The sequence below is a fragment of the Gopherus flavomarginatus genome, chromosome 2 (assembly GCF_025201925.1).
Source record: "Gopherus flavomarginatus isolate rGopFla2 chromosome 2, rGopFla2.mat.asm, whole genome shotgun sequence".
Classification (NCBI taxonomy): Eukaryota; Metazoa; Chordata; order Testudines; family Testudinidae; genus Gopherus; species Gopherus flavomarginatus.
Window position 1 is genome coordinate 180,002,070 of NC_066618.1, and position 72,089 is coordinate 180,074,158.

The 72,089-nt window shown below is 43.2% G+C and overlaps 1 protein-coding gene across 1 annotated transcript; it reads left to right on the top strand.

The window, feature by feature from the left end:
* Positions 1-12,988: 12,988 nt before the first annotated feature.
* Positions 12,989-59,327, top strand: LY86 (lymphocyte antigen 86). Its single transcript, XM_050940344.1, has 5 exons — positions 12,989-13,246; positions 42,458-42,544; positions 43,599-43,727; positions 51,044-51,096; positions 57,830-59,327. Exons 1-5 carry the CDS (start codon positions 13,126-13,128, stop codon positions 57,911-57,913), a joined length of 474 nt encoding a protein of 157 aa, XP_050796301.1. The 5' UTR covers positions 12,989-13,125; the 3' UTR covers positions 57,914-59,327.
* The last annotated feature ends 12,762 nt before the right edge of the window (positions 59,328-72,089 follow it).

Sequence of the window (72,089 nt, forward strand, 5' to 3'; positions counted from 1 at the left end):
ATGGCCTCCTTCCAACACCTTCTTTATCCTCACCACAGGACCTTTCTCCTGGTGTCTGATAATGCTTGTACTCCTCAGTCTTCCAGCAATATGTCTTCTCACTCTCAGCTCCTAGTGCCTCTTGCTCCCAGCTCCTCACATGCACGATACAAACTGAAGTAAGGTCCTTTTTAACTCAGGTGCCCTGATTAGCCAGTCTGTCCTAATTGGTTCTAGTAGTTTCTTCTTAATTGGCTCCAGGTGTCCTAATTAGCCTGCCTGCCTTAGTTGGTTCCAGCAAGTTCCTGCTTGTTCTGGAACTGCCCCTGTTACCTTACCCAGGGAAAAGGGATCTATTTAATCTGGGACTAATATATCTGCCTTCTAACACTCTCCTGTAGCCATCTGGCCTGACCCTGTCACAGGCCCTTAATTTGCAAAAGAGAAGTTACAGCACAGTGTATCAGTACTAACCAGAGAAATATACGCCTGATTCAAGGAAAGGAAAAAACCATGATCTCCAAAATACTATTAATTGAGTATTAATGCATTATAGGTTTGTTGAGCTATTCTGGAGGTTTCACCTTCAAAATCAGACTGGTCCCTTGCTTTAAGAATTATAGAATAGTTGGACTGGAAGGGACCTTGAGAGGTCTTCTAGTCCAGTCCCCTGCACTCAAGACAGGACTAAGTATTATCTAGACCATCCCTGACAGGTGTTTCTCTGCTTTATTTGTGGAATCTCCATCACTGGAGATTTTAAAGAACAGATAGACAAATAGTCTGTTTCCCTTTCCTCTGCACAGATTAATTAGATTTTTATTTCACTCGTCATCATGAAAGAAAAAGGTCTTTTAAGAAAGCCAGTCAAAACCACAAAGGGCCCTTAGAGTATCTCTCCCATTTTCCCACATTGCCTGATTTTATTGTATTTAATTGTAAATATTGGCATAACACACTCAGCCGCTTAAGTTCTATAGTGGTGCTATTCTCCCTCATAGAAGCTGGCACATGCCTTGAGGAATGTAATAATTAACAATACTTTGCACTTATAACAGCACGTTCTACCCAAGACTCACAAAGTGCTCTACAAACATTAATAAGGCAAGTCTCACAAAACTACGCACAGGGTAAGATGAGGCAGAGGGAGGTTACATGACTTGCCCAGAGTCATACAGGAAGTCACTGGATGAGCTAGGATTAAAATCCAGGGGTTCTAACTTGAGAGTCCATACTTGATTGCCACAGATTATACAAATGTTCAAAGTATGATCCTTTGTACTGTGCTACATAAGTTTGGCTCCTGCTCAGCACATCCCTGTTGGTAGGGCTCAGACTATGTCTACACTTAAAACACTAAAGCGGCACCACAGCAGCTGTGACACTGTATTGCTTCAGTGTAGACACCTACTACAGTGACAGGAGGTGTTCTCCTATCACTGTAGCTATTCTACCTCCCCAAGAGGCAGTAGCTAGGTTGATGGAAGAATTCTTCTGTTGACATATAGTTGTCTACACTGGGGGTTAGCTCGACTTAACTATGTCTCTCAGATCCAAACCCATGAGAGACATGGCTATGCCAACGTAACTTTTCAGTGTAGACCAGCCCTAGGATATCCTACTGGATTCCTTTGGCTTGACTCCTTTTTGACTGGAGAAATACAAAGTTCTGGTCTACACTAAAAAATTAGGTCGAGCCAGCTATGTTCTCAGGGGTATAAAAAAATCCACACTACTGAGCAGCATGGTTAAACCCTAGTGTAGACAGGTCTAAGTCAACAGAAAAATTCTTCCATTGACCTAGGTACTGCCTCTCGAGGAGGTGGATTACCTATGCCAATGGGAGAACCCCTTCTGTCAGTACAGGTAGTGTCTACACTGAAGTGCTCCAGCAATGCAGCTGCAGCACTGGGGGCTGTGACACTGCAGTATTTCAAGGGTAGACTAGCCAACCCACTTGTAATTTCAAAATGGAGTGTTCCTCAGAGTAGATAGTGTAGCCCTCGATAATATCACCCACCCTCTCCTTTCTTCCATTTGATCAACAGTATTGACATCTAAACCATCAACATCATTAGGCATCGAAGTTTAGTCATTCTTTGAGATGAATAGGGCAGTTCACACTTCTCAGAACTACTGTAGGCACTGTGCAAACTCAAGCAGACATTAACAAAACTACATTCACCCCACCACCTGCTGTTGACCTCACCTAGCTATACCAGGATAAAAACTGATAAGTAATTTCCATTAGCTCTCTTGATATAAAAACACACCTTTTCAGCAGTGAAGAGAGAAATAGGGTGGGTCTACCCTAGACATTTACATCAGCACAGCTGCACCAATGCAGCTGCACTGCTGTAGTGCACCTGGTGAAGACGTGTTAAGCCAATGGGAGAGAGCTCTGCTATCGGCTTAATAACACCACCTCCACAAGAGGCACTAGCTACATCTGCAGGAACAGGTCTCGTGCCAACATAGCGCTGTCAACGCTGGCGCTTAGGCTGGTATAACTATGTCACGCAGAGGTGTGAATTATTCACATCCTTGAGCAATGTAGTTATACCAAAGTCATTTTGTAGTGTCAATCAGGGTTTAGTTTTAGAGTCCAGCATTATCTCTCTCCAGCACGCACAGAGAAATCAGAACTGAGATTGGACCTTAGAAAGCAGAATGTCTGTTCGTTTTATCCAGCCAATTAAAATAGACTCCTCCCTTGAGTGGTGCATACTCAAGGAATATATAGTGTGACAGACCCAGACCAGTGGGGTACAGGAGTCTGGTAGAGGGCAAATATACAGGTCACTGGATGAGTAGTTTTCTGTTCCCTGAGTGACCACAGCAGGGGCTGCACTAGAGTAACCAGGAACCTGCTAAAACCAGTTAAGGCAGACAGGCTGATTAGAACACCTGCAGCCAATCAAGGCAGGCTAATCAGGGCACCTGGGTTTAAAAGAGAGCTCACTCCAGTCAGGCAGGAGGGGAGCCAGAGGAGAGGAAGTGCATGTGAGGAGCTGGGAGCAAGAGGCGCAAGGAGCTGAGAATGAGAGGCGGTGCTGCTGGAGAACTAAGGAGTACAAGCATTATCAGACACCAGGAGGAAGGTCCTGTGGTGAGGATAAAGAAGGTATTTGTAGGAGGCCATGGGGAAGTAGCCCAGGGAGTTGTAGCTGTCATGCAGCTGTTACAGGACACACTATAGACAGCTGCAATCCACAGGGCCCTGGGCTGGAACCGGGAGTAGAGGGTGGGCCCGGGTTCCCCCCAAACGTCCCAACTCCTGATCAGACACAAGAGAAGCTGACCCAGACTGTGGGGAAGATCACTGAAGTGAGCAAAGCTGCCAAATAAGCGCAGGACCCACCAAGGTAGAGGAGGAACTTTGTCACAATAGCTAGACTCAAGCCCGGGAGAAAGTGAAAATAAAAGGTGTTCCTACATAAAAAAAAAAAAAAAAAGATTTCTCTCAATGTCCGTAATTAGTACATCTGATGAGAGAAGCAGCAAGGAAACAGCTTCAGGATGAACGCATCACTTACTGACTCATTGCCATGAAGCTACGCTTCAACAGAATTCCTGGTGAACGGCTATGAAATATTCATCAGCTCATATTTGTAAATGGCTCAGCAACATACTGACTAAATGACCTCTGATAAAGCGCCCACATTAAAATGGAATAGCAGCCAGCTGAAACAAGGTAGTTACAAACGACACGTGTTTTGTCAGCACGGACAAGCAGCAAACACAAACAGAAGAAAATCTACTTGGAATCATCATATTGACAGTGAGAAACAAATGAGGAGAGAGCCTGTTTATTTCAAGGAGACCGACTGGCAGTGCTGCCTACAGCAGCCATGAATGCAGCTACCTGGACTCATGTGTTCAGTTGTGTCCAGGTTTTATTTTCAGCCTTCTCTCAACATCAGAAAATTAACACAGCAGGGAGGGAGCATTCTTTAGTTTGTTCTCCTCTCTGCACATTCATTGGCTGATCTTATTAATGCCAGCGCGTGACACACCTCATGCACGTAGAGACCACAGATCAGTGACTTCCTAATACAGAGTGCAATCTTGTGAGATGACAAATGCAGTCGGCTCCCACCAAAGTTAATAGAAATCAGGGTGGTTCCACATCTTGCAGTATGTGCTCAGCTCTTTGCAGGGTCAGAGCCATAGTTTGCATTCCTTCCCTTTGCATTTTGGAAGTTCACTCTTCTTCTACACACTCCCTGGACATATCAGACCCATAATTAGCATGGATGTCTGCCTACATACCTCTCTCCGTGCATTGGGTGCTTCTGAAAAAACACTGATATAGGGGGGTGCTTAGGGATGCGGGTTGTGAGAAAGTGGATTTTACACTGGCATTGTTCTTCATCAACTGTCTTCATGCACGCTGATTGTTTTGGGAGTTGCAGGAGGCAGGGGATGGATCCTCTATCGCCATTTAAGTTTCCATTAGTATTCAGGATGTGAGATTTCCAAGGAGGTTTCCAGCTTTGCACTGCATTGCTAGTGACGGTTATTGCTTGTACTGGAAAGCTCCACATTGGAAATTGTGAGGTGAATACAAGATAAATTGGGAAAACCTGCCAAGTGGTCTCAACACTCCATAATAGGCAGAGGCATCAGGGCTTGTCTTGTCTTTTTCTAGGTAGGTTCTCAAAAATCAAACTTTAAATAACCTTTGATTGCTTGCCCTAGGCTTTGCAGAAAGGTGAGACACTATAGCCTGAGCCCGACTGGAGATACAGACCTTCTTTTTTTTTAATTAAATGCATTGTGTTAGGGAAGATTTACATTCAGGTCAATAACTCTGTATTATAGCAAGATATACTGTACACTACCATTCAGAATTTAAACTAACAGTACCACCTGGTGGCTGATATAGAAATAGCTTTTCTTCAGCGTTTTTTTAAAACACTAGTAACAACCTTAAATATTTATATCTAACGTCATTGTACATTCTAGTAACAAGCTTAAATATTTATATTTAATGTTACCGTACATTGCAGCCCACCCATCTACACACCATCCACTTTAACAGTGGAAATGCCAAAGGGGAAGAAAAAGTAGTCCGAACAGACTTCCAATATTGATCCCAATCTAAACCTCTTGCCACTGGCATTTTAATCTAGGATTTAAGAATGCGGGGCTTGGGAGACTAACCAGTGTCTAAAAATCTAGGAGGCGTTGCTGGAGTTTATTTTCCACTGTTTATTTAAGGAGGTGAGAAAAGGAGAGGGACACCACATTCCGGCAAAATTAGGTGCTGTTTGACTAATGACAGGCTCTGAAATGACCTGACTCCTTTTAGACTCCCAGTTACCTTCTCTTGATGTCCACAGATTTGGTTTAAAGAACACAAGATTGTTCCCACAGTGCAGTTGTGACCCTGTGGTAGACATAGCGCCATACATTTCCAATCTGCTCGATTGCATGTACAGTAGATACTGAGGCAGTAGTGTCCAATACTTAGAGCAAGGAACTGGGAACATGGGAGTTCTATTCCTGGCTTTGTGCCCACCTTGGTCACATATCATGTGGTGTATATACTCCATCCTGTCCCAGCAACCAAGCAGCTAATGCAGATGCTGCTGGCCAAAGCTAACTGGCAGACTCATAGCAGCTGGGAAGATTAAAAGAGCTGGGAAGCAGAGGGACAAAGGGGCTGAAGAAGGGAACTCCTGCCAGCAAGCTGCTGAGAAGCCACTCTGAGACAGCATGCTGAGAAGGGACATCTGGGCCAACAGGCTGAAAAGCCTACAAAAACCAGAGGAGATAGGAAGGAGCTCAGGGCACAGTGAGAGCTGTTGAGTCCCAATTCTGCCTGGCTGGCTTAAGGGCTCTGAAATGGAACCCAATGGAGTGGGTGTGCCTGGGTTCCCCTACTTATCCCTGAGGGACTTAAGAACTGAGGGGGTTTCCAGGCCCCCTGGACACCTGGACCAATGGACTCTGACAAGAATAAGGAGAAAACCCACATACCCCAGCAGGACCTGGGCAAAGCAAACTGACTGACTGCTTTGCCAGAGCAAATGCTGGTGTAACACTCCACCAGGCCAAAGGGGGTGCTTTTGCATCAGCATACCAGCCTCACACCATCACCACCTCTATACCTCAGGTTTCTCAACTGTATAATGATTGGCAATAACTTATCTACCTTTGTAAAGCACTGAGATCCTTGGATGGAAGGCAATGAAGAAGCGCAAAGCATTGTGTTATAGTTCTAAAGTTACTCCTGCAGTACTGTACTATTTGCTCTAGTTGGTGGACTGTTCCATGACAATTATACTCGGTCCCAGGGCACAATCCTGGCCAGTTAATGTTAGGCCTGGTCTACATTTAAAATTTAGCTACAATGCTCAGGGGTGTGAAAAATCCAGATCCCTGAACACTGTGGCTATGCCAACCTAATCCCCAGTGTAGATTCAACTAGACTGACAGAGGACTGCTTCCATTGACCTCACTACTGTCACTTGAGGAGGTGGAGTTCCTACAGCAATGGAAATCCTTCCCGCACTGTAGACTGCATCTACACTATGGGGTTATGCCAGCATAGCTATGGCACATAGCAGCACTGTGCCACTATAATCCCCGCAGTGTAGACATGGTAGTTGATTTCTTTATAAAGGATTTTAGAAAGATATTGAAAGAGGTCCTTTAAAGAGCATTTTCCAAGCAAGGGGATCGTAAGTTAGATGTTTTTAAAAGGCTTGTCTCATGCCACAAGTTGTAAAATCTAGTAAGGAAAAATATCTTATTGGTTCACAAGTAGAGATAACCAAACATTTTTTGCGGAAACTCTTTTTCTGTGAAAAATAGAGATTCGAGTTGAATGAAACAATTTGTGTCAATGTTGTCAAACTGTTCTGGTAAAAACCAAATCAACCCCAAACCAAAAAATGAAACATTTCATTCTGAAGTTTTCAAAACAAAATGTTTCAGTTTTTCAATTCAAAATGACTTTTTTTGAAATGCACCTCAATTTCATAGACAATTTTTTTTTAAAATATAAAAAAAAAAAACCTTTTTTTTTTAACTTTTTGTTTCACAGAACATTTTTTAAAAATTGTTTCAGGGTGCCCAAAACTGACCTTTTTCTTAAAAAAAAAATCAGTACTGTACACAAACTGAAAAATCAGTTATTCACACCGCTATAATAAATTTAAGGGAAAACTCCTGCACAAGTATTTATTTTTGTTTTGGTTTTTTCTACTCAGATGTATTAAAAGACACTTAGGCTAAAAGTTTCAGCTTTGGATGTCCAAAGTTAGATGCCTAAATATGAATTTAGATACCTAAGTGACCTGTTCTTCCAAAGTTCTGAGCACTGTAACTTATATATAAAGTATTGATTTTGGTGTCTACCTTTAGATCCTCAATTTTTAAAATTTGTGGCTTAGGTTGGAAGCCCAGATTGGCCATAATTAACACAGGATCACTTCACTGTGAGTGATCATGACCTCCTTGAGCAGCTGCATGACCACTTGAAGAATGAAACTATCAGCATCAAGAATGAAACTCATTTACACAGACGACACAGCCATTTTAGACAGTTCTCCCTCCTTGTGGATGTTTATCCAAACCAAACCCAAATCTCGCAAGGGTCCCCTCTGGTAACTGTGTGACTGACTGGATAGAATTTCATGTGATTATACTCAAGGTATGTCTACTCTGCAATCATGGTGCGTGAGCGCAATTCATGCAGACATCCCTCAGCTAGCTTTAATGTAGCTAGCTCTTGGGTACCAGTAGTAGTGAAGCTGTGGCAGCACGAAATTCAGCATGGACTGTACAAACCCATCCAGAACCCTAGGTAATTACTTGAGCAGCTTCACTGCTACTTTACCCAGGCTATATAGATTATTTGGGCACCACTCTGATTTTTCCCACCACCTGCCTCTCTTTCTCTAAGTCAGCTATAAAGAGAATCTGATCCAGAACAGAATTGACATTCCTCACATGCGAAAACTACTAGGGCACTACTGACTCTGACTGCTAGGGCACTACTGACTCTGACTCTGTCAGAACGTCTCAATAAGTATTATTAAAGAGATACCTGTCTGCTTGTACATGTATTTCTTAGGCAGCGAGTGGTGCTGAATTTACTCCACAGAGGCAGCCATTTCCCCTTGAACATACAGAAAGTTCAATTAGCTAAAATGGAACCAGACTCCCATTGATTTCACCTGGAGAAGCAGCAGACTACAAAGAAACCCAAAACAATATGCTTTAGTTCATCTGTCTCTGCTGTGGGAAGCTGTCATTTCTTACAGTCTAAGCAGTGCTGATTCACATTGATCCAAAGTTGCACATCATTGCTGCAATGTTGGCAAACAAATGTAGTCCACCTGGTAGGGTGAATGGGTTTTATCACAGGCATTGATCCACTGCAGTTTTGATTCCAATACCAGTTTAAACACAGTGGATTGCCAAACAGCTGCTCTAGCTCATGAGCACATGGTCATGAAGTCGTTGCAGAAGAAACCGACTCCTGACATAATGAAGCCCACAGAGTGCATTGAAAGCCAGAGGCTGTTTTCTTAGCTAATTAAAGATTGCTCACCAGAATAATTTCACACCACATCACTACCACCAACATGCACAGCAAGTGAAACCACTGAGTGTTGGAAGGGGCAATGCAGGCACAGTGGAAGATCTGACAAATATTGTAATGACTCCTTCCAGTCGGTAAGAGTGCTCCAGAGAGGCCAGCAAAATCTTTCTCACTGGGATACAAAATTCAGACCAGGAGAATGTTTTTTTCTATTTGCACCATTAGCTGTAAGTTGTTACTTTCAGCATTAGGAGAGCTTGAAAACCTGCATGACTCAAAGGTAAAAATTTCATTCTGGTCTTGAGCCTGTGAATTTTTGCATTGTGAGCAACCAGAGCTGACAACCAGTGAGCACAAGTTAAATTTATGCATTTGGTATAGTCTCTGCACTGAGCAATAGTAAGTCTCAATTTCCCTGCCAGCCTCTTCCTTTATTCACAAGGGCACAAGGTAGGAAGGCTGAGATACCAGCAAAGAATGGACATGTCTGAAGACACTAATTCAAAATGGCACCGTCTTAAAGTCTCAGTTCCTTGAATATATAGTTCTTTCTGCTCATTTTAGTCACATCACAAACCTTGTGCTCCAAGTACAAGATGCACTTTTTTGTTGTTGTCATCTCTAATCTAACCACATAGCTGCATGCCCATGTAAAAATACAAAACAAAACAAAACACTACCCTGCACACACAACTCTCATGCTGGGGAGAAGATGAGAGAGAGAGCAAACCAACATGAGAGACTTAAGTCATATCACTTAACAAGCTACTGGAAGATGCTCCATACTACAGTAATGAGTGACAGTGCAAGAATCTATATAGAACAGAGTAGCGACAAGTGTAAGTTTACTACTCTTTACTCCTGTTAGTGGTGCTGGCTTTGCAGGGCTCTTAGAGGGAAACCAAGGGTAAGTCCACATTGCAGCTAGGGGTGCAAATGACAGTTTGTGTACCCAGGCTAGCTATACTCACTAAAAATAGAAGTGATGATGCCGTGGAGCTGGTTTCAGCACCATCTGCACAAGCCCACAGAAACTCCTGGGTACATACTTGCTTGTTTGACCAGACACAGCTTCTCATCCCACAAGTCATAGAAGTCTGGGAGGGCTGTTCATGTTTGAAGGAGTAGTCCACAGAGGAGATGGGATTGGTAATAAAACTCTTTCTAGGAGCGTCATCATGTCCCTTCCAGGATGTTTGTCTATAAAATACTTGTTATTTGGTACAACCTGGTACATTCCAAAGGCACCTACAAATGATTTTCAGATGTAACTGTTAGAGACAGTGACAGGACAGTGTCAGAAAAGGGTGACTTTGCTTCATCTAAATAGAGAGGGACTGTTTTGCCACACGGTCCCCTGTGCACAGTCTGAGTTCCCTGAGCTCATCAGCAAAGCCCCTGTCCTACCCTGGCCACATTTAAGTCTCTGGAAGAACCACTTGTCATCCTGCCTTCTGTGAAGCAGGATTACTTGTACCAACAAAATCTGTGCTTGTTGCTCTGCTTCCCGTAAGTCTGTTGATTCGTGGACTGTGAGCTTCTCAGTGCGGGGACCACTCATCCTTGCATGTCTGAAAAGCACCTACTGCATTACAGCACTGCCATGAACAAAAATAATTATTGCATATCCCACTGTGGCAATAAATCCTATAATCACAGTCTTGACCCAGGAGACTAAAGAATAAGCCCTCTGACTAGAGCCGATTGGGAATTGTTCGATGAAATAGTTTGTAATTGGAAAATGCTGATTCACCAAAAAAGAAGTATTGTGGGAACATATCAGTTTTGATAAAATTTCATCAGAAATGTTTCTTAGGCCCATGACAGAATTTATAGTCGGAGACAGAAAGAGATTTCCCCCACCCCAGAATAGCCTGCAACTAGGATGTGAGACACACAGGTTCAACTCCCTGATCCACCCTCTCTGTCACGTTACCACAACATCCCAGGGGAGTGCCCTGACCATTGGGGTGGGGGATCTCTCTCACTCTAATTTTTTCACACAAAAAATCCAGACAGCCTGTGGAATGGGGAATTTTTTTTTAATCTGAAACATTTTCACAGGATGGGAAAACCATTTCTGACCAGTTAGCACTCTGAGCTTTTTCGGAACACAAGCAAAGAGCACAAGCGTTTTGAATTAAAGAATGAAATCCATGACCAGCACCATTATGATCATTCACAATGTTTGGCTTCAGAAGTCATAGTTGTGCTTTAACAGCTTCTATCCATGACACTTTGCAAATTGCAGTAGCACTGAACATACAGGGATACTCCAGAGTTTCACCTGTATGTAGTTCTTAGTGAGCAGAGCATTTTATTTTGAAGGGTTTACATTGATTGTGTTATAATCAAAATTAACCACAGCCTGTACACCAGTAATTCCAGATACAGTTTCCCTATCACGTTCCCTGGGTAATTTCTTTTGCTTTAATCAGACATCGCTATTGGGTTTGTTTGATCAATTGTTCGATCAAACCAAACAGATCTATAGCAACCCCGCTCTTGGCCAGGGTGCATGTTCTGCATGAAGCACAGCTGCCTGGGTTCTGAACCTGACCACAGAGTACATGCTTTACTATTATACTAGTGCCTAAAGAATGCAAAACTAGACATGGGCCTGAACCACATGATTCAGACCTGGCTTTCATGGGCTGTATGGGGAGCCATAACACACATGAGTTTTTAACAAAGGACAGTGCCAGTTAACTTTCACCCTTACTAGTACATTAACATGAGTGTATATTTTAAAGATTCTGTCCACAGTGAACAGGACTGGAAACGTCCTTTAAAAAAAAAAGCTGTGATTAATCCCCCAAAAAATGAGGGCAGGCAGAGGGTGACATAACACTGGAGTTGCAGATCTTACTGGCCAGCTTTGGTAATTGAAATGTCAGTTTTTAAAAAAAGACATCAAGGTTCAGATCCTGGTCTGATTGAAGTCAATGGGAAAACTCCTCTTGACTTTAGTGGGGCCAGGATTTCACCCCCAGGAACTGCGGAACCGAAGGGCTCCCATTGTTAAGTATTACTTCCCAATAAACTTGTAGCATGCATTTTTGTTTTCTCAACCACATATGTGCTTCTTTTTTGTTTCCCCTGCAACTCTACTCAATGGCAGAGTGACAGACAAAGGAGAGAGCCACTTTTCCAAAGGCATGTCTCATTAATCTAACACACGTGCCCACCTTGCAGGATTTGAAATAGGGAAAACACAGTGAGCCAGACCAATATTTTACCAAGCCCATCAAACCACGGGGCCAGCGTCAGCTTTGGCTCAGCTCTGCCAAAAAGACTTGCACCTACCTGCTGCAGGGCTGAGTTTGGCCTGAAGGTTTTTCCCAGTTATGCTCCAGTCCAAAAAATTCCTGCTTTAGCAACTAAATTTTGAAAGCCAATTGAAAATCTTGATTCTCAAACCCAACAGATGTTTGCTGCAGCTAAAGCAGCCCTGGCTTCTTTACTGTGTATTCCTCACTGTTTTCCAGAATTGCCAGTTTACACATGCCACGTTGTATGGAACGATCAGCCTGGATTAGAAATGTACAACTTCAGTAGTGTGCATGTATACAGCCAGTACATATGCAGAAAAATCCAGAGCTCGGGCTTAAAAGAGAGGCAGAAGAGGAACGTTAATCAATGCAATGCCAAAAATAATTAAATCAGGACTTGAAAGGTGAGTCATCATTGCACACCTGAAATAATTTTTAGCACAGCCAAAAGTAACGGAATACTTCCTGAAGCTGTGTTCCTAAGACTCAGGCTCCAGGGGAATCAAGTCTACTGAACAACAAAGCTCTGTTCTCTTTAGCAAAGAAACTCACTGCTAAAATAAATGTAATGACAATCAAATTCAGGAAGCGGAGCTTACATCCAAGTGGAACTTAAACTCAGTGGAGAGGAGTGCCAGATTAGGGCATTTTCTACCTCCAGGTGTCACATGAAACCAGCAACCCTTACTCACCTTGAGTAGTACTTTCCTTTGCAAACAGTCTAATTGAAAGTAAACTGGCAACTCAAACAGCAAGATACTACTCACTGTGAGTAAGGGTGGAAGAATATAACACTTAGTCCTGTCATGAGTGCCGGGAGTGGACTACAAGACCTCCCGAGGCCAGTTCCTGTCTAACGATTCTATGAATTTTGCCTGTGTTTTGCAGCCTGAAATGCCAAGTTAAGATAATCTTACACTCTGAGACCCCAAGTACCCAACTACAGCATGAGAATGGAAGTTGGGAGAGATTAAATAGTTATCTATCTAGTTCAACAAAGAATTAAGGCTGCCGAGTGGAGATTTCCAATGAGAAGGTGTTAGTAGATCATTCATCATTAGCTTAAACTAACATGAAACAGAAAGCAGAAGTCTCAACACACGGAACTAACACACTCAGAATTCTGATTAGCCACTTGCTTACACTACGTTGTTTCAAGCTGTGAGCCTGTATTGGATCATTTAATCCTTGTGCAGGTTAATATTGTAACCTCTTACAGTTGTCACAGTCATTGGAGAGAGGAAGTAGAAAACTACCCTCCTCGCCTTGGTGACAAGAGAGAGAAATAATTACAGAGACCACCTCACCATCACCACCATGAAGATGCTTAATGCTGCCATTCTCATTTTAGTCCTGTTTTATCCCAGTCTCAGCACAAAGTGGCCTACGCACACAGTCTGCAAGGAGAACGATTTGGAAATATATTACAAAAGTTGTGGTGAGATCTTTAAAATTCCATTTTATATTTACAAGGAAAATAAAGTTGTTACTGCATACCAGGGAGGGTTCCCATTCCAGGTGATGAGTGAAAGGGTTAAGTTTCTGAGCAAGCCCTGATTTTCTAGTTGGAATGAGCTTAGTCCTTCAGTTTTTTTGCTTCATAAAAACCTCCTGCTGAGATCAAAGATAACAGGGAGAGGAAGCAAGTCATGTAAATTCTCCGAAGATTAATAAATAGCTGCCAAAAATAGAGGTAATTTGGCACAAAAAGATTGTGCAACTGGAATTTTTGTCTTGAAGTTAGACAAAACCCTTTAATCTTCATCCTTCTTACCCCTCTTGTGAAATCGAGGCAGGAGGCTGTCATGGCATAGATCTACTGTTTTCCTAAGGTAAAGTTTGGCTGTGGAGGTGCATGTTTTCTCTTCTCCCACTTAGAGTGACAAGAGACCTGGTGTGACAGTAGGAAGAAATCAGGCTGTGGAAAGTTGCTACCATGCTTAGCTAGACTGCAGCAGACATGCTTAAAAGAGGCATTTCCTGTGGACTGTAGGTTTGTTCTTTAAATCTGTTGAAAAGGAAAGGAGCAAACGGCGCTGAAATAGCTGAAAATGAATTCACTGAATAGTGCTTCCTTTTCAAGTTGGTTGCTTTGCTGGCCTTGCGTCTCTTCTATCGTACTAATCTGCTTTACTATTGGGACAAAGGGAATTAGATTCACAGACGCCTCATTCATATTACGCACGTAATGTGAAAAGTGATTCATGGCAAATGAACATCCTAGAGTTTGTTTTTCCAGTTCATCCAGACACAAAGGGTTCCCCATGAGGCTTTCTCTCCCCTGCAGCTCTCCTGCAGCTTTGCAAATCCATTAAAAATAAAACCAGCAAGTGGCAAGAGAAGTAAATAAATATTTGTAATAAAATCCTTAACCAGCCCATTCCTATGAGAACAAAATCAGGCTTCACGTATTATAAATGGATCTACTGTTTTAGGAAAAATTTAATTAGATATTGGATGGAAGCTTTACCGTTACTTTTATTTTAACAATAACTTCTTGTGTGAATTAATTCCCTCCCTCCCCCCCGACATGTCTCCGTTAACAAGTAGCAGGCTTTTACAGAGGCAGTGGGCTAAATTTCAAGTTGCTTTAAATCGTGAGAAGAATTGCTTGCTGGGTGCATGTCAGTCAATGATTCTCCTACCTATCTCAGCTTATTAGCCAAAATGTGTTGATTTAGAGCATACACCTCAATTGCTGTTTCCCCATACACAGATACTTTCGGCCAGAATAATTATTTATATTGAGAACAGCAAACAAGAAAGAACATAGTTAAGGTCCTCGTGACAAAGCCCCATTCTGCTCTCACATTCATGAGAATCAGGCATAGCTTTAGAAGGCAGCGGAGTTACACAGGTGTAAAACCAACGTGAGAGCTAAGGGCACATCTAGACTTCAAGCTAGGGGTGCGATTTCCAGTTCAAGGAGACATCCCCCACGGTAGCTCTCATTGAGTGAGCACACTCAAAACAGAATGTCGCTGCGGTAGCATGGATGGCAGGAGGAGCGAGCCACCCCGAGTACCTGCTTAGGGTTTCAGACATGGGTGTACTGAGAGAGGCTCGCCCCTCCCGCTGCTCGCACCACCATGTCTACACTCTGTTCTTAGCGAGCTAGCTCAATCTGATGTCTCCTTGTGTTGGAATTTACACGGCCAGCTCGAAGTGTACATGTACCCTAGGTCAGCTCCAACATGTATGAGCTTGATTGTCCTCTCACTGACACTGGGGCAAACCAGGACTAATTCCAATGAAAGTAATGTCGTTACTCCGATACAAGAGACTGGCATTGGTGAAAGGAGAATTGGGCCTTGTGTCTCCACTGACCTGAGCTGATTAAATATATCTATATCTATCTATCTATCTATCTATCTATCTATATATATAAACTTTTTTGGACAAAAAATGGATTTGACTAAGATTTTTCATTTTAGTAAAAAGTTTTGGGGTTTTCAACAATAGACTACTCCAGGGATATATAGTACTGGCAATGCAAGAAGCAACCTCAGCTTTCTACATGCAGCTGTGTAAAGGGAGGGGGGCTCCCTCACCCTGGATTTCTCTTTGCAAGCAGCCCTTGCATACTCTTACCCTAGCTTACTTTATATATAATGTTTTATGCAGCTTCATGTTATATCACCATAAAGTTTTTCCCAAGGTTTCTCATAGTGTGAAAGGGTGGGACGAGAGGTTTAACCACTCTGAGATTCTGGACTTCTTTGCCCTTCCTTCCAGCCCTCCCCTCTCCATTCATATCTCCCATTTAACAGGCACCAGCTGATGAGATGAATCCCCTTCTTAACTGGTTGATCACTCCTAATCACCTGTCTCCCAATTTGGCCCATGCAGGGATGCTTACAAAGTGCACTGATTTGTGAGCTCCCGCCCAAGCTACTCCCACTGTGTCAAAAGCCCCTTCAGCTATTCTCATCTTTCATCTGTGTTGATAAATTGCTTTCCCAACGGACCTTCTGGTGCTAGGTCTAGAATATCTTTCAAGCCAGGCAACTTTGCTTGTTACACTGCATAGACTTATGAGATATTTCAGATGTAGTAATGCCCAGAAACCACAGGGCTGCTTGTCAAGTCAGAAGGATAGCTTTTCATGGTGTCAGTGTGAGGTCAAAGGTTTGGAATAAGAGCTTAAGTAGCTGCCTAGCCCAGAAATCCTGGACGTCGGTGGAGTGGGAATAATAATAAGTACTGCTGTACATGACAGGCATGTTCTCCTGAATGGCAGAAGAACATTAAAGGTGAATTGCAAAGCAAAAGTGGAACATTAATTTTAACCCCACAAATCCAACTGGGAATATTCAGCCCAGAAATAAATGTTAGCCAACCTCTGTAAAACTCTTCTCCCTCATTCCCTCCCAGTCTGAAAGACTCAGGGTACTTCCTCTGAAGAAATCCCAGAATGCATCATTCTGTGACATCAGATATGGGTTACAATAAGGCTATTAGGGTGAGATCTTGGCCCAACTGAAGTCAATGGAAAAACTCTCATTGATTCAATGGGACCAGGATTCATCCCAGCTATTAGTGATTTTACATCCTGGGATATTAACAATGCTGGAGGAAAAACGAAGTGGATTTCAGGAAGTGAAAGAAATTTTTAATTAAATTAGTCAAGATTTTATTTCTGTGCTCAGTGCCCTACACAGCCTGATTAATGGGACTTAGTTCCAGCATATAAATCTGGTATTAAATGTTCATTTTTGCTTTGCAGTTCTCCAAGATGGCAACAAAAAACTGACTAAAGCCAAAATAAGGTCAAATGTTACTACGGTGAGTGCAGTGTAAGACCTAGACAGACAACTGAAGATAGGTGGAAGCAAAGAGCAGCTCAATTAATGACAAAGAGCCATGAACTGCAAGAAAGGCACCCAAAAAAAATAAGAAAAAAAATCCTGATCAGTAATTCCATAGTGAGCAACCTAAGCTGAGAAAGCGGTGGCTCAGAGAAGTAAATACGCTGCTACACTGTCTCCCAGATGTAACACCAATACTGTGAGCATGTGGGATAACTAGGGATAACTATAGAGTCTACCAGGGTATAAGTGATCAAAGTGAAGGAAGATCGATCATGACCACAAATCACTTTAGAAACCTTGGAAAACATATTAAGACAGAAGTAACCCAGGCCATTGTCTTGAAGATCCTTCCAATTCCAAAAGCAATCAAGAGAGAAGAATTATATGGAAGACCAACTGATGCATGTGCCAGGAGTGTAGAAAGATTGATTTTGCATTTATTAGAACGTGGAACAATGGCAAATTGTGTTCGGCAGGATTTACTAAGTCAAAAAGGATAGCTTTCATATACTTCAAGTGATTTGGCATTCACTTGCAACATATGAAATAAGGCAAAAGGAATTAGGAAAAAATTAAATGTTTTAACAGGCTCAAATGTCTCTCTCGTATGTAATATATATTCAGTGTCTACAGAAACACAAGACAGGGATGAGATCCAAGGTCCATTTAGCTTTGTATCCTGTCTCCGAGAGTGGCCAGTACCAGATGCTTCAGGAGTAGCTATAAGCGTGCTGCAGGAGGCAGATGTGGGATAATTTGCTCCCACATTAAATCTCATCCCACTCTCCAATAGTTTGAAACTGGCATAAACCCTGAAGCATAGAGGTATAATATCTCTTCCACAAGTTTTATCATTCATTATATATGAAACATGTAATAAGAACTCAAAGTTATCACATGTGAAGCTTCACTGCCAGTTTAATCACTTGTTTATTACTTCATAGTCTATCTGAGTGCCTGTTTTATACAGCTTTTCAGGAAAATCAGGCTAGAAACATCATAATATTTTAAAACTCTTTGACTCAGTGCCTGAGTGAAATGGCAATTTGACAAAGTGACTAAAAGCTTCAGTCTTTTAATCAAGTGGTTTGTTGAACAGAATAGGCCAAATTCTCTCTCAGATTCCATGGGGATGGGCACATCAAAGAAATAGAGTTAAGGCCATCCCTGGTGAAAACATCATAGATTTCAGGGACTTGGATTAATTTAGTCCAACTACTGAAACATCGGTCTAGTCTCCAAATAGTTGAGAGTAACTAACATACCCTCTTTGGGGCAGGGACTGTCTCTCTGCTCTGTTTGTACAGAACCTGACACAATGAGGTCCTGGCCCATGACTGGGGCTTGTAGGGTCTACAATAATACCATTTTTATTATTTGTATCTGCCTTGTGATTGGAAGATTAACTGCATTTTTACTCTTGGTCCCCATGCATACATTCCTGGATATTAGACAATATTTTGTTTAAGAAAAGGATCACTTCCACAAGGGAGAGGGCTTCCAAGAAGCAAACTGCCTGGCAGACAAATACAGTCAAGTGATTCTTACATTGTTAACACCATTTTGCTGACTAAGTGAAAAAGAGGAACCATAACAGAAGAGTTTTATCCAGAGATATGAAAGGAATCTGCAACATGAAAGTTTGACTGTGATCCCTTTGTACTTCAGAGTGACCTCTACCATAATACCGTTCTTGATCTCTTCAGTTTACATTTTAAAAGGCAATTCTCTGGGGAAGGGGAGGAGAAGGTAATTTAGTTAAGTGCCCTGAGCAGATTTCAGTGCTATTCAAGTGTCATGCTCCTACTCTGAAAGTGCATGCAAACAAAGCTGATGGAGCATAACTCTGACACACCCATCAGCGGCTGCTTATAGTGTGTTTATATAACTGTAATTTGATTAGTTCATGTTAATCAGCATTCTCAAGTGTTCCAAGGACACCGTCCTCAGAGAGTACACTAGCCACTTGCTGCTATAGATATCTAAGGGGGTAATGTATTTTCCAAGGGCTTTTATTACATAGTTTCTTGAAGAGTCTTATGGTTAGCCAGTGTTTGTACAACTATTCTATGTTGGTGTCAACACTTGGAGACAACTAGTTTCAGCTGATTGAACAGCCCCTCCTAGACATACATCCTCAACTGATTAACCAACACCCAAAAACCAAGGTCCAGATTCCAGAGAAAACAATAATAAAAACAAATGATAATAATAAGTAAATAAAAATATTTCAGAGTTCATTCAAAAGCATTTGGAAATCCAGATTTGGCCCACAGTCCACTTATTGACTACCCCTGTTCTAGAGGATGGGATAGATGTTTTTAACAACCCTCATCTCCAACTTGGAATCTGGAGGCTCTCTAGAAAATAAAGAAATGGGTATATCAATTATTAAAGACTTAGCTTCCAGTATGTATTGAGCAACTACCAGGGAATTTCAGGGAAAGTTTCAAAAGGGATGATACAAAGCCAATATTTGGGTTGACATCTGGAAGGAGACCCAGACCTTACAGAAGGCCATAAGGCCCAACTTGGTTTTCTCACTAGCAGAAAGAGTGTTTAAATAAGAAGCTGATTTCATATCTCATATCTGGCTTTTTCTTTAATTTTTTCAAGTCAAATCAGGCCCAATGTTCATGAACTGAAATTTCAGGAGAAGGAGAAGGTAAACAAACATATATATAATCTTAAATTCAATAATCAAAATAGTCAAGTGGGCACACTTTATTTGCAGCACAGCAAATTGCAAACAGTACAAAACTGCAACCTCTTAGGAGTGGACTAAGGACTCTTAGCAGTGGACTAAGCATACGCTTAGAAAGCCATTTGCCTGAAGTTTGCCATATTACTATGTAAAGGGTTGAGGAGGAGCACAGTGAAGTTACAAGTAACTCTACTGACTTCAGTTGACTAGTGTAACACTAGTCAATACAGTTACTCTGGTGTAACTGAGTTCACAGTCTGGCCCATTGTGCTTCAAATAGTTAAAATGAACTGGCACATGAAATTGCAAGCCCATTAGCAAGAATTTTTAATGAATCTGCAAACTCAGAGGTTGTACCGTATGACTGGAGAATTGCTAACATAGTTCCTATTTTTAAGAAAGGGGAAAAATGTGACCTGGGTAACTACAGTGTTGTCAGTTTGACATCTATAGTATGCAAGGTCTTGGAAAAATTTTTGAAGGATAAAGTAATTAAGGACATTAGGGTCAATGGTAATTGGGACAAAATACAACATGGTTTTTAAAAAGGTAGTTCGTGCCAAACTAGGTAACAGATTTTTTAGACAAAGGAAACACAGTGGATCTAATTTACCTTGATTTCAATAAGGTATTTGATACGGTTCCACATGGGGAATTATTAGCTAAATTGGAAAAGATGGGAATCAGTATGAAAATTGAAAGATGGATAAGGAACTGGTTAAAGGGGAGACTACAACGGGTCATACTGAAAGGTCAACTGTCAGGCTGGAGGGAGGTTATTAGTGGAGTTCCTCAGGGATCGCTTTTGGGACCAATCTTATTTAATCTTTTTATTACTGACCTTGGCACAAAAAATTGATCTCTCATGTTTAAGAAGGATGAAATTAAAGTTGAACAGGTACAGAGAACGGCTACTAGGATGATCCGAGGAATGGAAAACACGGTTCCACATGGGGAACTGTTAGTTAAATTCGAAAAGATGGGGATGAATATGAAAGTTGTAAGGTGGATAAGGAACTGGTTAAAGAGGAGACTCCAGCGGGTCGTATTGAAGGGTGAACTGTCAGGCTGGAAGGAGGTCACTAGTGGAGTCCCTCAAGGATCGGTTTTGGGACCGATCTTATTTAACCTTTTTATTACTGACCTTGGCACAAAGAGCGGGAATGTGCTAATAAAGTTTGCGGATGACACAAAGCTGGGGGGTATTGCTAACACGGAGAAGGACAGGGATACTATTCAGGAAGATCTGGACCACCTTGTAAACTGGAGTAATAGTAATAGGATGAAATACAATAGTGAAAAGTGCAAGGTCATGCACTTAGGGATTAATAATAAGAATTTTAGTTATACGTTGGGGACGCATCAGTTGGAAGCGACAGAGGAGGAGAAGGACCTTGGGGTATTGGTTGATAGCAGGATGACTATGAGCCGCCAATGTGATACGGCTGTTAAAAAAGCAAATGCGATTTTAGGATGCATCAGGAGAGGTATTTCCAGCAAGGATAAGGAGGTGTTAGTACCGTTATATAAGGCGCTGGTGAGACCCCATCTGGAATACTGTGTGCAGTTCTGGTGTCCCATGTTCAAGAAGGATGAATTCAAACTGGAACAGGTCCAGAGACGGGCTACTAGGATGATCCGAGGAATGGAAAACCTGCCTTATGAAAGGAGACTCAAAGAGCTTGGATTGTTTAGTCTGGCCAAAAGAAGGCTGCGGGGGGATATGCTTGCTCTATATAAATATATCAGGGGGGTTAACGTTAGGGAGGGAGAGGAATTATTTAAGTTTAGTACTAATGTAGGCACGAGGACGAATGGGTACAAACTGGATATTAGGAAGTTTAGACTTGAAGTTAGACGAAGGTTTCTAACCATTAGGGGAGTGAAGTTCTGGAATAGCCTTCCGAGGGAAGTAGTGGGGGCAAAAGACTTATCTGGCTTTAAGACTAAGCTCGGTAAGTATATGGAGGGGATGTTATGATAGGATAGTTTAATTTGGGCAATTGATCTTGGATTATCACCAGATAGGTCTGCTCAATGGTCTGCGGGGAGATGTTGGATGGGATGGGAACTGAGTTACTGCAAAGAATTCCTTCTTGGGTGCTGGCTGGTGAGTCTTGCCCACATGCTCAGGGTTTAGCTGATCGCCATATTTGGGGTCGGGAAGGAATTTTCCTCCAGGGCGGATTGGCAGGGGCCCTGGAGGTTTTTCGCCTTCCCCTGCAGCATGGGGCATGGGTCGCTTGCTGGTGGATTCTCTGCAGCTTGAGGTCTTCAAACCAATTTTGAGGATTTCAATAACTCAGTCCTGGGTCAGGGGTTGTTATAAAAGTGGATGGGTAGGGTTCTGTGGCCTGCCTTGTGCAGGAGGTCAGACTAGATGATCATATTGGTCCCTTCTGACCTATGAGTCTATGAGTCTATGAGTCTAAGTGTTTACACCACAGAGGCACAGCTGCAGCACTACAGCTGTGCTGCTGTAGCATTTCTACTGTAGATATGCCCTTAGTAGAGTCCAGATCAGTTACTCTTCCCATCCCCCAAAGGTCTTTGCCATATGAATTGAAGGTTTCCTGAGGACCAAATATACAGTGTTTACAGCTCCAATTTTTTTTCTTAATAGAAGCAACAACATGAGCTGTCAGATATGAAGCAGATCTGTAAAGCATGGGATCATATTTTATAAACCCAGAATGACTATCTTTGATCACTCAGTAGTACCATGCTAACGGGTTATCTTCTTTATTAATCTTTGCAGCAACTTTAATTTTACATAACACCAATTTCTGCTTTTCCCATCACTCCAAGTTAAATCACATTGCTGGTCTCTCTCCCTTGGTATATATGTTATCTGAACATGGACTCTCTTTTTAATTAAAGGAAATAAGCTTGCTGGGAGCTTTAGCTGTTAGGGAGAAGTTAGTGGGTGGGGAAAACTCTTGTTTCCTGCTTCTACAGGGTAAATGTTAAATCATGCACTTGATAAAAGAAGGTTCTCTCTCCATTACTCATTGTTTTATGGCAGCTAGATTGAGTCAGATGCTTCATAATTATTTATTTATTTTCCTCAAGCAGTCTCCTGTAATTGCTTTTGTTCCTGAATTATTCCAAGCCACATGAAACCAGCTCCCCACTGGTCTTTTCTAGCATCGAGTCCTAATGGACAACAATCAAAGAACTAGAGTTTCCCTTGAAAATGTTTTCATTTGCGCTATCCATAATACCTCGGTGTGACAGTTTGAATGCCCATCTGGCTCTTGATCCCCAGAGAGATGACTCATCACATGGTGTCAGTCCTTCCTCCTTATTTCTAGTTGCTATATTGCATTAAAAGATAGTATTTCCAACTAACTCCTTTCCAACGTAGGCAATTGCTGTCGCTGCCACAGGGACATTAAGGGATCGCAAACAGTAGGGGAAGTAGTCCACAAGGCAATTAATATTAAGATACGGTTCCCTCTATGAAAAAGCATGGGACTACCCAGACATAATTAAACAATGCCAAAACAGTATTCTAAATTATATTTACAGAGTACAATGCATCAAGAAGAACTGTAAGGAGCCTGTGATTTTGTTAAGACATGCAAAATTGGAATATTTTATGGTGGCCAGGTTTAGTATTAAATAGGTGAGCCAAAGTTATACCAGATATCCAGTAAGACCTTGAGATTAGCTTTCTTTGTTGTGTGAAGCGGAGGTCATCAAAAAGCACATCCACCTCATATGAATGTTAAAGACCAAGAACTGAACAATGGTATTTTGTGAGCAGTCTCATGGTAAATTTACTGTTTAGGTGTACCACAAGATACACCTTCTAGAGACCTCCATTCTACCTCATTTAGAGAATGTTGCACATACAGGCTTTAGTATAGCTCTCAACCCTCCAGAGATGCCTTCAGTTACCATGAGACCCGGGCTTTCTAAATGGGAGTGGGCTCCCCTGGCAGATGTACAATCAGTTTACAGGAACCATCTAAAATAATCCAGAAAAAAAACCTCTCTAGGCTCTGATATCTTCTCATCCAGGAGGAGGATGGGATTCACTGACTTCAGTGGGAGTTACAACAGCATAAAACTGGAGTAACACAGTGCTAATCAAGTCTGCTTAAGAAGGAGATTTTAGTGATGCTGACCCTGCTAAGCACTAAACACCAGCCGCTCCTGGATGTTATTTGCAGAGTCAAGAGAGCTTCTTATTAGACATTTGAAGAACTGCCACAAAATGAATTTCATATACTGGCCTTCTTTTCATCTGAAAATGAAAGATTTCTGTGAAATGATTCAATGGCAGGTAGTGCAGCAAGTCAAGCAGTTTCCTTAAGGGTCACACGGTGCTGATTACAACTTATTGCCCCACCTCTGTGGCTGATTTCAACCCATTCCTGGAAAATGGGACACATCTGGTATATTTACATGCAGCCAGACACTATTGTGCATAATTAGCAATACAGTCCGACATCCAGAGTGCTGTATGCATTTCTAGCCACAGGACCCTTTGTAGGACTCTGGTTCTATTTCATACATGAAACAGGACTGATTCTCAAACCACTATGGCAAGCATTGATGGTCAGCGACATACAGTGATACCTTCCATGTGTTCATTAAACAACATGACTACACATTTGTCATATGTGATTTATTCTCTCATCTGCTTCCCAGAGGGAGAAGTGTGTGGAGTGGAGGTTCTAGTTTTGGTACAGTGCTTTTTGCTTTATGTTAGAGATGGCAACGTCAAAGAAATGGACCTTGCACTTGGAACAGCGAGTGATGCAGTTTGTGATGGTCCTTAGGTCCTGGGGGAGTTTGTTCCACAATCTCAAACCACCACCACCACCCCCTCCCGGGAAGGTTCAAGCTCCCACACTGATGAGCTTTACTCTTATTGTTGCGAGTTTCATTGTGCCAGAGGAGGGTAGTTGCTGACCAAGTTCTTTGTCCTGGAACTTTGGATGAACCTTAAATATTCTTGGCCCAGGTCATAGAGAGCTTTGGAAGTAAGGACTGAGTCCTTGAACTTCATTCAAAATTCTATGGGAAGCCAATGTAGCGAGTAGAGGACACGTTTGAAGAATCCTTCTGTCAACCTAGCTACCATCTCTCAGAGAGGTGGATTTACTACAGCGACTGAAGAATCTCTTTCTTCACTGTAGTAAGTGTCTATGCTGCAGCTGTGCTGCTGTAGCGTTTCTAGTGTAGACATACCCTTAACCTCAACCTGTTTTTTCAAGCTTTTATGAGCAACTATGAGGTCTAGAAACTTTCCCTTTTTCAATTCTGATATAATCACTTGACTCTAGGAGCTGGGACCTCAGGCATAAGCCTGTATGTAGTGTCCACACTTAATCCAGCCCTTTTGTACATAATTGCTATTTGCAAATGTTTGATACTCATGAGTCAGAATGACGTTAGCTTAAATATCAGGAGCTAGCTGAAAAAAAATAATGATCTTAGCTTAAATATCAGGAGCTTTAAAAAAATACATTTTTTAGGATCTTCTGGGTTTGAAACTTTCAGTTGCACGTTTTCAAGCTTTTATCTGCAACCAGAATGAGGACTAGAAATCTACTCTTTCAGAAATGAAAGCTAGGATTCACACATAATCACTTGTCTCATAAGGGGAGAGGCAACTCTAGATTTAATCCTGAGTGGAGCGCAGGAGCTGGTCCATAAGGTAACTATAGCAGGACCGCTTGGAAATAGTGACCATAATACAATAGCATTCAACATCCCTGTGGTGGGAAGAACATCTCAACAGCCCAACACTGTGGCATTTAATTTCAAAAGGGTGAACTATACAAAAATGAGGGGGTTAGTTAAACAAAAGTTAAAAGGTACAGTGACTAAAGTGAAATCCCTGCAAGCTGCATGGGCACTTTTTAAAGACACCATAATAGAGGCCCAACTTCAATGTATACCCCAAATTAAGAAACACAGTAAAAGAACTAAAAAAAGAGCCACTGTGGCTTAACAACCATGTAAACCAGTGAGAGAGAAAAAGACTTCCTTTAAAAAGTGGAAGTCAAATCCTAGTGAGGCAAATAGAAATGAGCATTAACACTGCCAACTTAAGTGCAAGAGTGTAATAAGAAAAGCCAAAGAGGAGTTTGAAGAACGGCTAGCCAAAAACTCCAAAGGTAATACAAAATGTTTTTTTAAGTACATTAGAAGCAGGAAGCCTGCTAAACAATCAGTGGGGCCCCTTGACGATTGAAATACAAAAGGCGCGCTTAAAGACGATAAAGTCATTGCGGAGAAACTAAATGGATTCTTTGCTTCAGTCTTCACAGCTCAGGATGTTAGGGAGATTCCCAAACCTGAGCTGGCTTTTGTAGGTGACAAATCTGAGGAACTGTCACACACTGAAGTGTCACTAGAGGAGGTTTTGGAATTAACTGATAAACTCAACATGAACAAGTCACCGGGACCAGATGGCATTCACCCAAGAGTTTTGAAAGAACTCAAATGTGAAGTTGCGGAACTATTAACCAAGGTTTGTAACCTGTCCTTTAAATCAGCTACGGTACCCAATGACTGGAAGTTAGCTAATATAATGCCAATATTTAAAAAGAGCTCTAGAGGTAATCCCGGCAATTACAGACCAGTAAGTCTAACGTCGATACCGGGCAAATTAGTCGAAACAATAGTTAAGAATAAAATTGTCAGACACATAGAAAAACATAAACCGTTGAGCAATAGTCAACATGGTTTCTGTAAAGGGAAATCATGTCTTACTAATCTATTAGAATTCTTTGAAGGGGGATCCACTGGACATAGTGTACTTAGATTTCCAGAAAGCCTTTGACAAGGTCCCTCACCAAAGGCTCTTAAGTAAATTAAGCTGTCATGGGATAAAAGGGAAGGTCCTTTCATGGATTGAGAACTGGTTAAAAGACAGGGAACAAAGGGTAGGAATTAATGGCAAATTCTCAGAATGAAGAAGGGTAACTAGTGGTGTTCCCCAAGGGTCAGTCCTAGGACCAATCCTATTCAATTTATTCATAAATGATCTGGAGAAAGGGGTAAACAGTGAGGTGGCAAAGTTTGCAGATGATACTAAACTGCTCTAGATAGTTAAGACCAAAGCAGATTGTGAAGAACTTCAAAAAGATCTCACAAAACTAAGTGATTGGGCAACAAAATGGCAAATGAAATTTAATGTGGATAAATGTAAAGTAATGCACATTGGAAAAAATAACCCAAACTGTACATACAATATGATGGGGGCTAATTTAACTACAAAGAGTCAGGAAAAAGATCTTGGAGTCATTGTGGATAGTTCTCTGAAGATGTCCACGCAGTATGTAGAGGAGGTCAAAAAAGCAAACAGGATGTTAGGAATCATTAAAAAGGGAATAGAAAATAAGACTGAGAATATATTATTGCCCTTATATAAATCCATGGTATGCCCACATCTCGAATACTGTGTACAGATGTGGTCTCCTCACCCCAAAAAAGATATTCTAGCACTAGAAAAGGTTCAGAAAAGGGCAACTAAAATGATTAGGGGTTTGGAGAGGGTCCCATATGAGGAAAGATTAAAGAGGCTAGGACTCTTCAGCTTGGAAAAGAGGAGACTAAGGGGCGATATGATAGAGGTATATAAAATCATGAATGATGTGGAGAAAGTGGATAAGGAAAAGTTATTTACTTATTCCCATAATAAAAGAACTAGGGGTCACCAAATGAAATTAATAGGCAGTAGGTTTAAAACAAATAAAAGAAAGTTCTTCTTCACGCAGCGCACAGTCAACTTGTGGAACTCCTTACCTGAGGAGGTTGTGAAGGCTAAGACTATAACAGTGTTTAAAAGAGAAATGGATAAATTCATGGTGGTTAAGTCCATAAATGGCTATTAGCCAGGATAGGTAAAGAATGGTGTCCCTAGCCTCTGTTTGTCAGAGGATGGAAATGGATGGCAGGAGAGAGATCACTTGATCATTGCCTGTTAGGTTCACTCCCTCTGGGGCACCTGGCATTGGCCACTCTCAGTAGACAGATACTGGGCTAGATGGACCTTTGGTCTGACCTGGTACAGCCATTCTTATGTCTCCAGGAGCTGGGGCTTTAAGTAATACACTAAATATCACACGAGTTTGCAGCACTATTGCAGCAGGGTTCACAGGTCCTTTACAGCCCCAAAAACATGTGACATTCCTCCCACTCCACTTCTATGATTCCTACATGAGCCAAAGTGTTGTGGGGTTTTGGACCCAGCAGGAATTCTGCACTGGGTTTCAGAGTGCACCCCCGAGCTAAGTGAAATGCCAACCTGTACTTGAAGATTCAAATTAGGAAACTCAATGTTGACCGTGACTCTAAGGTCAGTGTAGACCAGGACAAAGTGTGCTCAGCCAGGGTGTGAGCTAATCATGATTAAACCCTTTCAGTTGCAGAGCTACCCAGGGTTTAATCACCATTAGTGGACATGAGTTTATACAATTTGTTCTGCTCTACACTGAATGCAAAGTGACCGTCAGCACAGCATCAGCTAATTCCTTTCTTCACAACCATGTTCCAGCATGGTCCAGTTTTGGAGTGAAGGCAAGTCCTAAATGGAGGTTCATTAAATAGAGTGTACATGTGCATAATCTCAGACTTTCATTCTGCTTCAACAGAGACCATCTCAGTTCACTATGAGCGGGTTCCACTGCATTTCAAATCTCTCTCTGAGGGTTCAGGTTAATTTATTCAAATAGACATTAAAAGGGAAGGGTTGAGGGAATGCATAAATTATGGCATCCAAAACAGTTAATCATTCTTCTTTGTTCACTTGGATGTTGTGAGGATTAGTTTTATTAAGAGCTTTGAAGGTGAAAAGTGCTGTTTAAGTGCTAAGTATTTTTTCCCTCATGCTCATTTCCAATTCCTGCAGCACTGTACTGTCCTTGTGTGACCCTAATAAAGCCATTCAATACAATTGCATTCTTTCTCAGCTCCCAAAAGTGTGATTTTGAAAGGCCAAAAGGTACCAGAATCATACTGGAGAGCTTCTGTAATGCTCTGAGATGTGCAGAGACGTGAACTCTGTCACACCAGCACCACAAAGCTCACGTGATTGCTGCCTCTAATCTGCTGCACTCATTTATTATAATGACTTGGAAGCAGTGGTATTTTGAGGCAATATCAGATTACTTCAAGGTGAAATTGAACCCAGAGCAAAGTCAACAAGAGGGGGAAAAAGACAAGCACAATTCTAGAACAGACCATCAAAATTATTAGAACAGAACTTTTTCTACTGTGGCAGTCCAGTTTCTGCAATGCTGCAGGAATGCTGGAACAATCTGTATAGTGGGGGGTACAGAGAGCCATTGAACCAAACTGTAAACCCCGGATATGATGGAAACCACTTCATGCCAGGGGGTGCAGCAGCACCTATGCAATGTTGTGTTAGTCACAGTGATGTGAGGCCTGCTAAGGAAAACAAAACAAGACAAATACATCTTTTATTTAAATGTATCAAGTGAATTTCTTTGAAACTCCAACCAACGGTCTTTTTTGGATGGTCTCAGTGGTGAAAGTGGGCCGGTATGGGCCGGTACGGTGTACCAATAAGAAGTGGCCGCCAGTACCAGCCCGTACACAGGTCACATTAAGCACAGCGCTTTAACATTGCTGCCCCTTTTGCCCCCACTCCAGGGCTGCTGATGGGTGGAGGCAAAAGGGGCAGCTGCTCCAGGGCCCAGTGATTTAAAAAGGCCTGGGGCTCCTGGCCACCACTACCACGGCAGGGGCCAGAGCCCCTGGCAGTGCGGGCCAGGCAGGGTGGAAGGGCTGGCTAGGGGATGTTGACCCCCAGCCCTTCCACCCAAGGCCCCACTCCTTCCAGGGGCCCAGAGCCAGGCCCCCATATCAGTAAGTAATTTACCTTAGTTTCACCCCTGGATGGTTTACTCAGTATTCCAGAATAATCCAATAGAATTCACCTACCAGCTACAAGGAATGTCAAACGAGATTGAAGTCCAGCATTATGGTGCCACGGCATGCAATGTGCCAGGCAATCTATATATAAATACGGACTGCAAGGAATATCCCTATAAACATTCAGGAAGTAGTGAAATGTGAGAAGTGCCATTGTATCTGATCTGTCAGATCAGTGGGTAGTGTTCCAACTGATGGCTGATGAATAGCAGAGAGTCAACAGTGGTTCCAAATTCTAGCTCAAAAAGAGCAGTGCGGCCCTGGCAAAAGCTGAAAACTCAATTTTGAATACAATCGAAACCTCAGTAGCATCCGTGGGTCCTATTATGTTCAAAGAAGAAGACAGAACTTCAGCTGCAGTCAACCATTCAGACCAGCTGAGGATCTAGCTGAGCATTTGTACTTGAAAGTAGTCGCGTGAAAGTAGTCAGAACAAGAGATAGGCTTGAACCCAAACCGCAGATCTAGACACCCCTATACCTTGAGGAAATTCTGCTCTAGTTCCTAACGCTGGGACTCAGACCCATCTTAAGTAAAAATATGAAGACATAAAAATGCCTATTTTTCCATTAAGCATTTACTTGCAGAAAAGCTAAATGTTTTTGCAAAATTGCAATCATCATTTCAAATGTTGGTAACATATCAAAGCTGAACTGGAATAGCAAATTATCTGAAACCTGAAGAAGAGTTTCTAGCTTTAATTATGGAAGAGATAACAGATTGAAGGAGTGGGTGGAGGAACGACTCGGATCTGGGAACATACAGTACTGTGCACTATGAAGTGGTGCAGGAAAGGGAATCATCATGTATTTTATAGTCAAAAAGGTAAATGTTTTTGCTTTGGGTATGTGAAAGACATAACATGTAAAAAAAAAATTCAGTCTAGATGAGTCACTTCTGACTGAGGCAAACAAGAAAGAACCAGTATAAAGTCTCCATGAGACAAAATACATTAATTCACTCTTGGAACATTGTGCATCTGAAAACCAAAATGGCAGCTGATTCACAGTTGCTCCTGTAGGAGACAGGGAATTCCTCCACATTTAAAGGGCCAGTACAGAAAAAGCAGAACAGACTCTCCTATCAGCTACATAGCTACCTAGGCACAGTAAAATTTGCAGACATCTTTATTTTAACAACAAAAAAAGCGTACTTTGGGTTCTCTAAGTTCCTTTAGCTGCACCCACTCTGCCTACTTCTCACTGGCACTGCAGCTCATCCTACCTTTCCCTTACTCAGGAAGAACTGCTACCAAGAGGTCCCATCTCCACTACAGAACTATCATGTCGGACTGTAAAGTCCTAAACCTATGTATCATAGAGAGATGGTCAGAAATGTGTGTTCCCACCCCCAGTGGAAAGTTTTGACTTTTCAGCAAAAAGTCAAAAGCCATAAAATTTCTTTTGGGAAATTCCCTTGCATGTTCTCATGTGAGCTGTCATTTGAGGGCCTCATACCTCCATTCTCCTCTCCTGTACAGCCATGGTTTCTGGACAGACTACATCTTGCATGATGCACCACAGTCTAGCCTCTTGTAGAACCACTGTGGTGTCTCATGGGAGTCTCATGGCCAAAGCACATCATGGGAGAGGTAGTCCAGCTGAGGAACCCAGTCCATGAAGGAGAACAGGGGCAGGAGGTACTTGAACTGCAACTCCTATAAGTTCAATTTTTCAACTAAAAGTCAACCTTTTCCAGAAAAAGCTGACACCTTTCACGAAGAACTTCGTTTTGTCAAAAACCCAGCTTCCCACTGAAAAACAGTTTTGACCAAAAAATTTTGACCAGCCTTTGTGCCATGATTCAGTTGAAACAGACCAGTCCCATCTAAAAGAGCAAAACCAAACTGTATTTGTTGCAATATCATTTTGTAACTGTGTCCCCCTATGAAAACTTCTGCCTTGGAATTTTTAACCATTTAACCATCTGTAGCTCTTATGCAAGCTCAACATGTTACAGAAAGCAGTGGCAGCAGCACCTAGAGTAACAATGGTTGATACATTTGATCCACTGACTCCTGAAAAGTCCAAAATCTGAGCAGCTGCTTTCTAAACTTTATCATCACACTTTGCATTAAATACAGAAGTGAGAGATTCACTTGCAGAAGCAAAGAGGAAACCAACCCCTGAGAGGGGACAGAGAAAAGTGGGGAGAGGGCCCTAGATGCTTTAGAGGAAAGAGAAGTCTAAAACCATATTTCCTACAAGAGCAAGAAACGGCTCTTTTCACCTCATTGCAATGACTTTTGAAACCAAAGTTGCAAAATAGGAAGTGACAGAAAGAAAAAAAAATAAGCCATCAGGTCCCTCTGACTCTTGTGTAACTGTTAAACAGCTCCTTTGGCGCCATCCTCCTTTTCTAGTCCGTCACACAACTAAAGCAACTTGTTCATTGAAAGAAAAAACAAAATGCAGCTCACTAGCATGAAGCCTTGGGCAAATATCATTGCCTTTTTTGTCTCACTGCTTTATTTTATAGTTATTTTTAAGAACAGAAATTAAGTTTTGGGTGGTCCTTTGGAGAGCTTACATGCTTCCCTGGTCTAGGGTTGTTTGGGGATTTTTTAGGGTACTCACCCATCTTCTCTTTACTGCCTCTTGCATTTTCCTTTCCATTTGTGCATTTGAGTCACCAGACTTCATTGCTTACAGGCTCCCTCCACACTTTCATCCCTGCTGGCCCCACCTTCCAGTCACACATATAGTTTAAACCTGTGGGAGGGGGAGGACCATTGTAAAGACAGCATTCAAACTGGAACACAATGCACTGCTGCTACATCAACGCAGCCTCACAGAAGACAATCTTGACTCCAGTTTGGGGGGCCATTTCAGATTTTGATGGTGGGGGTGAGGGGCCAACTTTAACCATGATTCCAGGGCTATTTAGGCACCTGAAAACTCTAGGGTTTTTTTTTTTTTACAGATAATAACTTAAAAATTAGCTGTATCTAATTCCTATATAAAAAAAGAGAATTAAATATTAGACCCACTTAGTTCTAATACTAGCATGTTCTCACATCTTATGTCAAGTCACTTAAGGGACACTGGTTAGATTTAAAATTTTAATGTATATTCTTAATTTGTAATGAGGGCTTGTCTACACTATGACATTGTCGACAAAACTTTTGTCTTTCATGGGTACTTTAAAAAGGCTGCCCCTTTTCCCCCCCGCGCAAAAGACAAAAGCTTTGCCGAAGCAAGTGGCAGTGTGAATGCAGCTTTGTTGGCCGCAGAGCTCTCCCACCAACAAAGCTAATGCCGCTCAAGGGGCTGGAAGTTTGCTGACAAAGTACCAACACAGAGCATTTATACACGCTGACTTTTAGCAACAAGACTGTGTCGACACTGCCTTGTCGCTAAAAGCTGCGTGGTGTAGACAAGCCCTAACTCTTGATTACAACAATTGAAACAATTGTAGAATAATCTAGAATCACTTTTTTGCAGTTCACCAAGCTTGGAATAGATCATTTAACTTTGGAAACATCCTAGTAGGCCAAGGCCCCGTCAGTTTATACTGCACCAGCCTGAGGCAGGTAGAACACCACAGCAGTCCAACACTGTAGCATTAATTTCAGAAAGGGGAACTACACAAAAATGAGGAGGTTAGGTAAACAGAAATTAAAAGGTACAGAGCCAAACGTGAAATCCCTGCAAGCTGCATGGAAACTTTTTCAAGACACCATAATAGAGGCTCAACTTAAATGTATGGCCCAAATTAAAAAACATAGTAAGAGAATAAAAAAAGTGCCATCGTGGCTAACCAACAAAGTAAAAGAAGCAGTGAGAGGCAAAAAGGCATCCTTTAAAAAGTGGAAGTTAAATCCTAGTGAGGAAAATAGAAAGGAGCATAAACTCTGGCAAATGAAGTGTAAAAATATAATTAGGAAGGCCAAAAGAGAATGTGAAGAACAGCTAGCCAAAGACTCAAAAAGTAATAGCAAAAAAAATTTTAAGTACATCAGAAGCAGGAAGCCTGCTAAGCAACCAGTGGGATTACTGGATGATCAAGACACTAAAGGAGCACTCAAGGACGATAAGGCCATTGCGGAGAAACTAAATAAATTCTTTGCATCGGTCTTCACAGCTCAGGATGTGAGGGAGATTCCCAAACTTGAGCCATTCTTTTTAGGTGACAAATCTGAGGAACTATTCCAGATTGAGGTCGTCAGAGGAGGTTTTGGAACAAACTGATAAACTAAACAGTAATAAGTCACCAGGACCATATGGTATTCACCCAAGAGTTCTGAAGGAATTCAAATGTGAAATTGCAGGACTACTAACTGTAGTCTGTAACCTATCATTTATATTAGCTTCTGTACCAGATGACTGAAGGATAGCTAATGTGATACCAATTTTTTTTAATGGCTCCAGAGGTGATCCTAGCAATTACAGGCAGGTAAGCCTGACTTCGGTCCCGGGAAAACTGGTCAAAACTTTAGTAAAAAACAAAATTGTCAGATACATAGATGAACATAATTTGTTGGGGAAGAGTCAATTTGGTTTTTGTAAATGGAAATCATGCCTCACCAATCTACTAGAATTCTTGGAGGGGGTCAACAAGCATGTAGATAAGGGGGATCCAGTGGATATAGTGTACTTAGATTTTCAGAAAGCCTCAGACAAGGTCCCTCACAAAAGGCTCTTAAGCAAAGTAAGCTGTCATGGGATAAGAGGGAAGGCCCTCTCATGGATTGGTAACTGGTATAAAGATAGGAAACAAAGGGTAGGAATAAATGGTCAGATTACAGAATGGAGAGAGGTAAATAGTGGTGTCCCCGGGGTCTCTACTGGGCCAAATCCTATTCAATACATTCATAAATGATCTGGAAAAATGAGTAAACAGCGAGCTGGCAAAATTTGCAGATGATATAAAATTGCTCAAGATAGTTAAGTCCCAGGCAGACTGCGAAGAGCTATAAAAGGATCTCTCAAAACTGGGTGACTGGGCAACAAAATGGCAGATGAAATTCAGTGTTAATAAATGCAAAGTAATGCACATTGAAAACATAATCCCAACTATACATATAAAATGATGGGGCCTATATTAGCAGTTACCACTCAAGAGAGAGTTGTTGGAGTCATTGTGGATAGTTCTCTGAAAACATTCACTCGAAGTGTAGCAGCAGTCAAAAAAGCAAACAGAATGTTCGGAATTATTAAGAAAGGAATAGATAATAAGACAGAAAATACCACATTGCCTCTATATAATTCCATGGTACGCCCACATCTTGAATACTGCGTGCAGATGTGGTCGCCCATCTCAAAAAAGATATATTGGAATTGGAAAATGTTCAGAAAAGGGCAACAAAAATTATTAGGGGTATGGAACTGCCATATGAGGAGAGATTAATAAGACTGGGACTTTTCAGCTTGGAAAAGAAACAACTAAGAGAGGACATTATAGAAGTCTATAAAATCATGACTAGTGTGGAGAAAGCAAATCAGGAAGTGCTGTTTACTCCTCATAACACAAGAACTAGGGGCCACCAAATGAAATTGATAGGCAGCAGGTTTAAAACAAAAGGAAGTATTTTTTCACACAATGCACAGTCAGTCTGTGGAACTCCTTGCCAGAGGATGTTGTTAAAGCCAAAAGTATAACAAGGTTCAAAAAAGAACTAGATAAGTTCATGGAGGATAGGTCCATCAGTGGCTATTAGCTAGGAAGGAGAGGGATGGTGTCCCTAGCCTCTGTTTGCCAGAAGCTGGGAATGGGTGACAGGGGATGTATCACTTGATGATTACCTGTTCTGTTCATTCCCTCTCGGGCACCTGGCATCGGCCACTGTCAGAATACAGGATACTGGAGTAGATAGATCTTTGGTCTGACCCTGTATGGCTGTTCTTATGTTCTGAAATCATCATGTATCCACTTGACTCCAGGAGCTGGGGCTTTAAGGAAAACAATAATTATCATGAGACTCATGACAAAATCATGAGAGTTGGCAACATTGCTTTTATTTCTATTTAAAGGCTTGTTACTTTCTAAAAGTCTCTTAACACAACACTACAGTGATTTAGTTGTAGTTCTCACAAGAGAATATTTAAAACAAAACAAAAGGAAAATTCCACATTTTAAAGATGAGAAAAAAATTGAGACTTCTAAGGTTTATCAGGGCCACTGCAGGCAGGAAAGGAAAATAAACAGGCACAGGAGCTCTGGGGAGCTCTTCCTCTTGAAAAAAAGTTGGAGGGTCAAATCTTTTACTTCTTAATCCAGTAAAACTTCTATTGCCATCAGTGCTCCATTCATAAATATCAATGTGTGCTTAATAACTATATACTTCATACTTCAATACCTAAGCCTTCTTATCCAGGGCTACACATTTTATACACATTGGCTCAGGGACTACATTTTCTGACATATTCTGAACAGTGTTGAGCATACAGATGGTGCCCAGTGAATAATACAAATCATGATATTAATAGTCAACTTTATGGATTCTGTGGATTAAATTTCTATTCTTTGTTCTGGAATTGGACTGGATACAGCTGAAACCCTAAGATTTGAGGCATAAATACATCTGATACTTTTATGACACTTTCTGATTCCTTCCTTTTCTCAGAACTCAGAACAAAAAAAATGACAAAACAAAATGGTTTTCAGTTAAAACGTAAAATTGCACAGCAGTCATTGCTCTACAACCCAGCATGGGACAGAATCTGCCACCTCTTGGAAGTTCAGTGATCTCCTCTCATCTGACTCTCATTCTCCATCCTTCCTGACCTCTGTGCTGCTTTTCATGAGGTCAACCAAGGCATCCAGCCTAACCTCCTGGGACCATTTGGTGGAGTCTCAGAGAACTGGCCACCTTGGTTTTATTCTCATCTATCAGAGTCCTCTTTTTTTGGCAGCATGCAGCAGAGAGACAGGCTCATCTGCTGGACAAGGAGCTTTCTCTGAAAGACCTGAGTTCTACTTCCCCATAGACTTCCTGCATGATCTTAGGCCAGTATGTTAAGGACAGAGTTTCAAAATCTTTTAGGCACCCAAAGATGCAGCTAGGCATCTAGTGGGGTTTACAAAGCAACTAACCTTCTAGGCACTTTTGAAAATCATACTAGGTGCCTTTGAAAATCTGGCCTTTAGAATGAGTGTTCTTCAGTGTCCCATCTGTACAATGTTCAGCACTGCTCTACCTCACCGAGGGGATGTGAGGAGAAATAGCTTAGACCTTGTGAGGCGCTCGGACACTACAGTGATGGGGCCACATACAGATAGAGTGGAAACTTCTCTATACCACTGCTATCCCTTTCCTTGGTTTTGGCCCCTTCTTTTCACATACGTCCCAAAATCTACCCCTTTCTGAATGTAACCTTGGCTCAGAGGGCTTGGCTGTATTTCTTCTGAGTCCCCTATGTTATCTCTAAAACAACCTCCTCACTCCCAGCCACCCACTTCCCCAGGGATTCCTGTTTTACAGGCTAGACTTCCAGATCCTTAATTTAATCACCAACCCTTCCTTATCTTAATTACCCTCCCTCTGTTTGTAAACAAAATGCTGACTCCTTGCCCCAGGGGCACATCTCCTCTGCAGAGCTTACATTTCATACTAAGGGTATGGCTACACTTGCAGGTGTGCAGCGCTGGGAGTTACAGCTGTCTTCGTACAGCTGTGCAGGGACAGCGCTGCAGTGTGGCCACACTGACAGCTACCAGCGCTGCAGTGTGGCCATATTTGCAGCATTTCCAGTGCTGTTGGGAGTGGTGCATTGTGGGCAGCTATCCCACAGAGCACCTCGTCCCATTTTGGCGCCGTGGGTTGTGGGAAGGGGATGGAAGGGTGCGGGTCATTCCGCTTCCTGTTGCAATGCCTCATGGTGCATCGCTTCACATCCCAGCAGTCACAGTTTTTTCGTCCACGTTTGATGCCATTGTGAGTCTCTGTGCAGCGCGATTTCTGTGGGAAATGGAGCCCGAGCTGTTGAAGACTTTGCTGATGACTGTGGCCAGCACATCACGTTTGGCAGTTGAGCTATTCCTTCAGCTCCAAAGTGACAGTGAGGAGTCCGACGATGATATCGAGTCGCCTGACGTGTGTGACACTAAATTGCTTGTGGCATTCACGGAAATGCTCAGCACCGTGGAACACCGCTTTTGGGCTCGGAAAACAAGCACTGAGTGGTGGGATCACATGGTCATGGAAGTCTGGGATGATGAGCAGTGGCTGCAGAACTTTCGGATAAGAAAAGCCACTTTCATGGGACTGTGTGAGGAGCTCACCCCCACCCTGCGGCGCAAGGACACGAGATTGAGAGCTGCCCTGCCGGTGGAGAAGCAGGTGGCTATTGCAATCTGGAAGCTGGCAACTCCAGACAGCTACCGATCGGTCGCGAACCAGTTTGGAGTGGGAAAGTCGACCGTTGGAATTGTGTTGATGCAAGTTTGCATTAATCGCATCCTGCTAAGAAGAACCGTGACTCTGGGGAACGTGCAGGACATTCTGGATGGCTTTGCACAAATGGATTTCCCTAACTGTGGAGGCGCGATAGATGGGACTTATATTCCTATTCTGGCACCACCCCACCTGACATCCGAGTACATTAATAGGAAGGGGTATTTCTCTGTGGTTCTCCAGGCGCTTGTGGATCACCGTGGGCATTTCATTGACATTAACACAGGCTGGCCTGGAAAGCTGCATGATGCACACATCTTTCGGAACAGTGGCCTGTTCAGGAAGCTGCAGGCCGGGACTTTTTTCCCAGACCGGAAGATCACAGTAGGGGACGTTGAAATGCCCATTGTGATCCTTGGAGACCCCGCTTACCCGTTAATGCCTTAGCTCATGAAATCGTATACAGGGAAGCTTGACAGGAGCAAGGACCGGTTCAACTACAGGCTGAGCAGGTGCCGAATGACTGTGGAGTGTGCATTTGGCTATTTAAAAGGACGCTGGAGATCTCTTTATGGGAAGCTAGACTTGGGGGAAAGCAGCATCCCTGCGGTTATATCCACATGCTGTACCCTCCATAATATTTGTGAAGGGAAGGGTGAAACATTCAGTCAGGAATGGACCTCCGAGGTTCAACGCCTGGAGGCTGAATTTGCACAGCCAGAGAGCAGGGCTACTAGAGAGGCCCAGCACAGGGCTACAAGGATTAGGGATGCCTTGAGGGAGGAATTTGAGGCTGAAAACCAACAGTGATGTTTGGTGCCTTGCACGAGAGTGAAGTGCAATGGTTACAATAGTAGGAATCTGTTTTTCCTAAAATGATTTGCAGTGCATGCTTCTTTCCTGGGCTAAGGTATATTTCACTTTCTGCAATAATAAAGACTGTTTTCAAAGACAAGAATTCATTTATTGAAAAGAAAATAACTTTCTTGACAGATACACAACATTTTGGGAACCTAAAAGGGCAGGAGGGGTAGGGTGGTGAACTGTACAGTCACAGGTTTGAATATGTCCTGTCTGGAGTGCTTTGCAATGACTGCTGCACTTCAGGATGAAAATACTGCATGGTGATGGGGGTTGAGTGCAGAGGGTAAGGGTCATAGTTCTCAGGGCTGGTTGGTGAAGGTACAGGTGTTGGGGGCAGCTGGTGATGGTAAGAACCTGGATGCTGGGGAAGGGGGTTTGGAGCTGACATTGGGGCACAAGGGAAAGAGCTTTGGGATGGGGGGGGGGCGGCATGGTAGTGCTCTGCCTGCATGGCTACGAGCGCCTGGATAGAGTCCGCTTGGCGCGCCAGGATGCTTACCAGCTGCTTTGTGCTTTTCTTCTTGGCCGCTGCATTTCTCTGGTGGAGCACGCTTTCCCTTTGTCTCCAGTCCTGCAGTTTTTTACTCTCTCTGGCAGAGTGATCCATAACTGCTTTAAGCATGTCTTCTTTGCTTTTTCGCGGCTTTTTCCTGAGGTTCTGTAGCCTCTGCCCAGTGGATGATGCGGGCAGTCCAGTAGTCAAGGACACTGTTCGAAAGACAGAAATGGGAACAGTTAAAACAGGACACAGGCTGCATTGTTTATAATCTCATCCAGACAGTTATTCCCACAGAGTGAAGGAGTTTACAGTCTTCACTTTAGCATACTTTTCCCATATCAAACAGAGCACACATAACCCACAGGAGGCAGGAAATGGTGAGTAATGATTGCTTCAGGGATGTGCAGGGGTTTCTGTGCATTGGGGAGAGCAAAATGCTGCGGGGGACACCTACACTGAACACTCTCCCCACATTTTCCACAGGAGTTAATCCTGGAAGATATCTCGCTGCTGCGGGTGACCTGGGAAGAGCAGGAGGGTCTTCTACAGCAATGCAGATTCCGCCCTGGCCCCTATGCAGCTTGCCTGTGTGCAGCAATGGTCCCCCCCACCCCTCGCGGCACAGTGGCGCGGACGCATTAGCCTGACTGGGACAAGGACCACAGTGGCTCTCCCTATAAACTTGCACAAGCGCATTGCCCACGCTCTGGCTGAAACTTTTGAAGAGATTACCGAGGCCGATTACCGCGACGTGATAGACCACATTAATGGGCTATTCCACATCTAGGCATGCATGCATGCAGCCCTAACCCTCCCTCCTCTCCCGAAACATTTCCATCCTGAAAATAAAAGCTGCTTACCGGGAACCCGCTCCTCTGCTTCTCCTTCACCAAGTACTGGCTGCTGCGACTGGCTACCTTCCTCCTGGCTGCATGCCTCCTGGGACTCCGGGGTGTCTCCCCTCACCCCAGTACCCTCACTCTCGGTTTCCTCAACCGCCTCCCCTTCCCCCTCCTCTAACCCCCCCCCACACACTCTGAAGTGTCCATCATGGTCGTCGGATTGGCAGTGGGGTCACCCCCAAGTATCGCGTCCAGCTCCTTGTAAAAACGGCAGGTCGTGGGGGCAGCACCTGAGCGGCGGTTTCCCTCGCGGGCTTTGCAATAGGCACTCTGCAGCTCCTTCACTTTAACCCTGCACTGCACTGCATCCCAGTCACGGCCCCTTTCCAGCATGGCCTTTGATATCTGCCCATATGTATGGTAATTCCTAAGGCTGGAGCGCAGCTGTGACTGCACAGCTTCCTCACCAAAAACACTGATGAGGTCCAGCAACTCGCCATTGTTCCATGCTGGGGCTCGTTTGGCACGTGGAGGCATGGTCACTTGGAAAGATTCACTGATTGATTGCACTCCACACCTGGCTGAGCAAACAGGAAGGGGATTTTAAAAATTCCTGGGGCATTTAAAGGGCGGGTCACCTGAACCCAGGGCAGTAGAATGCGAACTGATGAGCAGAGTGGCTGAACAGGCATTCTGGGATACCTCCTAATACCCTGGAGGCCAATTACAGCGCTTTTGGTGGCCACACTTGTGGGGCAGCGCTGCATCACCAGCGCTGCAATCCTTATACCCCAAGCAGAGCAGGAGTACAGCCAGCCTGCAATCAGGGAGATGCCGCGCTGTATGTGCCTTGCAAGTGTGGACAGTGAGTAAGTTGCAGCGCTGGTGGTGGGTTTGCAGCGCTGCAACTCTCCAGTGTAGCCAAGCCCTAATGCTGTGCTGTAGCTAAGAGCTCCACCTGGGAGCTTGCACACCTCCTGAACAAAACTCCCGCCCCACTTTGCCCCCCTAAATGGTACCCCACTAGAATTGCAAAGATGTGAAACTGTCCCTATCCCACCATTTTCAGTTCAATAAAATGTCACCTATAAAACTTGGGCTAAGGTTTTCAAAAATAGGAGCATAAAGTTAGGCTCCTAAGTCCTTAGCTAGGCACCTAAGTGACCTAATTTTCATTCACCAGGCAACTTCCCCTGAAGTCACCCATAGTTTCTGAAATGTTCTGAACAAGTTTGTTTTGGTCTACGCTAGGGGGTCTCAAATTTTATTGCACCGTGACCCCCTTCGGACAACAAAAATTACCACATGACCCCAGGAGGGGGACCAAAGCTTGAACCTGCCCAAGTCCTGCCACCCTGGGTGTGGGAGCCAAAAGCCAAAGGGATTCAGCCCCAGGCAGGGGGCTTGTAACCTGAGCCCCACCACCAGGGCTGAAGCCCTCGGGCTTCCGCCCTGGGTGGTGGGGCTTTGGCCCCAGCAAGTTTAATGCCAGCCCTGATGATCTCATTAAAATGGAGTCGCGATCCACTTTGGGGTCCTGACTCACAGTTTGAGAACCGCTAGTCTACGCTTGCAGTTAAACCAGGTTCGGCACTGGCTCAGCTGCAATTGTTGTCGACACCCAGCATCTGAAATGGATATGTTGACAAAGCCTTAAAGTATTAAATAATTTAAGGACTGGCCAGGTCCTAATGGCTAGAAAGCAGGAATGTAGGGGGAGGAAGAGGATTTGAATTTACACAAGAGTCTGGTCAGTTTCATGCTGCTAGTCACTGATAGGCAGCAGTAAAACTGACAAGAATCATGTCAATTTCAGAAAGCCTCTGCCAGGGTTTGTTGTACCCCAACTCCCAAGCATCCAGCTTGGAGGCATATTTAATTTCAGAAACATCATGCTTCAATGGTGAAAAAACAAACAGATTTCAATTCCGGAAAAAAAAATGAGTTTTTGGCTTTTTGTCATGATTCAGGATGAAAAAATTTCCAAAAACTTTCACAGACCCAAATTAAATTTCCCGGCCAGCTCTATTAGGCATTACTGCAATACAAATAGAAAAATAAATAATAATTATATTACTCTTTATTATTATTATTATTATTATTATTATTATTAAGCACAAGTCACTGTGATAGCGGGAATGAGAGTTTAGGGCAGGACTACCCAGATTGGGTGGCAAATGGGGCAATTTGCCCCAGGCTCTGGGCCCCGCAGGGCCCCCACGAGAATATAGTATTCTATAGTATTGCAACTTTTTTTTTTGGAATGGGCCCCCAAAATTGCTTTGCCCCAGGCCCCCTGAATCCTCTGGGCAGCCCTGGTTTAGAGACACTGGGAAGTGCAGCTGTGCAAGGACTCTCGTTTCAACTGAGTCCTGATTGCTATTCCTGAACTCCCATTTTGAGTGGTCTCTTCCCACAACAGGTCCCAGCCACATTCCGGCTGAAAGCGAACGCAGTTGGGATTAGCGTGATGTCGGTGAAATAAGCACAGAGCAGTCTAATCCTTTAGCCACATGATGTCGGAGTTTGGGGATTATGTTTGGGAGGATTTCAAAGAAAATATGTGTGACTTGATTTTCATAAGTATTTTATTCTTTTATCATTATTTTTTATGAAGTAGAGTTCCCATACATTGGAAATAAAAGTAAAAATCAGTTGCCTGTTACCTTTTGACAGATCCCGTGCAAGATTTTGCTCTTAGCATCGATGGTTGTTCCAATATCTTAATGAATACTTTTAACATCAGAGCTGCAACGGTCTTAAGTAAGTAAAGTGCTGTTTTTGAGTGTTACAAATAAGATACGTCATTGTGCATGTGTCAGTGTTAAGGAGGGTCTGATGAATAATAACCAAGTGCTTTTGATAATACATGAGAGGGTTTATCGCTGTCATGAGAGGGTCCGGGGGCTCAGACACAGATTGGGCCTCAGGAGGCATAGATTCTATTCTCAGCTGTGTCTCTGACCTACTGTGTGACCTTGAGTAAGTCACTTACCTCTCCCCACTCCTGCACCTTTGTTTCCCCTCCCACCCTTTGTCAGCCTGTTCACATTGTAAACTTGTTCGGACAGGGGGTTGTCCTTTGGGTATTGTCTTCGCTGCAAAGTTAACTCAAGTTACTCTTCGGGAGTTAGCTTAGCTAGAGAGTGAAAGGGGCCACACTGCGAAATAACATTTGAGTTGCTGTGGCTACACTGGCCTTGCGCTCACTCGTGTGCAGCACAAAGACTTTTGGGGGCATTTCTGTTTTTGGGGGTCACAAGCAAGACAAGTTTCAGGATTCTATTATAATCCTTGCACATGCTGGTTCACAACCCCTGACTGCAGAGTTTGAATCCAGTAGCCTCAAAAGCAGGAGTTCTCAAACTTTTGTACTGACCCCTTTCATACAGCAAGCCTCTGAGTGCGACCCCACCCTTATACAATAAAAACATTTTTTATATATTTAACACTATTATAAATGCTGGAGGCAAAGCAGGGTTTGGGGTAGAGGGTGACAGCTCACAATCTCCCATGTAATAACCTTGTGATCCCCTGAGGGGTCCTGACCCCCAGTTTGAGAACCTCTGCTCAAAAGGAAGCTACTCTTCATTCACTACATGTCTTGTTATCTACCATATCTGTACCGCATAGTGTTCCATGGTTTCAGGAACTCTCAGTGGAATTGGGGCCTAAATAAGAAAAGAATAGGATCCTTTTAAAATAAATAATAAACAAATTATTTAATTAATTTAATTAATAAATTCATTGTAAAATAAATAATAGCAGCTCAATTTCCAAACAGTTCTCTCCCTGAACTCTCCTGTTTTCTGCATAGGACACAACATCAAGGAACTATCTATGAAAGTTAATCTCATCCTAAATGGGAAGAGTATCCTAGAATACTCTCAGAAACTCTGTGAGCCGAATGGCCGAAGGTTTATCTTCTGTGGAAAGAAAAAAGGAGGTAATTTTACCTAACATACTAAACACTCGATGGGTGCTGAACACTGCAAGCTGGACACACCGCTGTGCTGCTGAATGTGCCACTACTTCCTAACATTCTGTTTACTGCAGCAGAATGTTAGTGGATGACAGAAACACAGTAGGAGAGCGTCCTTTTATTTTTAAAGTCTTCTTTTTGCATAACGAGCTCACTAGCTTGTGTTTTAATGGCACAGAGGTCTGAGTGCTATATACATCAGGGTATGTCTATATCTACAATTTTGCAGCGCTGGTTGTTACAGCTGTGTTAGTACAGCTGTATAGGGTCAGCGCTGCAGAGTGGCCACACTTACAGCAACCAGCGCTGCAAGTGGGGTTAGATCTGGCCACACTGCAGCGCTGTTGGGAGTGGTGCATTGTGGGCGGCTATCCCACAGAGCACCTCGTCCCATATCGGCGCTGTGGCTTGTGGGAAGGGAAAGGAAGTGTGATTGTCTTTCCGCTTCCTGGTCCTGTTCCAAAGCCCCGTGTTGCTTTGGTAGACATTCGGAGCAGTGTGGCAGCATTGTGAATGTACAGCGATTTTTCTGCGATTTTTTTTAATGAATGGATCCTGAGCAGCTGACGACCTTATTGATGAATGTTGCCAGCACTGTGTGCTGAGCTCGCCCCTACCCTGCGGCGCAGGGACACCGTGTGGCTGCCTCCGTGCTGGGGGGGGGGTGGGAAACACCAGAGCACACCGCGGGGAAGGAGACCTGCTTGGAGGGGGGGTCGGGGAACACCGGAGCAAACCGCGGGGAAGGAGACCTGCTTGGAGGGGAGGTCGGGGAACACCGGAGCACACCGCGGGGAAGGAGACCTGCTTGGAGGGGAGGTCGGGGAACACCGGAGCACACCGCGGGGAAGGAGACCTGCTTGGAGGGGAGGTCGGGGAACACCGGAGCAAACCGCGGGGAAGGAGACCTGCTTGGAGGGGAGGTCAGGGAACACTGGAGCACACCGCAGGGAAGGAGACCTGCTTGGAGGGGGGGTCGGGGAACGCCGGAGCAAACCGTGGGGAAGGAGACCTGCTTGGAGGGGAGGTCGGGGAACACCGGAGCACACCGCGGGGAAGGAGACCTGCTTGGAGGGGAGGTCAGGGAACACCGGAGCACACCGCGGGGAAGGAGACCTGCTTGGAGGGGGGGTCGGGGAACACCGGAGCACACCGCGGGGAAGGAGACCTGCTTGGAGGGGGGGTCGGGGAACACCGGAGCAAACCGCGGGGAAGGAGACCTGCTTGGAGGGGAGGTCGGGGAACACCGGAGCACACCGCGGGGAAGGAGACCTGCTTGGAGGGGGGGTCGGGGAACACCGGAGCAAACCGCGGGGAAGGAGACTACACTACAGCTGAGCATTTAAAGGAGGGGTCAGGTGAGCACAGGGCAGTGGAGTTTTCTTGATTACCAGAGAGGCTTCCTCAGGTATGCTGGGATACCTGCTTATTCCACGGAGGTCAAGAAAAACGCTGGTGAGTGTCTACACCTGATGACCAGCGCTGGTGATCCAGCGCTGGATCCTCTACACCCGAGGTTCGACCGGGTGTACGGCCAGTGCTGCAAACAGGGAGTTGCAGTGCTGGTAATGCCCTGCAGGTGTGTACACCTCCTAAGTTGCAGCGCTGTAACCCCCTCACCAGCGCTGCAACTTTGTGGTGTAGACAAGGCCTCAGTGTTCAAGGGGAATTTAGAAGGATAATCTACAACTCAATATATAATGTAAATAAGTAGCATGGGCCTACACCCCTTATGTTCAGTAGCAGTCTTATTTCAGCAAGACTGCTTGCATATCTGAGGATATTGCAGGATTGTCTCCTATTTTTGTAAAAGCAAGGGCTGAGCTAATGAACAAGATTACTGGAGAAATGTCTCCTATCTAAAAAGTTGTGTTTCCTGTTCACTGACCCATAATCCTGAGTAAGGATTCAAGACTGCAGCTAGGGTGACCAGATGGGATGAAGAAAATATCGGGACACATTTTGGGGAGCCCCACTGTGGGAGCAAAAAAAAAAAAAAAAGCAGAGAGAGAAAAAAAAAAACAGAGTCCCGAACAAACATCGATCAGGACGCGGGACAAAGGCCTAAAAATCAGGACAGTCCCGATTTTATCAGGACATCTGGTCACCCTAACTGCAGCATTTGGACCAAGGTACATTTTGGTATCATCTTAGGTGTTTGGTTTTATTTAAGGATCTCTAATAATAATAAATTCTTATTCTTCCTGATGCCATGCTCATCTCTTTGGGCTGATTTGAAAAGAAAGGTGGGTGGAGGGCAATTTCCCAGAGAGCTAAGAGAATGGCAGTTCAGTAAGTTAGTTTTGAAAGCTATTTTTCCCCAGTCACCTGCATCTCCATCAGCACTACAATAATTCATTTGCTGTAGGGCTGTGGGTTTTGTGACTGCACACTGCACTGTGGACAAGATGGCATCGGGGGAATTGCTAAGACATTTCACACAGTACAGAGATATCAAAAAGAATTGCAGAGAAATACTGCACAAGCAACCAATTATGTAAATTCTGCAAGCCAGGTAGACAGAAAAATTAAATTCAGAGGCTTTCTCAATAGTGTATTGAATTAAAGAAAAAATAAGACACCCACAGACCTACTGGAAGACTGTCTTATTCTGATGAAGTGCTTAATAACACCCCGTAGGAAACGCATCAAGGAGAACTAGAGTCGATCCTGAGCCCAGCACAAGCTGCTGTTTACACATTAAGCCACACAGCCAAACCCTTCTGGGGTACCCAGGCCCTTAATCTTAGCCTGGCAGGGAGACTGTTTTCACTAATTGAAGTACATCATGATATAAAACAACACTTGATTTTTTAAATAATGCCATGTATCTTCATTTAGAAGCTGCCCTCAATGAATGACGGAACCTTATCACACAGTTGTTAATAGAAGCCATGTTGTTTAATAGCCACCTTCACTGGGTAGTCAGGACTTTCCCATGCAATCCACAGAGGGAAGGGGTTAAGTCTGCTAGATGATGGGGCTCCAAAATGGAGATGTGGTGTTTTCTAGATAGTCAGTGTACGTTTTTACACTATATTATAATGCAGTTTGGTCTCCAGCCCCACATGGAGCAGCTCAGCACAGCCACATTTGAAGGCTGTGTCTACACTAGCACTTTTGTCAACATAACTTATGTCACTCAGGAGTATGAAAAAACAACCCTCTGAGCGACATAAATTACACTGACAAAAGCGCTGGTGCGGACCGCCCTACGTCAGTGGGAGACGCGCTCTTGCCAACACACCTACTGCTGCTCGTTGGGGGTGGTTTAATTATGTTGACAGGAGAGGTCTCTCCCACTGGCATAGAGCAGCTACACGGGAGACCTGTGCCACTGTAAGGTCTCTAGTGTAGACATGGCCCAGTTGTTAGCATTGTTGTTAAACTCAACCATTGCCCTGTGCAGCGAGGGCCATAATTTGAGCTGTCAAATATGAGGTGAAGGAAGTGTGAAGATGGCAGACCATTCTCTTTTTAGAGCTGAATTTTGTCAATTAAAGCCCCATCTTCATTGCATGTTGAGTAACATTTGTAAAGCAAATTTTATTTGACCTCAGTTTAAATATAGTTGCAAGCAGGTTTTGGTTGGCCACTGTAGTGAGAACAAAGACTGTAAAAGCGTTCTCCTACCCCGCTCCTAAACAAGCCACAGGCTTTATAGTTCGTTCCATTTATAGATCTTTTTTGAGAGAGCTAGGAATATACAGGGCTGAGAGAGAGGAGGGTGTCATGGAATGTAATTGAGGAGGAGTCAAAAGTGGCTAATAGAGAACATTTTCCTTCCTCTATTATCTTTTACTTCTAGATGAGCAACCCATGATTAGAACTGTCATGTCAGAACAAACATAGATGGATGTTTTACCAACATCTTCGTTTCAATTATAGCATTTGTTACCTATCTTTTTACTTTTATTTAAACAAATTGTATAATGGTCACAACCGGTCTAGCAAAGCTCACGAGGGATCTCAAACATGATTCCGAACAACTTATGTCTGTTTCTTTGAGATCTAAACCTATTATACTCTCTTCAGTTCCAAAGAAGGCAAAGAGGTGAACTTTAGCAATGATTTTTTTCACTACTAGAGTCTTTGTGGTATTAAGTTTAAAGATGAGCTTCCTCTCTCTAGGGAGGAATTTTTCTGATTGTCGTTCATATCCCTCACAAGAAAATGGCTACAAAAGAGTTAGGATTGCTCAAATGTACTTCCCATCAACACAGTCACAAAAAACAGAAAAACCACCCGTTCTGGTAACTTTAGGATCCACATCCAGCACAACTCAGAGACCTTACCCAATTAATGCCCAAACACACTCACAAACTTTGCGGCTGCACAAACTCACTTTTTCACATCCAACATAGGATGCTCAAAGCACACACCCAATTTCTTTCAATCACACTCAACATAAAAACCTTAACTCGGACCTTAGTTACAAATGAACATACACATGTAATGGCTTGTGTGTATAATAAGTTACACTTGCAGAGTATAAGATGTGAAGTTAGGTATTTCTTTTGAGTGCAATTGTGAGGAAATGGACATGTATTCTCAGCAAGCAACTGCACCACAGAGCTGGGTTCTGGTCTGATCTGCCATATGACCTTCAGTAAGAAACTCATCCTCTCCACCTCAGTTTCTCCCACCCGTAAAGTGAGTTAATGATACTCACTCAGCTCCAATATTTATAGATGAGCACTGTTCAGATCAGTTCTGAACCAACAGAATTCATGGCAGTTGTGCCATTGAGTTGAATGGGTGCAGGATCTGGCCCTAGAAGAGCTAAGTATTACTGTATTATTACTCACACAGAAAAAAATAAAAAATCTATAAAGGTTTAAAGCCCAGAAAAGGAAGAGGTGGGTGTAGATGTACTGGGGTCTTTATATAGTGTAACAAGTGTGAGAATGTTCAAAGATTTTCAGCCTAAGAAATTGTTGAGAAAGAGGCGTCAGAATTTCATTATAGGTGTTTTGTCAGAAATGAGAGGCAACTTCACAAGAACAAGTAACTTGAAGTAATTCTCAGGAAATTCTTACCTGCTCCACTTCCTACTGTAAATTGCAAGAGACCTGTTGATGGCAGGGAGGAGTAAATTACTTTTGTTAGGAAGTAAGAGTGAAAAGAATCCACAAAATAGAAAAGAAAGCCCGAAGTCAGCAGTATCTAGAGACCTTTTTATGATGTTCTGCAGAAAACCTCTTCAGTCATGTTAGCCCTTAAGAGAAGGGTTGAACATGGAAGATAGTGCAAAACAGCCAATGTTCTTGGGACATTAACAGATGCTGTGACTTATTAGTATCCTGCACATATGAAGATGGGGGAACCTTTTGACTGGAAAGTTTCCCATGATTTGTGAATTGATCCCATAAATAAGATCAGTCGTTCATACTATATAACCTATGTGAACTCAGACAGGAAAGTTCCAAAGAGGCAATACTTTCCATTCAATGCACAAAGCTAAGTGTTTGTCTTATTTATAATTACTGCAACTAATTTATCTGATTTGCCCCTCACTGATAGGTAAATGCAAGGGTTTAGGAAGATGTACTGTATCGAGAATACTATGTTAAACTGGAATCTCAAAAGCAAGACATGCATTCAGTTGGATTCAGCCTTGGGAGACACTGCTTTCTGCTGTAGCCCCAGCTTTGTAAAGTCCATGGAGAGGCAATCACATTGGTTTCAGGGACCTGGTTTAAACAACACAGCCACCAAAGTGGGTGGTTCTGGTCAGCTAGGGGTTTGGTCATAAAATCCAGTAGACCTATTGATTCAGAACATCTCCTGGGAGCCTCCAGTAGCTGAAGATTAAAGCTGCTCTCATCCCCCGCAGCAGAAGCCCACCTACTGGTACAGGGGAGAAGAGTCCATTTCCCCATCTATGAAGTGGGACTGATATTCACTCAGTTCACAAAGGAATAGAACTCAGGGGTGCACAGCTCCTATCTCCTACTAAATTCCAGATCGGTTCCCCCAGATGCCCCAAAGAATAGTACTGGTGGTGATGGTTTCTGCTCAGCACACAGTAGTCCTAGGAATAACTCCTACTGCTACCACCTCAAGCAAGAGTGTGGCCACAATGCATGGGCAGGATCTCAGGGTCTCCTAATGGGGGAAGTACATCTACAGCCCAGGATTGCCTTAATCTAGCCCTGGTGGGATGGTCAAAGTTGACTTATGGTGTAGTAGAAAAATTAGCATCTGCCTTCACCAGGGAGATACTAGCATCCCCACACGTTCAGAAGCATGTGTGTTGTCTGATCTTGTTTAATTCAGTTTCAGACATAGGTTTTGCAAAGCGAGGACACCATCATTTCACTTTCAATCTCTTGCTAGTTCTGAAATACTCCAGGGCTGACTCCATTGATTCACGTGACCTGTGAAGAGTCTCTATCTCCAACTGTTAGAGAAGGATTCAGAGCTCATACTTCCTCCACTTTTGTCCTCTGCTGCTGTCCAGGACTTGTTGGGCAGTCTGATCCTGGTTCCAAGCTGCCTGTCTCACTTGCTGCATTTTCCTTCTCAAACATGGCCCATTACAGGAGATTCTACAGCAAGGGGTTGCTTTCTGCACTGCACTGTCCACACCAGCATTTTACAAATAGGACAGCTCCCATCTACACCTCTGCTTCCGCAAATGCTCAAAACCCACTTTTTTTTTTTTTAATAAAAGAGGAAATGAAGGCAGAAATGGCAAGTGACTTGTCTAAGGGGCCCAAAATGTCGACATCAACACTGGGATTAGAATTCAGGATATTTTAGCTGCTGACCCTAAATTCAATTCACTAGACTACAGCTGGCTCATGGCCTGGACTCTCCAGCTGCTTCACCTGTGCCATGGGAAGCATTTTCCTTTTCAAAGAGCTGTTGCCATGGTTGCTCACTTCTGTGCATGAAGCAGGAGCCTTAGAGTCTGAGGCTTCTCTGCTGCATCGAGTAATGACTCATAATTTAAAAAATACTTCAAAACCCTGTTTTGTTTAGTTTTGCTAGATTCTAGACAGGAGTTATAGGCCCGGATTCTGCAGACATTGAAGCACCTGCACAACTTTACTCAGATGGGCAGTGATGACACTGGGACTCTGCATAGTCTCTCCTACACTAGCAAGATGGTCCATACCTTTACGCTTCTCTCAGAGAGTTGTTGTCCATAAAGCTTTTTTAAGTCCTAGAGCACTTGTCACTGAGGGTTTTAAAGTATTGCTATAAAACAGTGCATACTACCACCTGCTTGTTTCCTTTGTTCATTGCACAATCATCATCCATTTGTTTTTCAGAACATATCTACTACGAAGGGCCTGTCACACTGGGAATCCATGAAATCCCCCAAGTAAGTTCCCTGTGGTTATGTCCTGAAATCTAAGAATTACCTGACTCAGGCCTGGTCTACACTACGCGTTTATACCAAATTTAGCAGCGTTAAGCGGAATTAACCCTGCACCCGTTCACACAACGAAGCCCTTTATATAGTTATAAAGGGCTCTTAAAACCGATTTCTGTACTCCTCCCCGACGAGGGGAATAGCACTCAAATCAGTATTGCCATGTCGGATTAGGGTTAGTGTGGCCGCAATTCGATGGTATTGGCCTCCGGGAGCTATCCCACAGTGCACCATTGTGACTGCTCTGGAAAGCGATCTGAACTCGGATGCACTGGCCAGATAGACAGGAAAAGCCCTGCGTACTTTTGAATTTCATTTCCTGTTTGCCCAGCATGGAGTGCTGATCAGCACGGGTGGCGATGCAGTCCCAAATCCAAAAAGAGCTCCAGCATGGACTGTATGGGAGATAATGGATCTGATCGCTATATGGGGAGACAAATCTGTTCCATCAGAGCTCCGTTCCAGAAGACGAAATGTCAAAGCATTTGAAAAAATCTCCAGGCTATGATAGACAGAGGCCACAGCAGGGACTCAACACAGTGCTGTGTGACAAGCGTAATGGAAAGCCAAAGAATCAAATGGACGCTCATGGAGGGAGGGAGGGGGGACTGAGGACTTGAGCTATCCCACAGTTCCTGCAGTCTCCGAAAAGTATTTGCATTCTTGGCTGAGCTCCCAATGCCTGAAGGGTCAAAAACATTGTCACCAGTGGTTCAGGGAATATGTCGTCAATTTACCCCTCCCCCCCCAAAGAAAAGGGAAAAAAATCATTTCTCGCCTCTTTTCAATGTCACCGTATGTCTACTGCATGCTGCTGGTAGATGGGGTGCTGCAGCGCTAAACAGCAGCATCTTCTCCTCTCCCCTCCCCGGTGGCAGACGGTACGGTACAATATGACTGATAGCCGTCCTCGTCATCATCCTGTGAGTGCTCCTGGCTGGCCTAGGTGAGGTCGGCCGGAGGCGCCTGGGCAAAAATGGGAATGACTCCTGGTCATTCCCTTCTTTAAGCTTTGTGTCCTGGAGATTCAGTCCTGGCAGATGGTGCAATAGGGCTGGTAACTGTCCTCATCATACCGGCTGTAGGCTGAGCTCCTCTCCCCCACTCCTTTCATGTCTAATGGAGATTCTGGACTATCATAACAGCGGGAGGCTGTGCTCCTCTCCCCCACACTCTTTAATGAGTAATGGAGATGTCCTGCCTGGAATATCATAGCAGCTGGAGGCTGCCTCCCCCTCATTTTATCTCACTAAAAAGTCAGTGTTTCTTATTCCTGCATTCTTTATTACTTCATCACACAAATGGGGGGATAACTGCCACGGTAGCCGAGGAGGGGTGTGGGAGGAGAGAAGCAACGGGTGGGGTTGTTGCAGAGGCACTCCCTAGAATGGCATGCAATTCATCATTTCTGCAGGATCTCTGGGGTTCTGACCTGGAGCGGCTGTGCTCTCTGGTTCTTTAGTAGATTTGCCCCATATTCTAGGCAGGATTGACTCTATTTTTAGACAAAACATAAAGAAGGGAATGACCTGGAAAGTCATTCCCATTTTTGTCCATGCATCCCCGGCCGACCTCAGTGAGGCCAGCCAGGAGCACCAATGACAGCAGCAGACGGTACAATATGACTGGTAACCGTCATCACCAATTTCCAAAGCAGCAGACAGTGCAATAGGGCTGGTAACCGTCTCTGTTACCTTGCAAAGGCAAATGAATGCTGCTATGTAGCGCTGCAGTACCACGTCTGTCAGCAGCATCCAGTACACATACGGTGACAGTGAAAAAAGGCTAAACGGGCTCCATGGTTACCATGCTATGGCGTCTGCCAGGGCAATCCAGAGAAAAAAGGCGCAAAATGATTGTCTGCCGTTGCTTTCACAGAGGAAGGATTGATTGACGACATTTACCCAGAATCACCTGCGACACTGTTTTTGCTCCATCATGCATTGTGATCTCAACCCAGAATTCCAATGGGCGGGAGAGACTGTGGGAACTATGGGATAGCTATGGGATAGCTACCCACAGTGCAACACTCCGGAAGTCGACGCTAGCCTCGGTACATGGATGCACATCACCGAATTAATGTGCTTAGTGTGGCCGCGTGCACTTGACTTTATACAATCCATTTTAAAAAACCGGTTTCTGTAAAATCAGAATAATCCCGTAGTGTAGACATACCCTAAGAGCAAAAAGCGCAATAATAATGGGTGATTTCAACTATTCTCATATTGACTGGGTAAATGTCACCTCAGGGCATGATGCAGAGACAAAATTTCTAGACACCAACAGTGACTGCTTCTTGGAGCAGCAAGTCCTGGAACCCACAAGGGGGGGGCGGCAATTCTTGATTAAGTCCTAACTGGAATCCAGAATCTGGGCCAAGAAGTAACTATGCCTGAATCAGTCAGTAATAGTGACCATAATGTACTTACATTTAACATTCTCATAGAGGGGATAAAAGCACCCCAAAACCTACTACGGTAACATTTAACTTTGAAAAGGTGAACTACATAAAAATAGGGATACTTGTTAGATGGAAATTAAAAGGCGCTATCACAAGGGTTAAATGCCTGTAAGTAGCAGGGGTACTATTTAAAAACACCATAATAGAGGCTCAGACTAAATGTTTACCCTCAACCAGAAAAGACAATAAGAGGACTAAAAGAATGCCACCATGGCTAATAATCAGAGTGATGTTTAGAAAGACATCTTGAAGTCACTGTGGATAGCTCTCTGAAAACTTCAGCTCAGTGAACAGCAGCAGTCAAAGAGGCTAACAGAATGTTAGCAACCATTAGGAAAGGGATAGAAAATAAGACAGAAACTATCATAATGCCACTCTATAAATTCAGGTGCCCCCACACCTTGAATACTTTGTCCAGTTCTGGTCGCCCAATCTCAAAAAGAATACAGTGGAACTGAAAAATGTTCAGCGAAGTGCAACAGAAATGATCAAGGATATGGAATGGCTTCCATACGTGGAAAGACTAAAAAGATTAGGCTTGTTCAGCTTAGAAAAGCAATGACTAAAGGGGGATATGGTAGAGACCTCTTAAATCATGAATTGTGTGGAAAAAGTGAATAGAGAAGTGTTAGTTACCCTTTCCCACAATACACAAATGTGGGATCATCGTATGAAATTAATAGTCAGTCGGTTTAATACAAACAAGAGGAAGTACTTTTTCACATAATGTACAGTTAACCTGTTGAGCTCATTGCCATGAGATGTTGTGATTGCCAAAAATGTAACTGGGTTCAAAAAAGAATTAGGTCAATTCACGGACGATAGGTCCATCAATGGCTATTAGCCACGATGATCAGGGATGCAACCCCATGTTTGGGATGACCCTAATCCTCTGCCTGCCAGAAGCCAGGAGGGAAAGACTCAACTGCCCTGTTCTGTACACTTCACCTGAAGCTCTGGTATGGGCCACTGTTGGAGACAGGATACAGTGACAGACGGATCATTGGTCTGACTCAGTATGGCAAGTCTTATGTCCTGAAGAACCACCACATTGTCCTACCAGAATGTCTCTAGTACAGTAACAGATTCACTCTTCTAGTACTGGAGGCTGGGGACATTCAGCACGGTTGGTTTTCCCCATGTTTGTAGCTTGTCCCTCTAGTACACTGCCCTGCCCTGATTCTTGCATTGGTAGCAGGGGAAGCAGCACCTCCTGGTGATTCCTAAGAGGAAGGTCACCTCTGCAAGGGCCCATTAGCACCACTGGAGCAATGTTTTCTATACCAGTAGTTGCTGCAAGGAGCTTAAACTTGCTGAAGTCTTAAGATGAGAATCAAGGGTAGTGGGGAAGGGGAAGAAATGGAGAAAGGAAGAAGTGGAGAGGAAGTGAAAGGAGTTTAGACTAGAGGACACAACCTCTCTCTCCCCTCTTTTCCTTCCGATCAGTCCTTCACTTCTACTCTCATTGGCCTATTTTACCACCTCTCCTTCCCTGCTTATCCATTATGTCTTTGGAAGTAGCATACTCCATACTGAACCAATCTCCTGCTTGAATTTCAGCAGACAGGCACACAGTGCCAGAGATGCTGAAAGCCTCCTTGCATCTGTTTACCTGCCCAGGCACAACTAAACACTGTCCTCAGCCAGGTAAAGACATCGATCATTTGCCAAAGAATTGAGGAGGCCAATGGAAGGGGGCACATGGGTCTAGATCAGAGTGGCCATTGGTTAAGAACTTGCAGGTGGGGAGAATCATGGCCACCAAAACTAAAGTGTACAATCCCATTAAGCAGTCAAAGACCTACTACTGCTTCATTCTGCTCATGTTGACTAGAATATAATTCCATGAGACACTGATAAGCAACTTGGCCCATAAGTAGTCCCACTTCTACAATAAGGTACTTAATGTGAGTAAGGATATATATTTCATAGATTTTTAAGGTCAGATGGGACAATGAGATTATCTAAGAAAACCTTCTATAAGAATCTGGCCCTGTGAGAGTTAGGGAATCCAGACCTAAATAAGAAAGACAGTCATTCTTCTCAGATTTTTTTATTTATAAGAATTCAGTTTTCCAAATTATCAAAAAGTGATAATAAAATTTAAAGAAATCCAGTCATTTGAGAACAATTGGGACAGGTCACAACAGCCCCATATCCAGGCAAAAGACTATATAGCACTGAAGAATTACTAAATTTATAAATAACAGAACAGGAAACCAACCTCAATTACCTATGAGTCTATGAATAAGGACCAATTCTTCCACTCATGGGGAATAAGGTACTACTCAACATGTATATGGGTTGCAAAATCTGCCTCTGATTATTATAAACATAGATCTGATATTAGCAACCACAAGAGAGTCCAGAGGTGACACATGGGGAGAAGGAATGTGGGGTCACATGTCTCCCCAGATTTCTGCCAAGGTTTGCGGGCCCCGCTCGGTCACATGGTGTGGCGGAGCCCATGAGCTGTGCCCCATGGGGAGAGCCAGGAGCAACAGCTAGGAGCTGCAGGGCGGGGCTGCTGCTTTCCAGGCAGGGAGACTGAGAGTAAGGGGGAGGGACCTGCCTCAGAGGGAGGAGGGCAGTGACTCGAGCTATTTCAGGGGTGGCCAAACCTTTAAATTTTGCCCCTCACTACCACTCACAGCAGATATGAGTTGTCTCTGAGAGGCGCCCCCTCGCCCCTGGCCCTGCACCTACTCCACTCTTTCTCCGCTCCCATTCCAACCCCTTCCCCAAGGTCCCCACCCCAACTCTGCTCCCTCCCTGCCCCATTGGACCCTTCCCCAAAACCCCAGCCCAGCCCCGCCTCTTCCCTGAGCACACCGCATTCCCCATCCTCTGCCCTCCCTCCCAGTGCTTGCCGTGCAAAACAGCTGTTTGGCGGCGCAAGTGCTGGGAGCTAGGGGGAAGAAGCAGGTATGCAGCACACTCAGGGGAGGAGGCAGAGGCAGAGAAGAGGCAGAGGCGAGCTGGGGAAGGGGGGCAGGGTGGGGAGCTGCTAGTGGGTGCAGAGCACCCACCAATTTTTCCTCATGGGTGCTCTAGCCCCAAAGCACCCACGGAGTCAGCATCTATGGAGTCCAGTACAAACAAGGCTATATACTCAGGAACCATTGTCATGGGGCCTCCTCCAGAACCTACACTGTACTGTCCCCAAAGAGAGGTTCAAGGGGGAAGAGGTCAGTTACTGTTGCAGAAATCCACATGGTACAGAGAGGAGAATCCCCAGGAAAACAGTCAATTACTAGATGCACACACCTACCACCTCAAAGCCAGAGAGCTCTTAACACCCAGAGAGGTTTCTATGGGCTCAGGCCAAAGGCAGCACTGCTCCTCTGAGCTTCCACACTGCTGGCAGGTTTCCTGCCCAGTTTCTGCAGAGAAGATCAAATGTGGCTCAAAAATCCAGAATTAAAACAAATTTCTGTGTTAAGTCTTCCTCTCAATCTCTTAAGTGAGCTTAGCCACCTGACTTTCCCAATATTTCTGACTGTTAGGAGGAGAGAGATATTTTGACCTATGAAATTAGGATGTTCCCTAAGCCCAGGTCAACACATTTGGACTGTGCATAGTTTCTCTTTTACATTGTGCAGAGTGCTGATGTGAAATTGTCCCCGAAGGAAGCGTTATTGTTACCACCTGTTTTGTTGGAACTCAGATACAGCAAGTTCTGTGTCCGTGTCATGTGTTTCTACAGATGATGCTTTTTTTAAAAATACCCAATTAATATGTTAACATCTGTGAAAATTCATCTGAAGTTATAACAGTGCAATATTTGAACAATAAGATTAGAGTGGGATGAATCCCAGTCAAAAGAACATTTCTCCCACTCTGATTATACAGCAGCTGCAAAGTAAAGAAAAAGCCTTAATAACAAAAGCCAAGGTGCAGTAGTTTCAGAAAGAGCAAGAAAAGCTGTGTGGACCTGAAAGGAATTTTTAAATATCAAAAGTTTTGCTTCCCTATGGAAGCATTTACCGCCATGTTTTAATTTTGAATTTGCTGCGCTATCAACATTTGACATCTATGAAGAGGGGCCTTTGGCAAGAAAAATGGGCCACAACTTTTACCACCATTGAAACATATTTGGACTGGAAGAGCTTTCAGGAGGGGTATAACAATTTTAAAGAAAAAGGGGACTCTCTTCTATGAAGAGAGGCAGTTCTGTACTATTTGTGTGCTAATCTAATGTTTTGCTTTTGTTTCACACAGGGAGAGTACACAGTTTCAGTGATGCTGTATAATGAAGATCATCTCACTGTTGCTTGTGCTGATTTTACCATAAAAAAAAAATAATTTTTCCCCATATAAAGCAAAGAAGCGATCAGAAACAGTTCATTTAAAGGGGCAGGTCACCAAAATAGTGCAAGCTTTGTAGCTAAGAAAGCTAGTTATATTCTACAGTGATATTGAAGGAAATAATTCCACTCAGAGGTTCAGGTGCTATTCTTGTTTATACTCTATTGCTTTTAGGAAGTCACTAGAACCCCAAGAGATAATTTATCTTATCACATTCACTGTACTCCATTTGTTTTTGTTTCTATAATATATGGCTGCTTTAAAATAGCAAGAGTTTTAAATGCTCAAAAGCCTTCTAGTCCACTAACTGCAGAACTGAATGAAACAGACATTGCCCAATGAGCTATCTAGCAGGAGGAGATCAGAGCCTTTTTCCTGGGCTACTGGAGGCAAGAGGGGACTTAGCACAGTGGTTCCCAAACACAGGCATGTCTGCTAGAGCGATGGCTTTTGTGATTGACACTAGGCATGGAGTTCTAACCACAGAACCCTTTCCTACCTGAACTTCGTGCAATGAATGTCTGTATCATTTTACACATGCTCATTTTACACAATGATAGACTTAGATTGTCCCAGATTTCAATTTTGTTCAGTCTGACATGATATGAGATTTGGAGCAGCCTTGGTTTAACTAAATGAGAGGCAGGCCAACATTATACCATTGGACAGGAGTTGCAGCTGCTGCATTAAGAGAAGAGAGCACTGGCACTGCCCAGGTCTTACTCTTAGAAATTGATGCCTTGGGAACCACTATACTGCACTCAGTCTCTGGTGGGGTGGAGGGAGTACCTCACATTATCCCTTCCAAATTCAGTACAGTTCAGTACCTAACACAGGGCCATGTAAAAAAAAATAAGCTTCCAATACCTTACATTGGCTATTACAATATCAAGGTCAGAAAGGCACCCACCTCATAGTTAAACTCTCAACATGCATTCAGTATTATGCACTTAACATTTGCAATCAATACAATGTAATGTTACAAAAAGCTGCAGATACCAACTCATTTATTAACGGTGAAGAAAACCAAATTATTTATGTTCAGGAAGACATACGGAAAGTAGGGGAGAGGCCTACATGATGTGGAAGCCTCTTCAGACATCCTGATAGCAGCATTCATCCACATACTTTTATAGAAGCTATAACATAACCTCACTGTAGCCCTGTACTTTCTGTGTAGACTCTTTTTAATAAACCCATGAAAGAGAGACCCAAGAATGTGAACAGAAGTATTCCACCTGCTATTTGAGCAATCCTTGTGTCATATCTGTTCTCTGGAGTAACAGCACTCCACACTTCAATTTTTTGGATTTGCTTTTTTGTTTTTTACATCCTTTTTAATGACATGTGAATGATTCTGCTATTATGCTATTATGGCCATCTGCTTCCCAATAAAGTCATATGAAAAAGAGTCCTTTATGTTCTTTTTTCTATTTTGGTATTTTGCCTCTGAGGTCCACCCAAAAGGTAAAGCCAAAAACTCATAGAAAGAGTTACCATTTCTTGCTTGAGACTTGAATATCCTCTCCTCTCTGGCTTTAACAATGCAGAGAAATATCAGGATAAGAGACATAAGCCATCTTCAGTTCTCTCAGAAAAAAACATTCCCCAACTGTTGCCCCGAGATCTCATCAAAAGAATGCATCTCTGAACTAACAGTGCCCCCTGATAAATAACTATTGTGTTCCGAGACGGTCCTCCATTTCCCATCCATGCGGTGGACCTGTTAAATCCAGTTTCACCAACTGTGTTCAAGTCTTCAGGGACCTGATCTACACTGTGAAGTTTTACCATGACTGAATATAGTTGTGAATAACCATGTTAACTGACAGTGTTCAACACAAAATAACGGGCAAAGTATAAACTAGGACAAAACATTCAACATACTGACAACTAATTGTGATTAAACCTTGCTCTGATCAGGGTTTAAACATAATGAGCTGATGTTATATTGAACATAGTTTATCCTAGTTGCTTGCTAAACAGTATTCAGCATCATGTTAGTTAACTCAATGAGTCAGAACTGCGCTCAGCGACAATAAAGCTATACAGGGTAGACCTCTGAGGAAGTATGGGATATCAGCCCACATACAAACAGTTAGGCAGCATGTGCATGTGGATGTGCACACAATGACTATGTTGTGGAAAAGCCACCATGGAGACTCACTTTAACTCTTTGTAACCTGCCAGAAGAAGGTATCACAAAAATGGATACAAAAATGGATACCAAAAAAGTTCAAAAGCTTGTACCTTCCACCAGAAGTTGGTAAAATAAATGAAATTACCTCACCCACCTTGTCTCTCACAGAAAGAGTTGTAATTTATAGGTTTTTTCCCATAAATTTAAGCCCTCTCTACATGACTCCTACATGGTTACAAAAGTCAGAACAAACTGACATGGAGAAGAAACCATTAAAATCGCATCTAGCAGCATTAGTAGCACACGGAAATGTTCCCTATGTCCAGCTCGCTTCCATGACAAACCTTGCCCCTAAAATCCTATTGGATGGCCTTGCCTTCAACCAACCGACCATATCAGATGAATTACAATCCCAAGGGCCTTCACTAGTTGAAACACCTCCAACTAAAATAGGTGTCCCCTACCACCTAGACATTGCCCGGGCTACCAAGTTTTTCAATCCAGAAGCATATCTCCAAAAATTTCCATTACCAGAGAAATAAATAAACTGGTCATCTCTTACTTGAGGTTTGGTACTACCCGTGTGCTGTGGACAATCAGTTACACAATAAACTACACCTCCGAGCAACAAAACCTCATCTCCAGAAATCAGACTTCTATCGCCTGAGCTAAAATAGATGTCCCTTTGGTGTTAACTGTAGCAGGTCCCTTAGGATATGTTTACACTGCAATAAAACATCAGGCATGGCTGGTCCATGTCAGCTGACTTGTGCTCACAGGGCTCAGGCTGCCGGGCTGGAGTCTGGAGCTTCAGCTGGAGCCTGGGCTCTGGGACTTTACTCCTTGCAGAGTCTCCAGAGTTCAAGTTCCAGCCTAAGCCTGAATGTCTACACTGCAATTTTACAGCCTCACAGTCCGAGCCCTGAGTCGGGCCAGCCGGCAGTATTTAATTGCTGTGTATATATGCCTTGGCCTCTTGATGGACCAGCTACTAGTGGATCTCACACAAATACACATACATAAAGCCAGTACATCACACCAAGATCAGCTGAACAGTCCATGGTTTCCTAGCACAAACACTGCTTGTCTCTTGCTGTCAGAGAGAATTAGGTAAATGACTAAAAATAAACCCAAGTTTTTACTCCCCAAATAAAACTGGAAACACATTTTATTCCTGGTGATGTACTTGAACTCTTTGCTGTGTCATTTGCTACCTAAGAACTAAGTGTGGCTCCCCTCGCCAACCCTGCTCCACAGCTTAGCAGCCCATAGCTTCATCTGCTTCCAGATTAAAAAGTGGCTCAGTTCCTTCATCCTGAAAAGCCCCTTGGCTTAACCCAGCTTCTCCTTTTATTTCCTGTTCATAATCAGCCACAGCTGGGCCCCTCCAGGCTTGGCAGTTTGGGCAGTTTCTGCAGGACAGGGATTTTTGTCTTCTCTGGTCCCAGTATAGCGTGTTAACCCCTTCATGGCCCAAAAAGGTGTGGGGCGCAGCCACACTGTGATGCCTGAATTAGAACAGATTTAGCAATTACAGCATTTGTCTTTCCAAAATAGCCTTAAAAAGCTAAATAAAGCTACCATAGCAACAAACAAGTTCTGATTATAGCTGGGCTGTGTTAGTGTGAGAGCACATCCTCTAGTGATTCACAGCTCTAGAGAGGAGGAAGGATGCTTTCACAGAAACAAGGACCTGTGAACTTTCCAATCAGCTCTCCTTGAAACCAGGAGGAGGAGGCAGAAATGAAACCAATGGCTAGATTCTGTGCTCAAAAACTTCCCTGAAGGACCTGTGTAGGTTGGAAACAACTCTGGGGATTTGTATAGTCGTCTGTTGTCTTCAAAGGTGCTATTCTGTCCTCAAAATGAGTGCATGTATTTTTAAGGATCCTTTTTAGACTCTTGAATGTGTCTCTAAAGAAGGCTCTGGTTGCTCCATTTTATTCTTTCATTAGTTCTCTGGGACACAGTGGTGGGGGAGACTTCAGAAGGTCTGAATCAGGACAATGGCAAATTAAAACATGAAGTTATCTTCCTCCTAGCCCTATACACCACTCAGCTCTCATTGCAACGGAATAGCACACCCATGTGCCTGATGAAGGATCCATGTGGCACTTAGGCCCCAGTCTTTTAAGGAATTGCATGGGAGCAAGCCCATGCCGGGCCTCACTGAACTGAAAGGGGCTCCATGTAACACAAAGGTCCAACCACATGTGCTCCTGCAGGACTGGGGGCCTGGAGAACATTGTGACTGGCACATTACAAATGCATAAAATGAATAGATGATGTGGATGTGGGATCTCCATGCCTTCAATGTTGTAAAGCACATTCCAGTCGGGAGCCCCAAAGCAACAGAAGGACTTCAGAGAGCACGTCTGCACTTTGAAGAATATTCCAGCAGACAAAGCTAAGGACTAAAGGACACAAAGGTCTTGACTATATGGCAAGTTAGTGCGTGACAAACTGGGGAATATATCTTTAGTGTACTAGCGTTCATACACTAACTGGCTGTGTGGACCCTGCTACTGCACACCAGAAGTTCCTTGGTGCACTTTGACCTACTCCCATTTGAAACAGGAGTAGGGCAATGGCTGGAAGAGCAGTCACCACCCCTCTGCGTCAAATGCATAGGGTATTGGGGCCACTGGATCTGTGTAAAGGACTCCCCTACTGCTACACCAACAGTTACCTGTGCAGGAAGTAAGTGGTGCAGAGGACTTGGGGTGCCCTTTCCATCACAGTTGATTTTAATCTATTTTGCAAAAATAAATAATTAAATACTACTTGCCCCCAATGCTACAGATGCAAAACCTTCCCCTGCATGGCATGACAGAGCTGGCTGGAGGAGGTTATACACTGTCTCTTGGGTTGTGCTGAGAGGAGCCCACTTTAATTGTTTTGCAAGGGTTACAAATTTGTCTCAACTTCCTGAAGACCCCCTGCTACAGTGAGGCTTATCATTAATATCATAGCACGGCTGTTGGGCAATTTGGGGCCATCTCTATATACATATCGTTTAAAAAACAAAACATTGTGTCATCAAGATTTTATATGACTTAGATGTGACTCATTGCACCATCACCACTTGGCCATCTTAGCCACTGTTTGTTCCACTTCCTCTAACCCTCCATCTGTCTGTTTTGTCTTCTTTAGTTTGTAAGCAGAGCTGGTCAAAACTCAGCATTACTGTCTCACAGAAAATTCTGACATTCCAAATTAGACCAAAAACAAATCTTTACAAAATTTCCCACAAAATGGAAATTCAGGAAAAAAAATGTTTTGGAAAAATTTGTTTTTATAGGAAATGTCATCAAAATAATACACAAATTGGACAAATTCTGAAGCACAGTGAAGCCTGAGGTGCAAGACCATGCTGGACTGACAGAGAAGTAAAATGTGAACAGCAATGACAAAAGAAACAAAAGGGACAGAGTAAGTTAATGCCACATTTGTTATATGAAATGAAAGAAAAGACATTTGTGTTTGAGGTGGATAGAAAGATCATTATTACAAGCCTTTTCTAAAAGATATCCATCATCATTACTATTACCTAATACTAAAAGTTGGCCCAGGTACTAGAAAACTGTTGAGATCAAGAGAAAAAATCACATTTTCACCAGCTGAGGGCCTCCCACATGCAAAACTAACTAGCCTGAAAGAATTGGAGACAAGCAATTAGTATCAGCCAGCAGACAATTGCCAGGGTGATTTCAAGCATCTCCAAAAAGCCTGAACAAAGAGATCAGACATACAAGGCACACTAAAAGAAACCAGGCTCTTGCTTAGATGGATTTCCAGTACAGTGGCAGCATTAGGCACCTGCAACCCATGCAATCGTTGGAGGCCCTAAGGCAGCCCCCTGATATGGTAACTGAGTTACAAATGAAACGCAAGCCAAGCCCAGCACGATGATGCAGGGACGCAAGCCCACCCAGCGTGATGAGTGTCAACACTTGGAGGGGTCCAAGAATTGAGCTCTGCAGGGGCTCACCATGAGACAAATGCCATCCCTGTTCCAAAGGAGTGTGTTCTGTTGGTAAGGGCCCAACTGCCATTTGGTCGGCCACTCATGAATATACAAGATGGTGAAACATCCTTTGACATTGTAATAATGTATCCACTATCTGGTTATACAATGATCCTGAGGCTATTTTAGGGTGAGATGATAGAGGCTAGTTTCAGAAATTCAGTTACCACTGACTCACACGCTGAGCAGCCACCCATGGACTTTTCTTTTTTCCTCCTCTTCCCACTCTCCTCACTCTGCTCTGCCACCATCAATCTAACCACAGGACAGCATGACGCTAAGTGTGAAACAACCGGGAAGGGGCTCAACTTGATCACGAGAATGGCACTGCTGAGAGCCAAAACAAATATTTGCCAGTAACCCTGTGTCTTTTGTTTGCTTGCATGGCTCCCATTTACTAGCTTTCTTACGGTAAATTTTACAGCTGGAGTTACTAGAGTGACAAGGTGGGCCTATTGCTTCTCAATGCACTGATGGTTTCTCCCTTATTTAGTATTTAAACACTTGTATTTAATATGGAATGTTCTCCGTCCCTTCCAAGACTAGATTGTCACTTGTTTTCCCTCCCTGCCCTCCCTTTATCACGTTGAGAGCTGTCAGCCTGAAAAATTCTGGGAGAAGGAGAAGTAGTGGGGAATGGTACACACATAGCAGTGGTTTTCAACCTGTGGTCCACAGATCCTTGGGGGCCTGCAGACTATGTCTAAGACTTCCAGGGGGATCCGCACCTCTGTTAAAAATTTGTTAGGTGTCTGCAATGGAAAAAGGTTGAAAACCACTGATATATAGGGTTTAATTATTTAATGCTTGCTATGATTTGGTCACAATGCAGCTGGCTCTATCTGATCCATATTAAGGATTCTTCTGTCCTCTCACTACTGAGCTAGATCCCAGTCCTGCAAAAACATAAGTGCTTAACTTTGCCTTCAATGGGACTATTCATATCCTTAAAGTTAAGCATGTGCAGGATCAGGTCCTTTGTCCCCACATCAACCACATGATGCCAATAACTTTCCTCCCTCTGTCTCCCTCCCTCCCTCTCTCTGTCCATGTCTGAAATGGAAACAGCAGTGGCTGTTGCAGTCCTTGTTATTTCAGGCTGGGAAACACTGCACACAAGTTCCCTGTACTCTTCCATCTCAATTTATTGAAGTTAAACCCCAGCTATTTCCCATTCTGAATGCCAGAAAGTGAAGCCAACAGAAAAAGTAAGTATTAAAAAATGAAGACATCCAAACTGATCTTAATGTTGGAGAGAAAGTTCAGGCTTGAATCAATTAGCTGGAGACACTATTGTTTGTAGCCAATTAAAAATCAAAGCAGAACCAAATTACCAATTAATGGGGGTGTTGTGAAAGATGAAGAGGCTGTCAGTAGCTCCCTAGTTACAACATAGATTTTCTATTGCTTTGCAGAGGACAGATAAATTACTACCAACATTTTATTACTGATTCTATGAATGGGTAAAAAATATCTTGCCATGAAGCTTGTATTTCTTCGTTACAGCTTGGGCTGTTCTCTAATAACATCAAATTCAATCATCCCCAAACTTCAGGGAAGTTTTGATCCAGATCACAAACAGGTGGTTCTTTTCCATCTCTAATTATTTTGTTAACACCCATAAATATAACCACAGAACTGGAGAAAATAAATGCAGATCCATTTAAAAACAAATATGTATCTTGTACGTAATGTTTAAAAAGAAAGGTGGTTAGCCACTTTGCTGCAAGTCCTAAATGGAACTTCTGTGTAGTAATGACGGAATATGGCAGTGGAATGCCAGAGCATTCCCTACAGTGTCAAATTCCTCTGGAATATCTCATTATCTCCAAGAGTCACATCTTTCTGTTCATCCATAGCTGCCATACAGCCTTGTCTATATTGTGGATTTGCCTTGATTCCAGCACTCAATGCCAGCAACCAGCAGCTGCACTGGTGTAAACTCCAAGTGCAGACAAGGAAGGCAACTATTTGTACCACTGGAGCTTACCTTGGATTCAAGCAGAACTTTATATAATTTTTAGATTATAGGACCATGCTTTTATAGCAGTACCCTCTCTAGCAAAACAGCTCTTTCCAGCCCCAACTAGAACCTCTGAGGAAGGAAGTGCAGCTTCCACTCTGAACCCTAGCTGCAGTGAGGCTTTGCTCACACATCTAACACTCAAGAAAATGAGGCCCACATCTTGGTAACTGACAGAGCCTTGCCATCCTTTTTTTCACTCTGGTGTCCAAATCACCAGAACTTCTTAGTCCCAGAACTCAGGTGTCCCTTCACTATTCAGTGAGACTCAGGGGTAGGAAGTGATGAGAGGGTGAATGACCGTAACTGTTCTGAGCGGGGGGCGGGGGGGAATCATAATGAGAGAAGGGAATTCCAGACTTTTTCCAGCACTTAGCTAACCTAACATCTATAATGGGTCACAAATTTTCTGACTGAATGTTTTTTTCATCAGAAATGTTGATCCTTCAAGAGCAAAAAGTTTGCCAGAAAAAAGTGTTGATTCTGTTCTGATGAATTTTCATTTTAGAAAAAAAAATTATATAATGAAGAATTTTGATAATGTCAAAACATAATATCTAGACATTTTCAGAATGGAATGTTTCAATTTATCATTTCTCAATGATTTTTGGTTTGAAATTTATTTTATAATTAAAAATTTAAAAAAATATACTGAAACTGGAACAAAATGTTTTGATTTTATCAAAACAAAACATTTAAATTGACCAAAACTAAAATCAGAATTTCATCCCACAGGTAATTTCACATTTTTTGTTTCCATTCCATTCAGGATCAGAAAAAAATTTCACACTCATTGAATTTCCCACAAAATGGAAAATTGATTCCTGCCCAGTTCTACTCAACTCAATACACTAAAGCAGGGATAGGCAACCTATGGCACTCGTGCCACAGGTGGCATGTGAGCTGATTTTCAGTGGCACTCACACTGCCCGGGTCCTGGCCACGAGTCCGGGGGGCTCTGCATTTTAATTTAATTTTAAATGAAGCTTCTTAAACATTTAAAAAACCTTATTTACTTTATATACAACAGTAGTTTAGTTATATATTATAGGCTTATAGAAAGAGACCTTCTAAAAAGATTAAAATGTATTACTGGCACGCAAAACCTTAAATTAGAGTGAATAAATTAAGATTTGGCACACCACTTCTGAATGGTTGCCGCCCCTGCACTAAAGGTTTTTTCTGGCTGTTCTTTTGACTAGTGCTAGACACCGTTTCTTTCTCTCTACAGCTACATACCATTCAAGATTCAGTACCTGGGTGTAGAAGACTTTTAAATAACTTATAGGATTCTGCATCTTATGCTATGTAAAGATGTACATTCCATAGTCCAATTTGGTAACATCCACGTCCTTATGTTATATGCTATTCCAGTAGGTGGCAGTGTTAACCTAGGAGTCACTACGTATATTTCTTGTTTTGCAAGATTCTTCCTGGATATCTGACTTGGAGATTGTGAACGGGATTTACAGTTTTAAAAATACAAATAAGAAATAAGTTCTTAACTGCACAATGGTTTTATCATGGCTTTTCCATTAACCTCTGTCTCTTGCACCAATGTTTTAAGGGCTTCCTAATTGATAATGAGAGATGTTTTATTAAATGTTATTTGTTGTTACACTCATTCCCCACCTCCCTAGTGATTCTAAGAACTTTTGTTTTGTTTTTAACCCTTTAATATCTGGAGCCAGTCTTCCCAGAGTTCTGTTTATAATCACATCCTCACTGCACCCACACAGAATACATAAAAGGTCCTCTCTTCTCAAGTGGATGTCTGATGAAAGGGTGATTGCAGGTTCCATGTAGCGAAGCATCTTACATTCTCAGTTAGGTACCATGAAAACATAGCATAGTTACAAGTTTCCGGCTTTACAAGCAAAGGGTCTCTTACTTCTCTATATCCCAAACTCACACAGAGTCAGTGTATAAAAAAGTGCTGTGAAAAAATAGCAAAAGTGATCTTGAAATCCCCTTACACCTGACCTTGTCAGACTTTTTCATAATGTAGCCCAAACCCTACTAGACAGCCTTGTGGACCACTTCCTCTCGCACTCACCATCCTGGGGCCCAACCCCCCCTCAACCCCTGTTCCACTGAGCATCACAGAGACCGCCTCTCCATTTCATTCACCATCCTGGGGATCATCCCCCATCCAGCACTGTGTGGACCACCTCCTCTCTTGCTCATCATTCCAGGGACCACCTCCCATTTGCAATTGCACAGATCACTTCCCATTCCACTGGCAAATAAAAAGTATCTTTGTGGTTACTGCTGCTACGAAGTAGTGATATTGGGAACACATTTAATGTATTTTTAGCTTCTTGTGTATGCAGTTTAGTAGCTAGAAACAATGGGAGGAAGGAGCTAGCACCATGTGACTCACTAGCTCTCCTAAGAGACTACTAGCAAATGCACAGTGGACAACCAACAGTCTGGATCACAGAATGGGAATCCCCTCCCTACACTAATTCTGTTTTCCAGTGCTTGAACAATTCTACAAATGACACTAATGTGTCACTTCTTTTCAGTTAAGTGGGAATGCTGTAAATGGTTCAGCAATTACTCTGCCTGCCCCTTTCACATAGCGACCCAGATATAATACAAATCACAGCAAAGATTGCAATACCTAAATTTTCTTTTATTTATTTAAAAGTCCCCATAGCCAGTCACTCTCCCTGAAACCTGGCCTCTTCCTCCCCCAAGTCCTCTTTTCTACCACAGCAACAGAAACGACCAGTCTGAGGAATTGCAACCTACATGCTGTATTTTACCAGTACAGAGTCCCTGGTGATATCAGAAGTGTTCCAATTAAGAGACCATCCTGACTATCAGAGACTCATAGGAATATAATGTGCTGGGAGATATTTACTATTAAGGCATTAATTACTTTAAATCTCATCAATGTACATAGCATTAAGACATTTTCAAGTTGCTAAAAGAAGAGGGATTGTCCCTGGTGTTCTGGCCAAAATCCAAGTCAAGGACAGTAATTATATTCTGCTTACTTGAAATACCATCTGCAGTTTCATTTCAATACACTAGCTGGCCCTGATTCAACACTCATTGAAATCAATAGAAAACTCTCTCATAGACTTCAATAGGAGCTGGATCTGAATCACGTTTACTCCTTGGCCTAACTTAATGTTAAGTTTTGTTGTCGACCACTGTTTAATGGCTGTTGTGTGCTGCCCTAGAATGACTGCACTTCAGGAGTGGATGAAACAATACCTAGATGTCCATTACCTTCCATAGAGAAGTGGGAGGAAGCTCAATTAGCTAAAGAAACATGATCCAATAGATTAAGCCCAAAATACTGGTTTTCTTGAAAAAAAGTTGATAAGGAACCTGAGGTCCTAATTCAGATAAGCTTCTAATGACTGCAGTGAGTGTCTCCCTGAGTAAGAACCAAATAAAAAACTGAATCAAATATGCAGTAAGAATCTCAGGAATTGGATCAGTGTTAATATATATTTTCAGAAAGTTTAATTGTGTTAGAGTTAGTTGTTAGAATTAATATATTATCGTTATAGTCATTTGTATTACTGCAGAGCCTACGAGTCTTGGACCAGGACCCCACTGCGTTACACACTGTACAAACAGAACAATAAGACATTCCCTGCCTCAAAGAGTTTGCAATGCAAATATAAGGCAAGCAACAACAGATGGATAGACAGACAGGAGAGTACAAAGAAACAATAAGACGATATTGGTCAGCATGGTAGGCAGTGGTCTTAGCATACCAGCAGCCTAAATGTTGTCAAGTCTGTGTTTAAAAGTGATCTGTAAAGCATTTATTTTTAAATTGGGCTTATACTCTTTCTTCTTTAAGATGGGAATAGGTGGCCTGAGAGGTTTATGGACGTATATTTTGTTGTTGTTGTTGTTTTGGTTTGTTTTTTTAGACAGAGAGTGTAGAAGCTTGCTTGTTTTTTAGTTTAGAAAAATCTTTCTCCAACATGTTTATTAGGCATCAGAGTTCAATAGTTTAAACAAAAACAAACAGCATCTTACATCAGTAGCTCAGAAAGCACTTTACAAAGAAGATCAGCATCATTATCCTCATTTTACAGAAGGATAAACTGAGGCATAGAGAGGTAACGTGACCCAGCATACCTGGGGTAGAGTCAGGAATAGAACCCAGGTCTCCTGAGTCCCAATCTTATGCTCTTATCCAGAATCAAGTTTCCCTTTAGAATCTGAAAGTATTTTAGGATGCACAGGTGAAAGACACCATAACAGTGTAGAAGTTTTGAGTAGTGTAGCAGCTATTAGAAGCAACCTGGAAGATTGAATTGTACCCAGTCCAGTCTGAGTAATAGCAATATGTACCTATGTTGCCCCAAGAGCATGACAGCGATGGGAGAACTCTTCCCATCGGCATACGTAGTGTTTACACTGAAGCGCTACAGTGCTGCAGCTGTAGCATTTTAAGTGTAGACATACCCTCAGAGTCACAATCTGGTTCTTTCCCTGTTATCCCAGGGGGAAATTAATTGTGCTTGCCCTTCTGCTAATGCAGATTACTTCTACCTCTGCACTCGCTCCAGGGTGCAGTTGGCTCCTAGTGGAGGCAGAGGGAGCCCAGCAGCCACTACTGTCCCTATGCAGGATCCAGTGATGCGGGTAAGTTCTCCTTTGTCCTTAACCTCCACCCAACTGCCCACCTCGGTCCCCTGTGTGAGTTTGCAGGATTGCTCATGACTGAGGCCCAAGTGTACAAAGACTGTACAGTCAGATATTTACGTCAGCAAATACTAATTTCTCTACAGTCACCGCTTGAACAGACCGTAAAAGGTGTGCCAGGTAACTAGACAGGTGTGGCTTTTATCGATTGTACACAGCCATTGAAACGAATTGCATCGAATCAGTTCCCTGGCAGTTATCCGAACTGTGATACTACTTTGTGTTTTCCATCTCAGCATCTCAAAGTGCTTTAAAAGTCTACACTAGAGACTTCAACTACTCCTAAGAATTTGTCTAGATTTAAAGGGGTGATGTTAGGTCATGTTAGCTGGCTTGATCTAACACTTTCTAAAACCTTAGTCGAGACAAGCAAGTTGTACTTTATCATATGCTAGCAGGTCAAACTAAGTCCGGGGGAGGGGACGGGGGGGACTTGCTTTGGGCAGGTCTAAACTACTGTTTTCGTCAATCTAACTTACATCGCTCCGGGGTATGAAAAAGACACCCCTCTGAGTGTTACAGCAAGTTACAGCAACCTAAGTGCTGTCCACACCAGCACTATGTTGGTGGGAGATGCTCTTGCCTTGACATAGCTTCCGCCTCTCACAGAGGTGGAATAATTATGCCGACATGAGAGCGCTCTCTCATCAGCATAGAGCATCTTCACCAGACGCGCTGCAGCTGCACCGATGTAGCACTTCTAGTGCAGACCTGCCCTTTGTCTTGACTAGAGCTTAAGAATGGGTTAAATAAGCTCAGTACATCAGCTAACAGGATTTAATAACATACTGTATAGTACTTTTAAAAACTATTCTAGACAAAGCTTAGTTGAACCAGGGGGTTGCCCTGCATCTGGTTTAGCCTTATATACTAGTGCAAATTGGGTACAAAATGTGCCGTTCTAGTTTGGTAGAATTTTACACACACTTTGCACTTATGTAAAGGACAGATCTAGGGCAATGATGAATCAGGTCTGCACACAGAAGCAGCACCAGTTTAATTAAAACAGATTTACAAATTAGAGCTGGTTAGGAATTTTCCAGCAAAACAGTTTCTCCATCAGAAAATGTCAATTCAGTGGAACTGAAATGTTTTGCAGAAATGTAACAGTTTCAGCAAACTCCCACTGAAACACAGGCAGTCAGAGCTCCACCCTGCCTGCCAGCAGTCTGAAAGCCCTGAGAACCCGGGCTCAAGCTGGAACTCTCAGAGCTTCTTGTTCCCTGCCACACAGCTAGGAGCTTGGCTTCCAAGCTCCCAGATCCCTCATGGCTGCCACAGCTTCAGAGAGCTCAGAGCT

Bases quoted from the DNA above. Each gene is read 5' to 3' on its own strand.
- LY86 (XM_050940344.1), top strand. From the start codon at position 13,126: ATGAAGATGCTTAATGCTGCCATTCTCATTTTAGTCCTGTTTTATCCC. The intron at 13,247-42,457 runs GTGAGATCTTTA...ACCTTTTGACAG, and splicing joins AATATATTACAAAAGTTGTG to ATCCCGTGCAAGATTTTGCT. The intron at 42,545-43,598 runs GTAAGTAAAGTG...TTTTCTGCATAG, and splicing joins CAGAGCTGCAACGGTCTTAA to GACACAACATCAAGGAACTA.